The sequence below is a fragment of the Scleropages formosus genome, chromosome 20 (assembly GCF_900964775.1).
Source record: "Scleropages formosus chromosome 20, fSclFor1.1, whole genome shotgun sequence".
In the NCBI taxonomy this organism is placed as follows: domain Eukaryota; kingdom Metazoa; phylum Chordata; class Actinopteri; order Osteoglossiformes; family Osteoglossidae; genus Scleropages; species Scleropages formosus.
Window position 1 is genome coordinate 14,485,085 of NC_041825.1, and position 72,089 is coordinate 14,557,173.

General features: G+C 38.7%; 3 protein-coding genes across 8 annotated transcripts in view; 2 read left to right on the plus strand and 1 right to left on the minus strand.

Annotated features, from left to right (window-relative positions):
- The window catches only part of LOC114909203 (manganese-dependent ADP-ribose/CDP-alcohol diphosphatase-like), a 2,739-nt gene extending 166 nt beyond the window's left edge, over positions 1-2,573 (plus strand). Inside the window, 4 exon segments of the mRNA XM_029246900.1 lie at positions 402-877; positions 880-1,017; positions 1,931-2,053; positions 2,182-2,573. Coding sequence (XP_029102733.1) covers positions 454-877; positions 880-1,017; positions 1,931-2,053; positions 2,182-2,471 — 975 coding nt within the window. The 5' untranslated portion in view covers positions 402-453 and the 3' untranslated portion in view covers positions 2,472-2,573.
- A 3,103-nt stretch (positions 2,574-5,676) lies between these two features.
- On the plus strand, positions 5,677-19,350 carry LOC114909201 (dual specificity mitogen-activated protein kinase kinase 4). Of its 3 annotated transcripts, XM_029246885.1 has the most exons (13): positions 5,931-6,072; positions 7,032-7,067; positions 11,306-11,338; positions 14,638-14,734; positions 15,096-15,270; positions 15,750-15,869; positions 16,254-16,373; positions 16,479-16,530; positions 16,690-16,817; positions 17,737-17,814; positions 18,579-18,727; positions 19,016-19,061; positions 19,155-19,350. In XM_029246885.1, the coding sequence occupies exons 1-13, from the start codon at positions 5,931-5,933 to the stop codon at positions 19,266-19,268; spliced, it is 1,290 nt and encodes a 429-aa protein (XP_029102718.1). In that variant the 3' UTR covers positions 19,269-19,350. The 3 variants fall into 3 exon arrangements, with proteins under 3 accessions (XP_029102719.1, XP_029102720.1, XP_029102718.1); XM_029246886.1 differs by lacking the exon at positions 7,032-7,067 and having other exon boundaries at positions 5,677-6,072; positions 19,155-19,268; XM_029246887.1 differs by lacking the exons at positions 7,032-7,067; positions 11,306-11,338 and having other exon boundaries at positions 5,678-6,072; positions 19,155-19,268.
- Positions 19,351-26,689: 7,339 nt separating this feature from the next.
- LOC114909198 (myocardin-like) lies at positions 26,690-49,077 on the minus strand. Of its 4 annotated transcripts, none has more exons than XM_029246846.1 (14): positions 49,023-49,077; positions 42,931-42,996; positions 39,850-39,905; positions 38,156-38,231; positions 37,465-37,629; positions 35,398-35,573; positions 33,886-34,014; positions 33,451-33,719; positions 31,522-31,675; positions 30,039-31,016; positions 29,573-29,716; positions 28,962-29,051; positions 28,076-28,133; positions 26,690-27,652 (listed from the first exon to the last, which is right to left on the minus strand). In XM_029246846.1, the coding sequence occupies exons 1-14, from the start codon at positions 49,075-49,077 to the stop codon at positions 27,090-27,092; spliced, it is 2,979 nt and encodes a 992-aa protein (XP_029102679.1). In that variant the 3' UTR covers positions 26,690-27,089. The 4 variants fall into 4 exon arrangements, with proteins under 4 accessions (XP_029102679.1, XP_029102680.1, XP_029102678.1 ...); XM_029246847.1 differs by having other exon boundaries at positions 26,690-27,589; positions 28,923-29,051; XM_029246845.1 differs by having other exon boundaries at positions 28,923-29,051.
- Positions 49,078-72,089: the final 23,012 nt, after the last annotated feature.

The window sequence follows — 72,089 nt, forward strand, 5'->3', positions numbered from 1 at the left end:
GAAGGAGGGGTTCTCGGGTAAGTGGAAAATACAGGAACCGAAGAGCTTTGCTGAAAACATTACACATGATACTATTATAGGCAGCTCAGCTAACTAAACTAGTCCCCGTAGTTTTTCAAAGAGGAACTAAAATGAGCACTTGATTATACTATGATTATAAATCAATGGACACGCATGATTAAACTACTGCTGTTGATGAATCTTCCACTATTATTTCTGGTGCTACACACAGATCAAAGCAAGTGCATATTACACTACTGACTACATTATAATTTATTTATTATGGATCGCGTTTCACTTATGTTTACTAGCAGATGATCATTATTTACAAGTCCTGTCTGTCCTATGTGTAAAAACATAAATACTTCTTTAAAAACTAGCACTTGTGACTGTCGTCCGAGGTGGCGGACGAAGCGCGCGGCACCGGCACACAGAACGTCGTCCATATCCGGTATGGAGGAGGAGGGCGCGCGGCCGCTCTTCTCGTTCGGCGTCATCGCCGACATCCAGTACGCCGACATCGACGACGGTTACAACTTCGTGTGCACGAGACGCCGCTACTATAGACACAGCCTAAAGCTGCTGCGAAGAGCCAGCGACTCGTGGAAGTCTGAGTCGCCGCGGCCCAGCTTCGTGCTCCAACTCGGTGACATCATCGACGGGTTTAACAAGAAGCATGACGCGTCGCGGAAGGCGCTCGACGCGGTCCTGCGTGAGCTGAACAACGACGGCGCCGCGGCCGTGCACCACGTGTGGGGAAACCACGAGTTCTACAACTTCAGCAGAGAAGAGCTCTCCGCATCCGCGCTGAACAGCAAGGGGGTCTGCGGGGCGGAGGAGGGCGCCGCCGGGGACAGCTACTGGTACGACTTCAGCCCGGCCCGCGGTTCCGCTTCGTGGTGCTCGACGCCTACGACGTGAGCGTGATCGGGCGCCAGGAGCGCAGCGAGCGCTACGGTCAGGCACTGCGCCTCTTACTGGAGCACAACGACAACGAGGAGTTGAACAACCCTCCGGGTAGCTGCTCCTCCTTCTCCGCAGTACAGTACCAATTTCACAAACTTACTGATACTTACTTACCTTTCGCGCAGGGTCACCTTTGGTTATTATATATTTAATATTTGATCGTTTGAATATATTTATATTTTATTTAACTGACACCTTTTTGCAAAGCATGTTTCTTTTTTCTTACACATCACATCCAGATGTACTAGTAGGTCTAGGATTCAAACCCCGGTTTGTCCAGCTGCAAGGCTGCAACGGCTGTAACCACTATCTGCTGGTCGTTGTACATTTCAGATTATATTTCATTTGGATTTTTGTGGTCCAGTTAGTAGTGTCCAATTTAGAGCTGTGGCCTCCTTTCAGATGGAAGGTCCCCGGTTTGCATCCCACTCCAGCTACTAACGCTGAATTGCTCTAGTAAGAGTAACATCTAGGCTCAATAACCACTTCCACTGCAGGGTCATGGTAGTCCAGAGACTGTTCTGGAAAAATAAAGTGTGAGGCAAGGTACAGCCAGGAAGGTACACAAATCCATTGTAAGGCAAGACCACTCATTCATTCACATTATGAATAATTTGAAACATCTTTGGACAGTCGGAAGAAACTGAAGCACCCAGAGGAAAACCACATGAACACAGGGAGAACACGCAAACCACACAGATTAAGATGGCTTTGAACTCATAGCAGGAACCATGAGGCACTACCTCCAAGTCCACCACCACATTAGTCAGTAAAAATACCCTGCTGTATAAATGGGTAAATCATTGCAAAATGCTTCATTAGCACTGCAGGTTGCCTTGGAGAAAGGTGTTAGCTAAAAAAACTAATAGTAAAGCTACAATCTGAAGATCAAAATGTCTACAGTGGATATTATTAATATCATGTGTACAAGAATTGCTGACCCCCAGTTATGTCTTGTGTACAGCACGACCAGGACTGGAACAGAGGTTTGTAAAGTTCAATGGAGGATTCAGTCAAGACCAGCTGCAATGGTTAGATAGATTATTAACCATCTCAGATGAAAAACATGAGAAAGTCACGATTGTGAGTAAGTAACCTAGCGCATTTTCATATACTGAAATGTTTAACTCAATTCGTGAAACAGTTTGTGAAACATAATTACTGCATCCTATTGTATGGAAACACGTATTTTTTAAAAAATGCTCTGTTTTCCAGGTCACCTACCAGTGCATCCCTCTTCTTCAGACCCAATATGTCTTGCATGGAACTATGATGAAGTCCTGTCTGTTTTACACTCACACAAGTGTGTTGTGTGTTTCATGGCTGGTCATGACCACGATGGTGGCTACCACAAAGATTTCTACGGAATCCACTACCTCACTTTCGAGGGGGTAATTGAAACCCCACCAGAACAAGATGCTTTTGGGACTGTTTATGTATATGAAGACAAGATGATCCTTAAGGGCCACGGAAGAGTTGCAAGCAGAATTCTTCAGTATTTATGACACAGTATGGTCATTAATGATGTCAAATTACTGTTATCGCATGAATTTATGCATATATTTAAAACAAAATTCAGAAATTACACATGAAGAAAATATAACAAGTTGGCTATTTAAAATTGACTTTTTTTTTTTTAAACAGCAGATTACCAAATAGCCTGCAGTATAATGTGTTTTAGTAATTTGAAAACTCATTGAACTGTTACAGAACATTGATATTCAGTGATAGTGAAAGATTTTTCTGTTGACTTTACAGTTGTATGCAGTTATTTGTGCCAAATGAATTTATACTGCATCTATTTTACACAATATTGCCTGTATGTTAAAAGATGAAATATGCATTGTTTAGAAATGTAAAAAGTGACACTTCATTCTACAGAGTGCAATATATTTGAGGTTTTTACTTGTTATAGTAATAAGGGAGATGTTTTAATTGCACACATAGAATTTTTAAATTACTTCATTGTCAAGAAAAAAAGCTATTGAACTCTTCTATAACTTTACATGAAACATAATCAAAGGTTTCTTTTGTAAACAGTAGTGCCTGTGAACCCCAAAGCTTGTTTACTTTTTTTTCTTAAATACACCACAGTACTTCAATGGATGACTAAGGGACTGTAGAGGTTTGTAAGTAGTTTGGAAACACAGTAGAGATCTTAAACACCCAAATGGGGTTTACATATTATTGACAAAGAAAGGACTATGGGCATTAATTACTTAATTATAGCTGAAGCCTGACAGATCAAATCCATTCTGCACCAAAAATGTACTGAGGGTTTCTGATTTTCTCTTATATGCCTGATGTTGACCAACTTATTCTGACTTGAAGAAAATATTCACTTTACTTAAAGCAGGTACCTGTTAGCCAGCACAATGCTGCAGTAGGTAGCACTGGTGCCTCAGCTCTTGGGCTTTGGGCTCAGACATGAGGTCAAACCCAGCTCTGTGCAGTTTGCATGTTCTCCCTATGTTAGTGTTAACATTAATTTATATTTGAACACATTTATGTTTTGTGAGAGATGTAAGCCTATTGATAAGTATCATTTAAAAAATGTACAAAGACCTCAGAATAAAATACTTAATACTCAGCTGGACTCAGTATGAGAATTTGAGTACATTTTAAATTAAATTCTGAAGAAATTCAGAGATTATATACATTAAAGCAAACTTACATAATGATGGAATCTACTTGCCTTCTAATGTGAACAGTAGGTGAAGCATGAAGACTTATCTAGCAATCATGTTGAAATAGTGCACATGTTGACTGAATATTGTAATTGTTTAATTTGAAAAATGTGATTATCTGGTTGCAATAAATCATTTAAATGTTATTTTCAACTTCATTTTTAGATTAAATGTGTCTTACATCTAATCAGCATGAAGATGGAGTTATTACCTTGAATATACACATACTGACTACAAGCCAAATTCAACAAAGATAGAAAAGTTGGGTTGGTTTGTGTAATCAATGTGCAGTTACATTATCAGCATTGCAGGAGTTCTGCTGTAGGCTTGAGTCAAAACAACATTCTGTGCTATACTGAGTTGTGTATTTAAGCATTCTATCTGCAAAAAGTTTAGTTAAACTCAACCTGCTGTAGCTGGAGAGCTATAATGTTAGTCACACAACAGGCTATCCTGCCTATAGTTCCTGTCTGTATGAGTTTTTCCACAACTGGTGATTTCATATTTGATGTACCAAAATTTGTTAGTGCCCTTCTGCAAAAAGTGAAAAACTGTCTATATATGCAGCTACAAAACTACTGGAATTAGTTACAAAAAACCTTACTGTTCTCGGTTTTTTCGAGCAGTATATCTTTTGCTGCATGCAGCTGCATGCTGGCTATGCTGAGCTGTGTATTCAGACATTCCATCTGCAAAAACAGAAAAACGCAGCTCACTTCAGCCAAGGTGCTCCTGGATTCAGTCATACAACAACATTGTGTTCTTATGTCTTGGAGGTGTTTCACTGCATTCAGTTGGGTATTTGCTGCAGTGACTTGAGAATTTAAGTCTGCAAATAGTGAAGTTAAACAGCCCACTTCAGTTGCAGAGCAGTTGGAGTTAAAGTTTTAGCCTTCATTTTCCTATCTGTAGCACATGTTTTGCTATATCAAGTTCTGTATTTGCCGCACTGAGTTATTAGGTCTTCATGGTGTTCCGCTGACATAAATGAAGTTAATGTTAACCCACTTAAGCCCTGGAGCTGCTGGATTCAGTCACACAGTAACCTAGCGTATTGGTAGTCCCTACGTGCAGAAGCTGTTCTACTGTACTACATTGTGTTGGCTTTACTGAATTGTTTGGTTAGGTGTCCTGAAAAAGTGAGGATAAACTCTCATTACTGCAGTTGTGGGAGTCAGGCACATGAAAACTCACAACTCCTCAATCTCCTTGCTTTTTGGAGGTGTTGAGCTATACTCAGCGGAGTATTTTATACAGTTAATTGTTCAGTTTGTTAATTTAGTTAGTACACCAGCTGCACTTAAAAATTACTCCAGTAAAATCACCCAGCTGTGGGGCAAATAATTGTAAGTGGCATAACACTAAGTTGCTTTGGGGAAAAAAAGCATCAGCTAGATTAGTAATTGTAAATACAAACTGGAGAAAGTGCGACAGCTCCATATCTCCATTGTGCGTTTAAGTTACACAAAAACCAACTACCCTGTGTTGTTCCTTCCTGCAGATGTTAGATTTCCTTCAGTTTTGAGTTGTGTATTAAGGTGTTGTTCTACAAATGTTAAATGCTCTGCATAATTCACAGCTGTTGTGCTGTTTTGCGTCGCACAACAACCTGCTCTACGGAGCTGTTCCTGCCTGTTGGAGATGTTCAATTGTATATTTGTTGTACTGACTCATGGTGTCCTGCAAAAGTATAAAGTTTCCATCCATGCAGCTGTTGGAGTCAGTCACACAACTACCTACCACACAGATTATTCCTGCCTGTAGGAGGTGTTGGGCTCCATTTAGCAGTGTTTGATGTATTAACTTGTGTAAAGAGAAAGTGAAGTTAAACTCAAGAAAAAGCCTTGGGCTGGAGCTGTTGGACCCAGTGAGTTACCGTTTGCTGGGTTGCTCCTACCTGTAGAAGGTGTTAGGGAACGTTTAGCCGTACATTTTACATAATGACTTGGTGTTCTGTGTGAACAAAGTAAATGTACGCTTCCACTGCAGATGTGAAGCTGTTGGACCTGCCTGTAGGAGGTGTTGGACAACTTTCAGTTGTGTGCTGATGTCTCACTTACGTAGTGAGGTGTCCCGTGTGTAGAAAGCGAAGAGAAACTCACACCCCTACAACCGTGGAGCTGCTGGTCGCAGTGTTACCGTGTTGCCCTGAGTTGTTCCTGCCTGTAGGAGGTGTTTCCTACGCCGACTGGTGTAGCGGGGTGTCCCGTGTGGGGAAAGTGAAGTGAAAACTGGCCGCATTGCAGCCGTGGAGCTGCTGGACTCAGTCACGCAGCAATGGCGACTCCCAGCCCTACCAGCGGCAACTCGACAAGCTCCTCCAGCAGCAACAGCAGCAGCTCGAACGCAGGACCCACAGCCACGTCGTACCACCACCAGGCCCCGTCGCAGCACATCACCACAGTGAGCAGCATGCAGGGTAAGCGCGCGAGCGAGCCGAACTCCGCTACACGTCCCGTCCTGGAGAATGTTCTGGCAGAAGGAGCTCGTGCCCTGCCTCCGCTGCACTGTGGCTCTGCACTTTGCATTTCCTCATACACAACATTGCGTTTCGTGTGTAGGCCAGCAACGCTATAAAACCGTCGTTTGGTCGTGCCCAGTGTTCTTTCACAAAATAACAACACTCCCCAGGTTGATTGTGTTAGGATTGTGCCAAAATGCAATATTTGTTAAAATATGGTACATATATTTACCAGAAGTTTACCTCTTACTTAGCCTGCTAGCTCGGCTCTGTCTTCCCTGCACAGGCCTGCAGGCAGCGAGAGGCTAGATTTACGTGTCTTTCTATTGTATTATTCAAATTACTATCGTTATTATTTAGAATCACGTTAAAACATGTTTGTGGTTCTCATTTTCATGTTCTGTGCGTTTTGTGACGCTAAAGAAGCAGCAAATATACACTAATTGATACGAGCTCGGTGCCAGCAATGAATAAGGACAGGGAAATGCTAGCATGTCGAAGCTAGCAGCCTGCAGTAATGTGTTATATATTCTCTTTAATTCATTTATCAGCACGTACATCGTAAAATGCTAATAGATGGTTAACATATTCCAAAAGATATTAGTTGAGTTAATGTTCTCATACAAAATGTCTGAATAAGGTGTGTTCACCGAAAATTCGCCTGTTGCAGTCTCCGGGCTACAACAACGACCGAATAATCTTAAAAAAAAAAAAATAAATAAAATACATAAATTTGTAACTCTGACAATTATAAGGTCAGTTATTGTGTGTTGTTCTATTTTGTTAATAAAATGCTGAAGGTTTGTATCCTAGAACCTCGTTAGCATTGCGTAGAATGGGTGGATGTGTTGCAGTGTATGCAGACAATACTTCTGTTGTTTTATGTAATATGTTAAAATTTTCATTTAAACCTTCAGAGACCAACACGTGCTGGGATGTCAGAAATGAAACAGGTACTCTTACACATTTTTATAGGAATTTCAGGTTTTTTTTTTTATCCTTCCTTAGGAAAGTTAATAGTACAATAACCTTGCACAGTGATGCACAAAAATCAGCTTGCTGCTTGCGGTGCAGATTAATCTATTATGTTTAGTGTCCTATCAGTAAGCAGAATAGAAGAATTCGTTGCAGTTGTTGTATATGATTGTTCATCTCGATTGTCTTTATTAAATTTTCAAAATTTATTTTATTTATTTTATTATTTCTTTTATTTTTTTTATGTTGGAATGATTCTGTTAAGCTTGGATGGGACACATGAGTCTTATAATGTGTCCTCTTAAGTCAATAGTACAGTGACCAGCCTTGTTCTTCCATTAAAATGTGAGCACAACGGTGACCTATATTAGTCTTTACCCACCTCACAAAGGTAATGTGTTCCTGAAAAACCCTTTATAAGGTAATCCCCTTAACTCAGATACAGTTTACCATTAGTTTCAATGTTGAAAATATTTTGGTCCTGAGCAACAATCTGATACCCATTTATGCTAAAATATCATAAAATTTGATTAAAATGGAAACAATTACTTTAATAGTTATAGTAGTTACAGTGACATAGCAAGACGATTTCCCTTCATTAATTACTCTGTAGTACTGTGTGGCTGTCTACCTTGACTTTTCAGCTATTTCCTTGCTCTTATGTACTCTTCACAAATGCTTACAAACCCATATGTATCATCTTCAACATCTAGTATTAATTAAGCCTTTAATGCAAAAAACAAAATAAAGCAGTAAGGAAAAAGAATACAAATTAATTTACAGTCACTGAACAAGTTGACATGGTGTCTTGATGTCTGAGCTGTTCAATTGTACATGGTTCAATCCTCATTTTCTCTGCTTGGAGTTTGCATGTTCTCCCCATGTTTGTGTGGATTTCTTCTCACAGCTGAAGACATGCTTCAGGCGAACTGCTGACTTTAAATTGCCAGATAATGTGCGTGGGTGTCTTGTATTGATTGGAGAAATGGTTTTTGGGAGTTTTTTGCTGTGTATCTAGCAGTGTGAGTCACCTTGGTTAAAGGTGTGAGTTAAATTCTTCAGAATATAATTGCCTGAGCATCGGTAAAACGTGTTGGCTAAATAAATAAATGTAACACCCTGCTCAGGTGTTCAGACCTGCATAAAATCCAAATTTAGTACTTGTAAATGTGATGAAATACCCCAATGAAGCATTAAACGAAACCCCTTGCAATGTCAAATTCTCTTAACTTGCAAGTACATGTCTGGGATTGTATTTGCAAGTTGGTTACGTGTGCAGCCTTTTTATTTTAATTTTTTGTGATTGGGTTGGAAGATGCTGTTCATTACCCTGAAAAGCCTACAGATTCATAATGTGTACTGTTCAAGGTTCTGGTTCAGTCTGGGAATAGTTTTTGCAGTTTCCCTTCAGGTCAGTGAAATTTTTGTCTAGTTTGGGTGTTTAATCTTAACTTGTTAATCCATGCGAAAGTGCTATTGATGGCTGAGAACATTTAAGCCATTATTTGAAGTGTATTGGGTTGTTGATAGATGAGGTTTCCCAAGAATTCTCTATTCCTTTAAAAATCTGCATCATTTATGATGTACAGTGTAATCACACTGCATTACATTTTCCCCTATGATTGCTTGTTGCTAGGTGTAAACAAATTTGTCTGTATCATGGAGAGGAAATCATAATCATCAGTATGTAGCAGGATTTTCACAGTGATCCTCAGAATATTTTAGCAGTACTGTAAGAGTTGGAACCATATTCATTTTATAAAAATATAATAAAATATTTAACATGTAAAATTTATAATACTTACATTTTTGTGAACTCTTTTTTATTTAAATGTAAATCAGCTTTGTTTATATGTCGTAGAATCATTAGATGTGACTTAATAGTACCACCCTTCTAAAATGGGTGGTACTATAACTTCTGTTGTATGTACAGTATGTTGTACATCCATTCATCCAATAATTATCAAAAACTTCTTAACTAAAGTGGTCTGGAACTTGTCCTGACAGCTTTAGGGTATGATGCAGGTTATACCCTGGACAGAACACAAGTCCAGTTCTGGCAGTTACAAACACACACGGATACAACTGGCAATTTAGAGTAAGCAATTCACCTGAAACATATGTTTTTGGACTATGGGAGAAATCAGGGAAAATGCATAGAGAATTTTTGGTGAGTTGATAGGGGAAACATTGTATCTTTGTTAAATTAGTAAAGTCACTAACTTCATGTTTTTGAATCATAGTAGAGACTGTTGGCTAGTCTGAATATACTGAGCCTCTAGAAAGTCAGATTATTAGTTTGAGTAGATGTTGGTATAGGGGAGAATTATGTTTGTTGGTGTTCTGCTGTTGAAATAACTGCAGTAGTCATTTGGATTCTGTTACTGTTTGACCTCATGCTTTATGGAACAGTAATCATTTCATGGATGAAGCTGCCCATAATAAGGTTCTTTCGTGAGGATAAGTTGTCAGAAACACAGAGGATTAAGCATGTACCAGTTTAAAGGAGATATATAGTAAAAGTTAGTTAATATTCAAAATTATTCTTCTGTAGTATAATTAAGGTATTAAGAAAACCAATCCAGAAATAAAATTAAGGTATTCTTCTCAATCTCTCTTTTCTCACTCTTCCTCATGTGCCTTAGTTTGTAACTAAATAGTTGTGAGCTGCCAATAATAAAATAACTTTTGAATTTCATCAATGCTTTCACTTCTTTTGTCCCGATTTACTGGTAAGCTTTTTTCCTGGGTTGTGTGATTGAATGTGGTTTTGAATCGAGCTCAGTCTGTGTGCACTTTGAGTTTGACCCTGTTTCTGCATTGGTTTCTGCAGAGTCCAAGACGTGTTTCAGGTGAAAACTAAATTGCCTATGGTGTGTGTGTGATTTATTGCTCTGCTATATAGATGTGAGAATAATAGTAGTAAATTTAGTGGACAATAATATCTGAAACATTGCAGGTCACCTTGGACAAAAGTGTCAGCTAAATGCTACTTTATTTTATGTCACTTTGGAGAAAAAAATGCTAGATTAATAAATGCACTGTAAATGTATAACTTTTTTTGGTTCGTCCTACTTTTGTGAATCCTCCCCATTCATTCCATCTTGCACACCTCTGTTTTGCATCTCTCTTGGGATATGTAAACGGAGGAATATTTAGACTTTAGTAGTTCACCTTAGAAAAAAAACAAATACAGTAAAAGCGCTGCTTACGAGGTATAGTATATTCTGCATTAGTTTTTCCTAGAGCCCACAGACGGGTTTGTTTGTCTTACTTGCAGTTCAGGTTTGTTGGCACAAATGCTTTTCTCAAATACAGTATCAATAATAGTTTGGAATTGACACTTGTGGATGAGCCCTTCCAAGAATTGTCATAAATTCAAAATACTTAGGAGTGCATGTTGACAGGTATGTTTTTTCGATTAAGATGCACTTGTAGTTATAGTATGTACAGTTTAAGCTTCATATAGTGTGTAGTTTATGTGCTCACCTAAAACACACACACACAGAGCATAGCTGTCCAAAAATACATTTAGCCAATTTTTCTTTAAATTAATCCATTTTCCTCCACTGCTTCTGTGACGTACTGCTGGTCTCCGAAGCCACCGTTGTTTCACAATCGCACGCCAGACTTGTTTGCCACTGCTTTGCTTTTTTTAATGAGTAGCTGACTTTGATTTGAAAGGTGTCTCTGGTCAAGTCTTGTACTTGTCTTCACTTCAGAAAATAAAAGGGAGTGAGCTTCAGAGGTCTTCCTAACGTGAATGACCTCAGATCAAGGGAAGTACTGAATACTTCCTGGTTGTTAGGACATTTTGAATTATCAATTGCTGTGTTTGTGATTTTTCTTCAACACTACTTTTCATAACTTTTTTGCAGTAGCTGTCTTCTAGGGATGATAATAGATAAAGCAGTGACCCTGTCTACAGATTATTTAGATTAATCTAGATACACCTATGAACTTCTTTTAATCACGGTAAGTTAAAACATACATGCAGCTGGTAAATATAAATATCAAATACAATGTTAAATTTCCTCACTTAGAATCTACTTTAATTACATTTTATTGTGAAATGTTATAGACAAATGGCAAAGTATATGTGCTTTATTTTTTCTTAATATATATGTCCAAGAAAGAAACAAATCAGCGTGGAAAAAGAAACTGAAGCAGCACAAAATTAAAAAGAGAATATAAAAATGTTTTCTCTCCACCTCAGGGTTTCAGATAAACCTCTCTGGAGTGCCCCAAAGTAAGCCAAGTGTTTTCTACTATGTACCACGCTTTTTGTGTTTCGGTTTGACAATCTGGTATGGGAAATCTGTCCACTTTGTTTTACACTAACACAAGATACGCGAGTAGTGGGTGAGCTTCCATTTACACTTTGAACTATACTGTAATGTTCACTGTTCCATTGATCCAAACCATCTCTGTGTTTCATTTTTATTTAAGTAATTGCACATTTACATCTTAGCAAATTTTCCCTTAAATACTGTACAATAATGGAAGCTCTACCAGCATTTTTTGCTTAAGGTACTACTAACAAGTACGGCTGTTCATGTTTGGTTTCACAGAACTTTTTTTTTTCCCCTCATTCTTTGTCTTTGTGAATTTATGAAGCACAGCACAATCCTTTTGGGCATGAGCTGCACTTTGACTATGCTGATCAGTATTGTATGCTGTTTATGCTTTTGAATTTGGGGGGTTTTGAGGTTTCCTCATTTCATGACATTATGCATCTTTGGGATAATGTTGGGTTTTGAATGTATTTTTTACTTTGGTCCTCTGGATTTCTGAAAAGATTTTGTTTATATCTGAAATTGTTTGCGCCGTTGTCTTCATCAATCTTCAGCAGTTAACTAGATCCCACAGTGCATGCATTTTAATGTAGGTGGAGTTTGGCTCAATGTGAGTAAGTTTGTAAGACTTGAGCTCAAGTTGTGTTATTTCCATACCCTTACATTCAGGTTGTGTTAGCTATTTGTTTGTCAGCTGAACCTTTCACAGCATGTTTAATTTAATTAGCTGTCAGTTACACTGGGCCCATGCTTTATGACACCCTGGAAAATTTTGTGATCATGTCTGGCTGTATCAGGAGGAAAAAAATAGATGATCTTGATCTGTAGAGGGATGCTTTTAAACTTCAAATTGAATATTATAAAAAATTTAAAAAAGAAACTTTGGTCAAAACCACATTAAATAATTTTGAAGGAAATGCTGTGCTGGTATTCAAAGCAGCCAACATGATTCCTGCCCACTAAGAAAGAGCTGCAACCCACTTAAAGTGACAGTGAACCCTTAATGTTGTAGTGGGTTCTCTTGTTACTGCTAATGACAGGGTCCAGAGACTAAAACTCAGGAATCTATTCTTTACTAGACTTGAGCACGTCTGACAGTCTTGACAAAGATTCATCAGACATACAGGAGATTGACCCACGCAGTGCATCCAGTATAACAAAGGTAGCTGTTGGAAACATAAACGATATTTATAAGGACAACTATCAAATAAAACATGCCAAACTAAAACACGTGAAACAAAATACCCTAACCCTACAAGAGACAACTAAAGGGAACGGGGTAATTTAAAAGACACGAAAACATTGGTTTGCAAGGCATTCCTGAAAGGAGCCAAATGCAAGAACAGCACATTTATTCTTCAGCAGACCCTTTTCTCCAAAGTGATGTATGTCTCAGTGTAAACAAAATGCTTTTCATAGCGTTCGGACCTTTAGATTGAGTAACAGTTACTGAAGTGTGGCTTATATGTTACTGCTGTTTTGCCGGCTCTTATTGCACAAATAGATAACTGTAGGATTGAGTCTAATAGGAAATACAAAGATGATCATGGCGTACAGATTGTTGCAAATTCATGGAGCTGTGAAGAGATTGGAAGAGAAGCTGGCCCGAGGGAGATGTTTTGAGATTCGTCTTCAATACTGAGAGGAATTCAGCAGTTCTGAGGGAGAGAGGGAACTCATTTTACCATATTGAAGCTAAAACCAAGAACTGTTGGACCTTCAGTTTTGAACCCATGTCAGTAGGTTCACCAGATGGTAAGTGGTGGAGGAGCAGTGCTCTTGCTCCACTGTAGGGAATGATCAGTTCCTGTACATATACAGATATTTTGTCTTATAGGCTGCAGCCAAGGAAATTTGGTGGAAAATTACATTAATATCTTACATTGTGTGGCATGTTGTTTTTTCTTTTTGGTGTTCCAATGAGAAGTCAGGTTTGTGGTTGCCTTGTGTAACATGCACTTTTCCCTATGCTACCATAAATGCACATACAGCACCCTAAATAATGTAGCCCAAATACAGTAACTGTTACTTATACTGCATCAGTAAAATAACTAAACTTCCAAAACACAGTAATGAATATGTAAGATGGGTAACATAAATATGAATTTTAATTAATGTTCCTCCACCAAACTATGTTGACTGCCATATTGTGCACATCAGTTCACGTTTTGCTACTAGTGTCTTTTTTGCATCAAGTGTGCATTTACATGTTGGGACCATCCAACTTTTTAAAAATTTCTTCAGAATCTTGAGTGCCATCAGTGAAAAGCTGAATAGCTCTGCTTTTCATTTGTTTATTACATTGATCCATATTAACATTTTGCATAATTTCTTAAGGAGAAGATAACCCTGCTATATGCAGAACTCTATATTAGTATTTTTTTAGTGCGGATCACTTACACTTTCACGCATCCATTACTTGGGAAATGAATTACTCGATTTCTACAGGGTGAACTGCTTGTGTGTAAAAGCTGAGTTAATTTTTAGAAGGAAGGTATGAATTTTTAAGGAGTCATCTGACTTGGAGCTGCTGTTCCGTTACTGTTAGGGTTAGTAGATGTAAAAGTTTTTAGTGTCTGTGCAGGCATGTTCGCTATAGAAAACAGTATCTACAATCTTACAGTACAGTACTTGGCTGTTGAGCTTTTGTACTAAAATAGTGAGCAGGGTAACATTTTGTGGTGTTTTCTTTGCAGTATTGGAAATGTTAATATTGAAAACCATTACTTAAATCTGTTGTACTTCTTTTCCAGAAAATATTGCATATGGCAGCATAATTCTCAGTTTGGTATAAAATGGGTTGTAAATACAACCCTGAAAGATAAAGGACTTTTTTTTTTTTCCCTTTCTCTTGGGGGGGTAAAGATTTTCAGATTAATTTTTCTAAGATTTATGCAAGTAGTGTACATACTATATATATATTCAGCAATTCAAATCACTTCATATAGATTTATACTTTTGACAGTCCGGAAATCAGTTTTTACATTTTTTATTGACTTTCTTTTAAAAGGATCACATTGTAGATTAGATTTAATTTTTATGTTGACAGGTTTCTTCATTCAGTTGCCTGTTCTTGATTATTACTTCATTTAAGTTCACTTTACTTCACCTTGTCTTTGCTGTTTTCACACGTTTTGATGAAACGTTTGTTTCATATTTTTGAGTTTTTCCTTTGTTGGTGGGTATGACTTTGAACATGTCTTTGGGCATCTCTTAAGTGACCAAGATTGTCTTGCTCTCTCTGTTATTCCAGGTAAACGTAGAGCACTGAAGTTAAATTTTGCCAATCCGCCAATTAAACCCACTACCAGAATCCACACACCTGGGCTTCCTTTTCAGAACCCCCACATGTAAGTAAAACTCACAGGAAACCCTCTGAGGTCCCCAGCACTGAGAGTCAGCAAACATGGAACCTCTCAGATGATAGGGTATTGCAAATGCTTCTGAGTTCTTCAGATCTTGTATCTGAACAACAATCATTGAAATGATGTGAACTGATCTAACACTGGATTGATCATGAAGAAACTTGTGTTCTCGCTCACAGTATAAAAAAAGATTTTAGTTTTTTTTTTTTTTTTTTCCCTTTTTTCTCCACCCCATTTGTTGGAAATAAGTGATGCTGGTGTTGCAGCTCTAGGTCTGCGGTTCCCAGCACTGTGTGGTTGTACTTGCTCTTGCGCCCATGCCTTCAACACACTGTTTCTGTCCCAGAGAGCGGCTGCGGACACACAGCATCGAGTCATCTGGCAAGCTGAAGATCTCCCCAGAGCAGCACTGTGACTTCACTGCAGAGGACCTGAAGGACCTGGGTGAGATTGGACGCGGGGCCTATGGCTCTGTGAACAAGATGGTGCACAAGCCGAGTGACCAGATCATGGCAGTTAAGGTAATGAACATGGTGTTCTGTCAGGTTGTGTGGGGGGTCTGCAGCCTTAGGTGGTGTATTGGCTCTTGGAAAATTGCTTTATGCTGCTTTTGAAATCTTATGTTTCAGAAAGTTTTCCATATTTAACCCTAGGTGTTCAGTTTCTCATGGTACACTAATTGATATGCATTGTGTGATTTATTCAGCAAAACATGTGGGCTCAGCTGGAAATGTAGCTCAGATTTACACTTTGCAAATTTACTTTCAGACGTAAATTTTTGTAACTGTTGACGTTATTTTTAATAATGATTGTATTTCTTAAAAACACACCTTTAAGTGGTTGAGTCATTTTGGGGGGGGGGTATGGAGCACCTACAGTATGACAGATTGTTTATGACTCTCCTTACAGCTGGAGGAGTTCTGTCCTGTCCTCAGCATTTTCACACAATCACGCATAATTTCCCACTTACGCTTCCTGCACTGTGTATTTTTCATCACAGAGGATTCGATCAACCGTGGATGAGAAAGAACAGAAGCAGCTGCTCATGGATCTAGATGTAGTTATGAGGAGCAGTGATTGTCCATATATTGTTCAGTTCTATGGGGCTCTTTTCAGAGAGGTGAGCTCTTCGTTTGGTAACCGCAACCTCATCTGCGGTACTTTGACCCTCTCTGCTTGCAACATCTTCCAAATGAATGAGAACTAGAAGAGCAGAACGTCAATTTTTGTCTGTTTTTAGAACAGTGCAATTATTAACTCAACTATGTATTTCAGAACAGAATAATTTTTCTGGAAAATGAACCAAAAAAAGTGTAATCTTGATTTGCAGCTTTGGGTTGTTCTGACATCTCTTTAGCTTACATTTGAAGTGATTAAGAATGTGTTCAGTTGCTATTTTTTTTTTATTTCACACTAAAAGTTAAATTCTAGGATGAAATATTTTACTTCATGTGTATTGTTTTTCAGTGCTTTTTTCTTTCTTAAACATGTCTTCATTTTTCAGGGTGACTGTTGGATATGTATGGAACTCATGTCTACCTCATTCGACAAATTCTACAAATATGTATATTCTTCATTAGATGATGTCATTCCTGAGGAAATACTAGGCAAAATAACATTAGCTGTAAGTTCATTGTTCCAATTTATAAATTTTGTGAATGTTCCTAATTTTTCTTTTTGCTTAAATTAGATTGTATAATGACAGTGCTTCTTCAACTTTTAATTCCAGACTGTGAAAGCACTTAACCACTTAAAAGAAAACTTGAAAATAATTCACAGAGGTAAGTGGTGATCATGCAGCGCATCGGTTGAAGATATACTAAGACATGCTAAAGGACTGCTGCTTGGCATGTACAGTATTTAAAAAAAAAAAAAAAAAAAAAACACGGTGATATTGTGTCTGAGAACCGCACTAATCTGGTTGTGCTATTTCTCCTCAGATATAAAGCCTTCCAATATTCTCCTAGACAGGAAAGGCAACATAAAGCTCTGTGATTTTGGCATCAGCGGACAGCTCGTGGACTCCATCGCAAAAACCAGAGATGCCGGATGCAGGCCTTACATGGCGGTACGCTGGTGTCCTTTACGTTCTTATTTGTCTTCACAGCATAGTTTGTATACGCAATTATATGTGACGTACATGTGATCAGTTTGTGATTTTACAAGATAAGTGCCTAGCTCATGTGGTCATAGCCATTATTATTAGTTGTTGTGTAGCCGATGCCTTTCTCCATCTTGGCCGATAATATCGTATACACGGTATTAAGCTGCTTGCAGTCAATTACTTATGTAGGTACCATTGAAATTTTTACTGTCCAGGGAAGTTGCCTTGCTCAGTTGTACTATAGCAGGAATGGGGACTAGTATTGATGGCTAGGTACTTGTGTCAGTTGTTCATAATTTTGTTCATGGATATAATTTTTTTTCTGTGCTGTTGGGATCAAAGGTTGAAGCTATAAAATATCGACTGTCCTTCTTGGGCATCCCCAGAGTTTGGGAGGTAGAAGTTATTTACTGTGCAGACACATTTATGCACACTAAGTAACTTAAGTAGGGAAGTTGCAGACTGCCTTGCCAGTTAGCAATTTTCTGATCTCTTCTGGCAATTATCCAGGATTCAAAGCTAATGCTCTTATGGTAGTTAACCCAAAATAATAAGGCTACATGGATTAGTCCTCTTTTTCGTCTTTTGGAATGAAGACAAGACCAGTCGTAATTAACAATACCTGTCATTGATTTGGCTGAGTGCCTGATTTCATATCCTTTTGGATTTCTGTAACTTTCTAGAATTTGTTGTATTGAAACATCCATGTGAAGTCATTTCTCTGTCTGATAAGCAACATGCTCTCGCTATCTGTGTGTGGAATCGGGCACCTCCATTTAATATAATGGAGTTGTACGTACCGGCTCCAGTCATTCAGCATTTCTTGACAGATGGTCACCCCTTTTCAATATTTGGCAACATGTCGTCTGCATTTAATTTTCAGCCGGAAAGAATAGACCCCAGTGCTTCCAGGCAGGGGTATGATGTCCGGTCAGATGTGTGGAGTTTGGGTATCACACTGGTAAGTCAAACTTTATCTCGTATCTGATGGATGGTTGGGTGAATGAGTGAAACTTCATTACTCCCAGAGGGAAGTTGACTTTGGTGGAATGCAGCAGTATACAGTGTACAACATGCATATGATATATATACATACATGTAAGGTAACCAAACATAGAAGTATAAAAATAAATTTTAACAGGAGCGAAAGCGAGCTTTGTTTATCCACGTTGCTGAAAAAATGCACACAAAGAGAACATGGGTGTGGGACCACCTTAATTCAACTGGTGTCCAGTGTTTACGGCTTCTTTCTGCTCTTTGTTAGTGTTTTTACAGCAGTTGAAAGGAAGATGTAGTGCTACCATGGAGACCAAAGTAGAGATACTTGTAGAGTTCAAGATATGGAAAAAGTAGAAGGTGTTGATGTTCACAAAATTTGCATATTTATGGAATGAATTGATGAACATATCTGTTTTGAACTGACAGCTTTTTTCAATCATGTTAAATTGGCTTTAAATTTAAAGTAGCTAAGCATAAATAAAATTAATACAAGTATTTGGAACTATTTTAACTATCTTTTTTTGGGGGGGGCTCTCAGATCATATCAATATCTAAATCCAAGACACAATGTAATTTACATGTTGTCTCAGTTTTTGTCAAGTAGATATGCTCAACTTTGATTTTCCCTGTGTAAGTGTATGATTTTGTAAAATACTGGGTTTGTCTGCAGGCTTTTTTCCCCATGATGTACCTATGTCTCTTTGACGTGTTGTTTTTTGTACACAGTACGAGTTGGCCACAGGTCGGTTCCCCTACCCTAAATGGAATAGTGTTTTCGATCAGCTGACACAAGTTGTTAAGGGGGATCCTCCCCAGCTGAGCAACTCTGAGGAAAGGCAATTTTCTCCCAAATTCATCAACTTTGTCAATCTCTGGTACGTATAGCAGACCTATTTAGTGGTGCATAGATTCCACAGGCAAAGCGGTTTAAGCTGTACAATAAATATTATGCTTAGGTTGTTCATTTGGTCTACTGTCAGCTTTTCCCGAAACATGCTCACACACGAGCCGGAGTCTGAAAACTGTGAATGCACAATTCCTCTGGTCCTCTGTCAAACTATCACTGTAGTTGAGTAATTGTGTGTAGTACATACAATCCATGTAACACATCAACTGCAGTGGGGAAAAAATGTCCTGTCATTACTCCTTTTTTCCCTCTCCAGTCTCACAAAGGATGAGTCAAAAAGGCCAAAGTACAAAGAGCTCCTTGTAAGTATTTGTGCAACTCTCAGCAGTGCCCTTGAGACCTTTGTCGTCCGTGTTCCTGTGATGGTTATACTCCTTGCTTCTGTGGCCTTGCAGAAACACCCATTCATCTTGATGTACGAGGAGCGGACGGTGGACGTCGCCAGTTACGTGTGTAAAATCCTCGACCAGATGCCTGCTACCCCTAGCTCTCCCATGTATGTGGATTGATCGTGCACTGAGTTGCTGGGGCAGCCCTGATGTACAGAAACATGATCATGCATTCAGAGTGTTTAAAAAAAAAAAAAAAAAAAAAAAGGAAAAAAAAGAAAGTCCAATCTCAAAATGCCATGTGCAATAAGGTCATTTCAGCTCTTCTGTTCTATAGACATTTACACATAGATGAGTACATATACTAGTTGTCTTGGTGGGAAACTTCTGAGCTTGCTAAAGTAGTCATTTTTGGAATTTGCTTATTGTGGAAGAAAAAGGACAGTGTGGTATGAGTGAGATATTGAAAGTAATCAGTTGATTTACTATAATCAGATACTACATGTCAAACGTCCACTTCTTGTGCTCACGAAACTTTAGGCAGCCTTGTGTATGTCAAACGTTGCTTCACGTCCACAATGCAAAAGAGCTCCAAATTTTAGAGAAAAATCGCAAATGTTGATGCAACATTAATTTTCCATTTTATGTAGCTGTTTTTAAGGAAAAATGTATAAATATATATTTTAATTTTAAAATTACATTAACAAATACAAAATTTACCAAAAAATGTGCTTGGATGGCGAGACTGAGATTTAGGAAAATTGCTACATCAATTTAGATACGTACAATGTGTGTGCATGTATGTGAGTTCATATTTACATTAGCAGTGTAGTAATATATGTATAAATATATGGAAACACGAACATACACACACATGTAAGTGTGCATACAAAGCAATGGACAGCTCTACACTCTGTAAATAAATTGGTATGCAAAATGTTGTCCTATTAAAAAAAAATGAACTGTATATTGTGGCTTTATTTCCTTAATATGCAACTTTTTTTCTTAACTGTGTTAATTTTGCATTTTAAAGTCACCTGCATCTTGTTTGCTGCAGTTTACACAAGTTTGGCCCAGATGGCAGATGCGTATATATGTCTCTTCTTAGTCCATCTGCGATTTCTCGAGTCACCCGTGTTGTGTGTTTTAAAGCGATCCTGGTTTTCTGCCTGGATCGTTACTCTGGACGTTCTTTCCCCCAGTGACACCTACTGCAGTACAGCACTCTGCATGTTTTCAAGAAACGACATTGCAAAGTCACTTCTCTTGGCAAGATTAAATTCCCTCCCTGTGAAACTTTGTCACCGTTACCCCATAATGCACAGAAACACGTAGATGTTCAACGAAAGCTAACCGAAAGGGCGACATCACACGTTTGCAGAGGGCGGTCATGTCAAATTATATATAAGCTTGCAGGATTTCTCTGGTGCCATGCATAAAAAATATATCCCTTTAAAATGATGAAATGTAGTGGTTCAACTCTACTTATATGTACATTTCAGCAGTTATTTTTAAAAATATTAATTGACGACAAGTACAATAACAGTATTCCTTAGTCAATTTATAATAGAACTGTAATGCAACTGGCGTGGACAGACTGACGTCCACAAAAGACATATAAAAGAACAAAACGGTATTAAAAAAAAAAATGCTGTACAACATTTTCTATGACTTAATTTCCTGTCAAAGTGTAACACTATTACCCTTGATATGAATAGTATACATACTATTACGAACAAATTGTTTCAATGTGGAATCATGAAAATAGAACACGCTGGAAATTGTCTTACAGTTAACAGACTTTCTTAAGGAGAAAAGCAAGTTGTAGATGTCAGTTTGTTAGAATGTTAATATTTGGTTACAAACTGTTGAGTGGTGAGTATTACGTTGTACCTTTGAGGATATAAAAGTATGTATGATGTTCACAAAGCTGTGAAAATATTATAACTGTACATTGTGAACTTGGATTTATTTCCTGTACAATAGAAAAATGTGTAAAAAAAAAAAAAATGTAAAACAGAAAAGATGATGTGCAGGGATGCTGCCTTATATGTCTGTGAACAGGGGCACAGGTAATGTAACACCTGGCTTCAAAGAGCTCCTGGCTATTTTATCCTATTTACTTCACATATTTAAGAAATTATCAATGGAATATTAAGTGTTCATGTAGTAATGATATGATCTAGTATCTGCCTGCAGGTCAGTTGTAATAAAGTTAGGATGTGACTATTACTCTGTGGTCTTCTTTTGTAAGGCCTGCAAACCTGCGCCGGAAAAGGGGTAGAATAAACCAGTCGCCAGATCATCTTAGCTTCACACGCTGAGCTCGCTGTGATGTTTCGAGTGCATCTCAGCATCTGCTCCACTGAATATCCAGCGTTGATCATCTTCATTTTCGCATGTACGGCTTCGGTTGTGTCTCCCCCCTTTCGTTTCAAGTCCTGCAAGTGCATTTCCATAGTTTACTCATGCAGTTTAGATGTATTTTTATTTTGCAGGTGTTCAGGTGGTCTAATGTAAAAATCAGCATAATTATATATGTATATATAAAACATAATTTAAAATGTGTCTCAAATTAGGAGGACAATTGGGACCAGCATGTATTCACAACTCCCAGTTGTTGGTAAATCCACCACTGCTTCACAGTTTTCTGATGTCTTAATCCTTTTTTTTGTTATTTATTTTTGCAAGGGTTAAGTGATGTTTAAAACAGCAGACAAGGCTGTAAGGAATTTTAGGGAAGGTTTTGCTCTGTTTTCCTGAACACCTCATACAGCAGAGGACGTCCGCGGCCCTCTGTCTCAGTGCTTTTACTGCCCTCTAGCGGCCACAGGAGCGAAGCGCAAACCACGTTCGCTCTGCGACACACAAGTTCAGATAATAAATCCAGAGGAAAGAATGCAATTTTTTTTTTTTTTTAAAAAAAAAAAACGCTGGGAAATGTCAATATCTTAGAAAATTCTCATCGCGGATGTTCATTAAATCAACACAGATAGTCTTCAGTGTTTAGTTTTAAATTTCTTGAAGAAAAATGATCCATTTGTACATGATTTATGCCTGTCCTGGTCGAATCATCATCATCATGCACTCTTAATACTTAAAATAAGTTCTGTTAAATACAAATAAGTAACTTTATTTGCGTTTGGATATTTGCAGTGCTCTAAACCAACATGTGCAGGACCAGCTTATGTACACAAGAAAATCCAGTGCGATACGATAGTGCTGAAAGGAGCGCTACACGCGAACAAACCGCACTCGAACCGAAGCACTGCGGCAGGCAGGAAGAATCTCTGCTGTTAAATGAACTCGCTATATGTTCGCCTACTAGAGAAATCACATCGCTGCACAATAGCGCCACCCCGTGGCAGGGAGTCAAAAGTACATTTTACGTATGTGAAAAGCAGAAGGTGACCACACAGTGCTGTTTGAAAGTATCAACCCATGGTCATTGTTCCTGTACAAAATATTTAAATAAACGAATAAGATCTAACTGTTAAACTTAGAAAAAGAATAAATGATTATGATTTAGACACCTTATTCTTATACTACTTCTGTTTTTTCTGCTACATGGAACATGGAATTGGTCAATACACAGCTATTGTGTCAGATGAGAAAGACTGTGTCTCATGAAATAACCGTTTTGTGGTAAAACTAGGGGACACAAGGGGCTCACATACTTTCAGGCAGCACTGTGCATCATTTGAACAGTTTTGCCAATGTTAGAGGACCCATCAACCTTTCTGTCACTATCATTTGACTTATTATTTTATTACTCATTTAAGAACACCATAATATTCTACATATACATGTAAATTCTGCCATAGTATGACCCTTGCGCATTCATGAGAAATAAAAGCAATGTATTCCATACATCAAGTAAAACTTGCAATTTCACTAGCAGCCCATCTGAAAGGCGACTCCATCAGACCTGCATTAGAAAGAGGTGGATTTGGGGGCTGCTGGTAGCTGTGGAGAAGAAGCACAATGAATGCTGGTCATCTGCTACTAGGAAGAATACAGAAAATGGATTTTAGTATGGATGAAGTAGGTAGATTGTGCTTCTCCCCTGCTAGAAGGGGTCTTGTTTTTGTCTGAGTAGAAAATGGTAGAGTGGTGCAGCACTGAAGGTATTGTACCGTGAACCCAGTGCGTCTGCAGCACGACCACAAACAGGATATCTGTATTATACTCACATTGGCATGAATATTTGTGGATGACCTATCTCCATTGTGGCCTTAATATGTGACGATGTTTTAGAGTCTGAGAAGGAAGCGCACTGTAGAGGAGTCAGGGTACACCACGGTAAGTCCTGCGTAATGATGCACTGTGAAAATCTTGGTTGACGCAGGATGGTAATTCTGTCAATACGTCCATGTTTATCAGACCCTTCAGGTGCCATGAACGCTGCCTGGTTCCCCTCAGGCAGAAGTGACTCCAATCCCGGCCATGGTGTCTACAGCTATGCCAGCTGAGGTATCCAGGGGTACAGAATGAGCCTAAAGCCTTCTGAACAACATGAAACCCCCCCAATCCCCACTTCTGGAGGGACATGGAGTCATGGGAATCATGGGAATTTTGGCTGGGTCATTCCATTGTAGTCCAAGCCTTGTGCTTTGGATTATTTTCAGGTGCTTTGCTGGAAACTACACACACACACACACACATACACACACACACACACACACACAGAGTTTATCTTTCAAAACGGGGTCTTTCTAGCCACCCAGGGATACTCAATTGAAATGTTCTTCACATCTGGGAGACACCGTGAGTCAGCAGGCAGTGCTGCCACCTCACAGTACAATGACAGCTCAGTCCATGCGTGATTTGTATTTTCTCCCTGTGTCTGCACGGGTTTCCTCTGGCTGCTCTGGTTTCCTCTCACAGTCCAAAGGCTTATGCTTTTTTGGCGAATTGAATTTGGTGAAGTGCCCTTAGTATGAGTGAAAATGTGTTTATTGGCTACCCTGTGATGGACTGGCGTCCTGTCCAGGATGGACCCTCCTTGACTAGAGCCCAGTGATTCCGAGATAGGCTCTGGATTCCAGCAACCCTGACAAAGATAAATGGTTAAGGAAAGTGAGTCCTCACACTGCAGACCCCAAATTCCCCTTTTCCCCAATCTCAGCCACTGACCTGCCACTTATTAGTGTCTTTAATTTAATGCCTAAATCAGGCCAGTGTCACTGGGAAATGACCTCCTCACCCCACTGCTCAGTCCAAAGGAAAGGCCTCCTCTTGGTGGCCATTACCTGGGAGAAGTTTAGCATTGTTGACATAGTGTAGGTCGTGCCCACTGGGATATATACAGATATTACTGTTTTGACCCATCAAACTGATCAGGCTGAAGTTGGGAGTAGATGGAAAATGATGCCAAACCTACGTACCAATATGTTTTTAATGAGCCTCAAGCAAATAGACATTTATTACATTGCTGTCACTGATTAAGATTTGGTGCATTTTCCTAATATTTCAGAAGATGTTCTGCGTCTGGCAATGAACACTTAACAGCTCAATCACGCGGAAAATAGTTGTGTTTAAATTTATTTCTTTTGCTTTCAAGAGTAATACAGTGGTGTAGACAGAATATTGAGGATGTTAACATTTAAAGCAGTTCTGTGGCCAAGCAACAAGATGAGCTTTTTGTCCGAAGTCTTCCTCCTCGATCCATCAGCAAATGTAAACGGAATGCGGTTTGTTTGCTCTTTCCTTTCAAAGTCTGTTCTGTGAGTAGCTTCGCCAAAAAAGTGCATTTTGGCATTTGAACAGTTAATGAATTCTCACCACATGGAAAATTTAAAAGGAAAAATCAAATCTAGTCGAATCTTGTAGCCGTAAGTAACATTAACAGGACTGTTAAAACTGCATAAAACACAACAATTTACAGTAGTTAGCCTTTGCTCCCATCTCATAATGTCTTAACCGTTTCAGCGTTAATGACCTGAGTGAAATTATGTTTCTGGGGTTCACATAATACCTAAAAAGTACATTCTTTTCCAAAAAAAGCTTCTTTACTGTATTTTGTTCCTCAGTAACATTATAAGGCCAACATTATCTCTTCACATAGCTATTTAAGTGCTTATAAAACAGTTTGTTTGTGTAAGAAAATACTGAGGTAAAAACACATCTTTTATGATAAAGGAGAAACACAGCATTTGAAAACTCCAGCAGTAAAAAAAAGAATTATACAAATGATGTTATTGGCCTCATGTGTTAAATGCATAACATGAAGAAAAAATTATTCACTTCTTTATAGGTTTTCCTATTTGTAATTTTCATTCTAATCTTATTAATTTTAATCACTTTTATACAGATGCTTTACAGTGTAACTTATAACTGAAAGTGTTATCATGTTTCACTGCTTAAGTACTGAAATAAGTCCAACACAAATGTCAGATTTTCTGAGCCGATTTTTATGTCTGATTTCTACGTTGTATAATATCAAAAGCTGATGGTGAATATTAGTCACAATGTGTATTTTGAAATTTATTTGCTCTGATAACAATATAATGGACCATTTCAGTGTTTAAACTGTACCTCCCAAACCTTTGACATGTTGTCAATAAATAATGAATTTGTTGCTTAACTCATTTTAAACAATCATTGTCAAGTGAACTATTGGAAAAAAAAAAAAAAAAAAACAAGCCGTATTTTTAAGTTACCAGGAATCCAATTGTATATTTTTGGAATGTCAAATATAAATATCCTAGTATAAAACAACAAATAAATACATCTAAGAAGTTTTCACTTCTAAGATACGTAGCTGAAGTGGTCGAAATATTTACTATCGTTAAAAAAGTGTAGAAAATTTGATCCCACAGAAGGAATAAGGGCTACAGATTAGTCGCAATGAAAGGACTGAGTTGCAAGGTGAAGATGGATGACAAACGATGACCAAGATGCCCCGAGATGCTGGAAAGTCAGTTACGTATATAAATTACTGGACATGAATGCGTTACGAAATATTGTAATGTGTCTTGTTCCGGTTCTGCATGCTACATGTAACAAATGTTAGGATGCGAAAAAAAACTCGTAAACAGGTCTTTGAACTACAAGAGTGATGTGGACTGATGCAAAGTTGACCTCTGTTCATTTCCAATGCAGGAATTTACAGTTTGTGAGAGGACTGTCAATTTTCGTAACAGCGTTTGCAAAAAGCTCCGTGTTAATTAAAAAGTGTTTTCTATACACTTTAGTCGACATAACTGCAGTGCGGCGAATAAATAAACCCAAGCACATGGGGATATGAAAGCTAGCATAGAATGGCCAATATGCTTTCCTAACACATACAACTACATTTAAGCAAAGTGTGTCAAAAAGTCCTATTCTACTTTATGTGCAATGTGAGCATTCGTCTATGTACAATTAGAAATATTTCACTTTCTATGGACTGTGGAAGCATTTCCCCCAGACCTCCATCTAAAACGCACACCCCAGCATATCACATTTATGTGGCTATTGTTGTGTTTTGTTTTACAAATATTCATGACATACTATTTACAAACGATTCATGCTTCACAAATAGGTTTATGTCATTGATTGTTGTAAGGTCTCTTTGCCAATATAAAAACCAAAATAAAAACATCTCAATATCTGTGTTTAGTTACCTTTTTTCCAGTAGTAAAAATGTATGTTTTTCTCGTGTTTCACTGCCATAGTGCTGAAGTGAGGATTTTCAAGTCCTGATTGACCCAAACCACTGCAGACAGATAGCAGATTAAGTTCCTCTACACCAACTGAAGCTGCAGTTTTTTTGGGTATAGGAACATCAATATTTTTGTTTGATTATCTTCTTGGGCTGCCCACCAAAAAACCAATGTAGAAACCAAATTTGTAATTGTGCGCATCATGTCCAGGAAGAAGAAGGTCCTAGAAAAGTTCCTGGTACATTATCAACAACTCTGAAGGCAAATCGCATAAACTGGCGATGTTTACTATTCTGACGTGAACCTGTTCCATTCTAACATTTGTTGTGCTCTTTTGCTCTTGCCCCTTTTCAGTTCACCATTGCTCTAAGTGAAGGTCCATGGCTGAGTTCAAGTTGATGTCTGTAACATCAAGAAACTCTGTGTTGAAGATACTGGGTCCGGCCGGAGGGATGGTGTTGAAGCCGGTCGCCGAACTCGGTGGCGTGAGATCCAGCCACTCCATCGTTTCCCAGGGAGACTCCGAGAAGGACATGCTGATCCCCTGAGCCTCTGCTGCAGGCGAAACCCTGGCATCCATTGGGGACAGAGGCGTCTCCATCATGTCCCGGTTCGTGAGCAGCTTCTCGGGGTGGGTGCCCATGAAGCTCTCCCCAGTGTCCTCCAGCTGCCCCTCTCCAGCACCCATCTTGAGAAGCACCACGTCGCCCGCTCTCCCCATGGGGCTGTTCAGCAAGGCCTCCAAGTGGCCGTCACCATTGCTGCTGGGATGTTCGAAGGGGATCTGGGCTGGGGACAGGTGCTCGTAGTGCCTGTGGAATTTGGGCACAGGTACGCTGGAGCTTCCGGAAGACACTGTAATGTGAGGCACAGCTTTTGTTACACACGGCCTGTCTTCTTTGGCGTTAGCTGGCATTTCTTGAAAGAAAGGGAGGGAAACATCACAGCAAAAGATGTGATTGAATATCCTGAACGGAGCAAAATCTGAACACGCTTGCTAAACAGTAACAATTTATAAAATACCTTTTTGTTGAAATGTTTTCAGTTCAAAAAGTGCAAATTTAGCTATAACACAAATCTGGCAGCATCTATTACATAATGTTCTTAAAAGGAGTGGAAATTAAATAATGACTGCTACATAACGATCTGTTTAGACAGTTTGTCTGATAATTTGACCTGTACACAAATTCATCCAACAAAGTGGAACTTATTGCACACAGTAAGTGTAATATTATGGAAATCATACATATGCATCAGGTTACATCTGCTATTTTGAGTCTTTTAGGCTTCCAGTTGCTTGCAGACACATTAATACAGTGTTTCGAAAGTAATATTCCTCACCTCCGCTTTCAATAAGTACATCAAGAAGTTCATCCATTTGCTGGCTTCGGGTCATTTGCTGGAATCAGAATAGTTTATTGAGAAAACCTGCCAAATTTCACCCTTAGCAACTTTTTTTTTTTTTAGGCATAATTTCATGGCTCATATTGATAATGTTTATTGAAGTTTTATTTATGCTAATAATGCTTTTAAAGAATCTGCAGACTAGGTTTGTTTAATATATCTAATTTAAAACATATTCATATTGTACGTGCAACATAAAACATCTGTCAGTTTAAAAATCATGATTTGTATTCACTAAAAATCTTCATTTTGTACATTTAATATAAATATGACACATACGTTTAATAATATTCACATTCTAGATCATTTCATGCTTTTATCAGCAAAATATGTCTGCTTTTTTACTGTTTCAGTTTTCATCACACATTTTTCCATGTCAAAAGTTGTTGAAAACATGACCACAATGACTCATTGTCAGAACTGTTAGAAAAACAGAACTCCCATAAGGGTTTAATTTACTCAGCTCCTTAATAGTATACTGCACATGACTGCAGTGTTATGCATCTCATTTATCAGAACTTTTTTTTTTTTTTTTTTACTGTACTAGTTTCATCGTATTTCACAGCTCTTAAGGCGAACACAGCGGCTTTGCTGAATGGAGAGTGTGTGAAACAGATAAGCAGAAAGGGAACGCAATGCAAGTGAGAGCCAGAAAAAAGGCTTGCGACGCGAAAGGCGAAACGAGGTAAAGGTTAAAAAAAGACCAGCCACTAGCAACAGGACGCAGAGGAAGAAATTTATATCTTACGTTTCTAATTTGAGTTTTTCTTGCATTTATTTTTACCTGCTTTACTGCATCTTCATAGCAGGGGGGCTGCTTTACCTTTGATGCAGCAGAATCTGAGCTGCAGAGAGCAGCAGGGGAGATGGGGCGCTTTTGTTCCCCGTGCCTGGGAGAGTGTAATATTGCCATCTACATGAAAAAATAGGTCAAAAGTCATACTTGGGACCAAAAGGATCAGAATGGATCTGAATATGTCAGTTGAAGTCTGGTGCCGTTTCACGTCTTGCTTCATATTTAGCCTAAACAGTTGTGCTGCTATTCTTCACAGAACTCGCCCTGACTTTTTTTCCTATTTATTAATCAGATTTAAAGTAATCCTGAATATTTACATTCTGGATTCTCTGAAACCAGGAATGGCAGCATAATGAGAGAGAGAATAGGACAAGAAGGTGGATTAATCAAAAATGAATGTGCACGTAGAGGTGAAGTCCTCTCCCGAAAGATCAGCACACTGTTACACTTCGTGTGCCTAACAGCTACCGAAGGCTTAGTAAAAGGGGCGACAAATTAAAAGAAAGCAGGAAACAGTTAAGGAAGGTGACGGAAGTTTCTAAGCTTTTCCTTGACGCATGATTTTGGACGAAGACAGATTTTAAGCAACTCAAATATCAGCGGCTGTACTGCGTTTCCACTGTTGCTAGCCCTCGTACCTTTTGGTGCATGTTTGGACTCTTTGCTTTGGCTTGATCCCTGGCAAAGCTGCTTTCGGTCGGATTTGAGAACACTGGCTGTAGGCTCCTCTGGTCTGAAGAGTAAGAGCAGCTCACCGGTTGGCCAACATTCTTCTGTGGGATCTTCAGATGACACGTTTTTTTTTTTTTTTTTTTTTTTTTTTTTTCAGTTTAATTTATTACAGTTTCAAATAAAAGCAACAGTAAATCCTCAGGAAGACATGCTTTTTTCCACTAAGTTAGTAAGTTCAAAAATTAGTCAAAGTCAAATTAGCAGCTTTGCCAAAAAAAACGGTTGATTTTTTACAGAATTGGCCATAAACAAAAGTACAGGCTGCATAACATTCAGATATATACTCATGAATGTAATAATATTTGACTGATATGACTAATCCACATCCAAATTTTAATGCTTCGGTGAGCACAGAAGTTGGTGGTGCTGTACCTGGGCGGTGCGAGGCCTGCTGCCGCTCTGCTGTGGAGAGTGGCTGTGGCTGCTCCCCGGCACGGTGCTGGAGGACACCGGCAGCAGGTAGGGGCTGTTTGGAGACGAGGGAAGGCTGCTGGGCTGAGGGCTCCCCGCTGCTTTGGTTATGGGGGAGTGCTGTGGGGAGCACTGAGGGCTCAGGAAGGCAGACAGGGTTGTGGGGCTGCCCGAGCTGGGGCCGTCCAAACAGCGGGGGCCACCCAGGTTGGGGAGGACCCCTGGACTGCAATGGGCCAGGCTGTCTATGCAGCTGCCGGGAGGCCCCTGAAGCTGCTTGGAAGACAGTGGGCAACTGGAGGCCACGTGCTCCTGTTTGATGGCGACTCCAAAGAAGCGTTGCTGCTGCAGGGGTGGAGGCTGTAGGTGGAGCGGGCTCTGTGGCGGTACCCGCAGGTCATGCTGGCTGTGGGCACGCTTCCGCTTGTGCAGCTGCATCTTCAGCTCCTCTACCTGCCGCTGCTCCTGGTGCAGCTTCCAGGTGAGCTCTTCTATCACCTTCTGCTTCTCCACCAGCATCTTGTCCTTCTCTGCATCTGGCCCCTCAGCGTCTGGCGGCAGGCAGCCACCGCTTAGACTGGTCGCAGGGCCCTCCTCGGTACCAAACTGCGGAGAGGACATGGTGACATCGCTGAAGCTGTCTGGCAGGGAGCCACCAACAGAAAGGTCAGAGGAGGCTGGCGAGATGGGTGGGGTGGAGCTGGAGCTGCAGAACTGGTAGAAGCCACCATTGGAGATGGCACTGGAGGAGCTTGGAGAGTGGTAGGAAGACAAGGAGCCGGTAGGTGTTACTGGGAAGGTCACGGTGGTGATGTCACTGGAGCTTGATGGCGAGCTGGAGTTGGGGTCCTTGAAGGGCTTGAGCCTTTCTATGAGGGCTGTTTTTGTGCCAGATACAGGGAGGCCGCGTATCCTCAGCTGTTGCCTCAGCTCTGAAACCTTTCGGCAACAAGGAGGAGGAAAGATCTTCAGTCTTTCAGTGAAAACAAGTTAGTTTTTATCCAACCAAACCTTTAATAAGTGCATTGATTTAATTTTTATTCTGCAATACAGCCATCATGGGCACTATGCTCAGTAGCTGTATTACAGTATTTATGAGAATAAAACTTTGCAACTTTTGGCTTATATCAAAAGAACAAAATTTAAAGGTTCAGATATCCATAGTATAGCTCTTATGAAAATCCCTATTCCACAGGCTGCCAAACTGAATATCAGTCAGAATATGATATACAATATATAATACTAATTATTCATCTAATTTATTTAGTGAAAGTTTAAAAAGTTATAAGTTTGCTCCGTGGACTTTAAAGTACATGCTGAAAGTGTAACTATAAAGCAATCCCTGTCGGCAAGCACAGATTTTGATACAAGTAGGATCTTCCAACCTGTTGCCTTAAAAGCCTTTATTACTTGACACAAAGAAGTTTTCCACTAAAAAGCATACTTTAAGGTCATCCAGATTTGAAGGGAGGGGCCCAGGTTTTACAGCTGAAATGCTGCTTTGTGCAGAATAAGTGGTCTTTGCTGGCGATGGGGAGCTGTTTGATGCAGTGCTCGCAGGAACGTTTGAATTTCTGGGAAGCTGTTCATTAGACTGTCTGGAATAAAAAAACAAAAACAAATGCTCATAATGTTTTACAGAACTGACAGCATGCACAATTCCCCTACTTCGGCTGTTATGGTTACTTTTCGGCTTTGACGGATGTTATTTCTATAATCAAGGCCATATGCAGTTTTTTGGTAGGAGTAGATAGTTTTGCATTACTATTTATTTTTATAAAATAGGTTTATTTATTACAAATTGGGAATGTAATCTATTTTCACTTCTTTCCATGCACAGTAACTCTTTATGCATGTTGTATCAGTGGGCAAAAGATCACACCAGTTCAGTAAAAAAGTTAAACACACACACACACTCACTTACTTTGAGAAAGTCTTTCAGATAATATAAGAATAGAAAAATTGTTTTAAGGTGTCACTACATTTTCCAGAAATACTATTTTAATAGGTGACCTTCCTTTAATCTTCCATTTGTGCAATAATGTGTAGGTACAGTAGCTTAAGAAAATGGTCCTGCACCCAAAGGTTGCCTGTCCAATTCCCAAAATGGGCCCTGCTGTTGTACCCTTGGGAAAGGTAGTTATTTAGTATGACATACAACTGTATAAATGGGTAAAACCCGAGTCAGTATGGACATACTGTAACTTCAACTAGTCTACAGATTCCACCCTGTGAAACTCGTTGTGACGATTTAAATATTCTACACTTTATTTAAATGTATTAAATTTATTTTATTTTATTAAATTTCTTTAATCTATATAAATATTCTGCATTTTCTTTTATTTCAAAATAAAAATTCCTGCCTTATCTTAGAAAACACCAATTCAAAAAAATTTTAACCATGTTCTCCAAATGAAAATTTGCTCTTGCAAAACCAGTGCTGTTTCTGCCAAAACAGGGTATGTGTGTATGCAGACCAAAACCATGTTTATGCTGTATACCAGAAAAACCACTGGCTTCAAAGATCGCATCGCAGAACCACGCCTCATCAATGTTACACCAACAAAAATACTTGCTCCAACAAACACTCAAACTGTAGATGCTGCCAAACAACAAAATATTTACTTAATAAAATGATAATTTTAAGCTTTTGAGATTAACAAATGTTTATACACAGAAGAAGACTTCATCTTGTATGTCATGCAGTTACCTTTTTGTTTTATTACCTCAAGAACCCAAGATAAATAATGTCATGGTTTTTGACTCCATGGAAAGTGCCACAGTAGTGCAGACGTGTACTCAAGGTTTACCTAAATAAAAACAACACCAGAGATCCCCATCCGTGCTCCTCAAGGGCCTCAGGTTGGACTGGTGTTCACTCAACCTCAGCTTTTCATTGCTTTCATGAAGTAGATACCTGGATTGTAAGTTACCTCACCTGGTGCTTCGAGTGTGAAAAAACATATATTCACTAAAATGTGTTGGAAGTAATACAGTGGCGTAATGCGTAACACCTGTGCATTGCAGTTCTGTGCGTTCAGGTGTAGGTTTAAATCTAGTTCAAGATGTGTGGAGTTTGCATGATCTCCCTGTGTTCCTCCTCCAAAGACATGTGTGGAAGAAGACAATTGTAAACCAGTTGTCTTTCTTACCATGAAAACAATGCAAGTTGTCAGTGTGAATTGAATTTGATGCAATGGCTCTTACCCTACACTTTAAAATGTATTGACCTTGAGGAGAAGGCTTTGAAGTTAACCACTGGTCACCACTTTTCTACAGCAAAATGTAAGAAGTCATTGACAAGATTTCAGGATCACTTTACAACCCTCGGTGAGAAGAGATCTGACACATTACTACTGGCAGTGTCGCTCACTTGAGCGGTGGTGGGTGCAGTGGCTGGAAGCTGAAGTTCTGTGGCCGCTGCTGGGAGTGCTGGTGCTGGTGCTGCTTCTGCTGGCTGAGGATCTGCAGCTGCAGAAAGAGCTGTTGCTGCTGCAGAAGTCGCGCGTAGGCTGAGTCCATCGGGGGAGGGGACTTCTCCACCTTCTGGTCTGGTGGAATGTACTGGTGGTACTTCAGCTTCTTCACCTTGGGCTTGGTGTCCTTTGGCTTTTTGTGCCGGTTTTTATCCGATGTTTTTGACTAAGCCCAGAAATCAGTTATTACATTAAGCAAATTAAAGCACATATGCAGACAAAAAATACAGGTATTTTCCTTTTAAAGAATCTGTAACAGTATTGCTGTCCTCACAAAACCTCCTTTATTAATCACACTTAAATTCCTTCAGTGCAGTACTGCCATCACTCACCTTGATGATTGTTGGAACAGCTGTGGGTGGGGTTAGCTCGTTGCTGTTCATCATAGGCAGGCTATCTTCTTGGCTTGTTTGAGTGCTAGGGGAGCCAATACGTCCATTATGATCCCTGTTCTGAGATCCCTAAAATTAAAACAAAAAAAAAAAAAAAAAGAAACAAAGAAAGATCTGTCTTTGGAAAAGTATACATTCAAAAAGATTTGAATGCGCAATGCTTCTTTTGGGTGTTCATTGTATCACAATCCAGCTCTTTTACACTGCTGCATCTTGTAGACCATTTAAGAAGAAGAAAAAATGGTGAGGGTTGGCACCTAAAGCAGTATTATCCTGTAGTGAAACATTGCTGGGGATGAAGCACAAAAAAAAAAAAGAAAAATGTATGAGAATTAAATGAAAGAGATCATCCACAGCAGACATCAAAGCCGTTGATAAAATGTTGGGATGTGAACCTTCCGCGCTTGTTTTAACTGAGGCCAGACGCACAAGGAAATGGAAGACTTAAAATCCAGTTTTCAGCCTTAGCTGTGCCTGGGTGTTTGTAATGATGTTTCCTAGTTGGTACTGACAGAGGAGGCAAGGTGGCACGTGTGACCGCTTCCTCCCTCGCTTTCTCCCCTCTGACACGTGATGCCAATAATATCTTAATGGTCCCGTGCCGCAGCCTTCGCTCAACAGACAATGGTGCGGAATGCTGAGAGCCGTGGTGGAAAATCAAAGAGCCCCATACCAAGACCGCTCTGTAACCGGGGTGCTGGTATGCACGACTTGGCCTGAGCCAAAGATCTGTCGCGCTCAAGTTAAAGGTTCATCCAGAGCAGGACGTGTTTCTCCTCCAACTGACTACATGTTCAGGTTATATTTTAAAACAAGAGTTAGGAAAATGTAACTTGGGGAAACTCCCCTAAAACATTTTCTTTTCTCAAATTCACAAAAAATAACAAACTCTGATGCTTCCTGTCAAAAGAATATTCTAACGTTTCATGTGTTTAGTTCAACTTAGCATGCGATGGCAAATGCAAAAAAAAAAAAAAAAAATGTGAGAATTAGTTGATTTTTTTCTCTAGCAATTGTTATTGCTAATAATTTGTCTTTTTAATTGAATTCCAAGCTGAAGCATCCGAACAGATGTCACCATTATTCTTCATTCAAAATACAAATTGCATATGCTGCTCTATTGACTCCTTATTTTCAGAGCTCTTATTATTGTGACAAATAGTATGTGTAAAGATTTTGAAGCTAGCTTGTGCCTTCATTGTAGCACAGTCTAAATAGACTGCAGTATTAGGAAAAGAAAAAAAAAAAAAACACAGCAAGCTAGATTAAACACCAATAGGGCGCTCTGGACCTACTGACTTAGACTACATAGAGAGGGCTCTGTGCATTGTTCTACGCATCCCTTTCAGGATCGCCCATGAAGGCGCCTCTTGTAAACACACTCTCATTCATCTCAGCTGCATTGCACTAAGGCTTTGCCGAGTGTCACGTGTGCCCGTTGTCCTCCCTCACCTGTCTTGTGGCGCCAAGGGCCGGAGAGGAGGAGTTGCTGCTCTTGGCTTCGGATGAGGAGCATGCGGAGCTCGGGGACTCGTTGCTGTGTGGCTGCTCGGGGGAGAGACTGTCGCTGCTGCTGTCCTCCTCAAACGCGTAGGAGTCCTCCTGTTTGAGGAACTTGCCATGGTTCACTACGGAGACAGAGCAAAAGTGCGACTGTAATGAGTCAGCCATGGAAAAAGTTCACAAAAAATAAAAAACAAACTCGTTCTCACACATACTGTACAATAAAGTTTAGCGCCGGTGCAAGGCAAGCTGATTGTTTGTTTCTGACACCAAGTACAACAGCACTTCCCCTGGAGGTGCAGGGAGAAATCAGGAGAAGACTGACAGCAGCTCTCCATTACAGAAGGGTCCTGATAAACGGAGTACTGATATGCAGTGCTATGAACACCACTCAGCTTTAGGGTTACTTTGGGGGCAGTGGGCGGAGACATTTGTTTTATATCTGGGCGAGTGGCTTGTCAAGCCGAGTCCCTGGTTTTAATCATGACAGCCCCAGACCTTCATAGCTCTGGCACATGGCGAAGCCGCTGTTACGCTCAGAGTAGAGCGAGAGAAGGGGCATTGATCCCTCCACCTGTTGATTCTGCACAAACTCACATATTGTACAAGAGCCTTGGGTTCCCCTGACCGCAGCTCGTCCAGTTTTGTCAGTTTAAAGCCTTTTAGAGGAGCTTTCCCCTCTGGGACACATGGAGACAGGAAGTAAAATAAGACAGGAAATGAAAGCTGCCTATACCATAGTATAATACTAAGGCTACATTTTTGAAGGCTTGACTAAGATTAATGCTACCCAAAGAGTTAACCCACAGACTCCTGGCACCAATGGAGACTCACTGAGATGACCGAGGGGAAAGGCAGCAAACGCACTGCAAGACACCTTTGTAGGTGGTTCAGTGGAAACGCATAAATCATGCAAAGTCAAAACACACACAGAGAGGCAGAAACACTCAATTGATCTAGAAAAAGAGGGGTTGATCTAAATACAGCTGATGTTTATCTCCATAAAACATGCTTTTATACAAAGGTCATGTAAACTAACATTGGTCACCTTTAGCTGAGCTTACGTAAGATGTGCGCAGTGTTTCAACAACTGCAGTAGTAAACACTGGATGTCTGCATGGAGTTTAGACAAAATCAAAGAATGAATTAAGAGTAACCACAGGGGTTAGATGTTTGGGATAAGCAAGAAACAATTTGGAGGAGCATGTAAAAATATACAACAGAACAATATACCTTAGTCAGGGGCTCTCATGGCGAGGAGTCTTTTTGTGGAAGTCTTGAAATGGTTTCTTTTTTATTAACTCGAGTTAAAATGCGTAGCACTTCCTCACTGGGTTCTCGTTTTCATGTCGACACGTGTATGCAGTTTCACGCTATTAATACTGTGATGTAATATATAAGGGTATTTATATAAACTTAAAAGTTGAATTATATTAAAATATTTATTCCGTAAGCTTAAAGTATAAACACATCTAGCGTAAATGTGTATATTTCTATTGTAAATTCTGTTTTCCTTTTAAAATGAGCACAAATAACATCTGACTGCGGTTGTTTAATCTCACATTATGAATTGAAATTCAGTGAAGATATTTTTAGTCCTAAAGCAGAGCAGAAAAGGCTATTTTTCTTGCCAATTCAATCAATCGGAAGATTTTTAAAAATCCCAGGCATCCCAAGTTTTATTTAAATGATAAAAAGAAACAGGATGCAAACACTGAAGAAGCACTTGTGAACATCATCCCGGCTTCAGTGGTACACACTGCAATGATGAAACTGCAAACAAGCAGAGTGCCGTAAAACCAGTTCATGTGCAGGGAGAGTTAGAGCTGAAACAGATGTTTGCATCGTGTAAATCCACAGCTCAGCAACATGGGCTGAATTTCAGCGAGGGTGCAGAGTTCATGCAACAATTACTTAGAGCCATATGGTGAAAAAAAATGCACACCCTGTGAGGCTTTCAGGCAGACAGAAAAGAACCCCATCAGAATTCAAATAATTCCTCAGTTTCTCAGATACCTTTCACTGCAGCGTCTTTGACTGCTGAATCGACCGGAATGATATTCTTTTCTACCAGCTCCAAAGGGCCTGGTCTTAGAGCAATTTTCTGATTAAGATCGCTGGCAAGCCTGGCTCGCTTCAGTTTCATCTGAGCGGCCTGTGCAGAGCCTTCGGCGCCTGAGTCTGCACAGTAAACATAATGATAAGCACCATTAATCCATGGCAATAGCGCTTGTCAGAACCACATATAGAATGCATGAAGCGAGAGATATAGAGAGTAAACAGTTTGTGTGGACTTCCTGAAGCACATCACCCTCCGCACTGACAGTCAGATGCACCTCATTTGCAGAATTACATCATATTTGCTCTAAACAGCCATGTATCATGCACTGCCAATGAATACTTCATGGAATTTATTTGAATTTCTGAGTGTTATGTGTATACATAGTAAGTACTGTCTGCCCTGGGCACTGTTACTATTACATTTAATTAAATCCTACAATTGCTAACCTATTATTTTTTCTGATATCTAAACTGACAGAAATTGTCAAGGAATTAATTTAATGGCTGATTAAAGGATCAGAGGTGATGGAAACTAAAGAATTAATACCAGCAATGAAATTAAAACGCATTATATGGTATTGGGGTGTGTGTTGAAGAGATGTAAAACTGTAATGAATTCAAGGCTTCATGATTAGTTGTTTCTTACCTTGTAAAATATGCATGCTGACCAAATCTGACTTCTCTTGTCTACCCCTAATTTTATGTTTTAGGAAATCCCCAGCCTGCAAAACATAAGAATATGTGACTATACATGTTGGCCTTTATATTTTTGTTAATATGAATTTTATTTTTTAATATGTCATCTCATGATGCAGAGATTTTCTACAAATCTTATAGCAAGCAATGCATTTCATAAATAGTATGCAGTTTTTACTACAAGCTTTGTTTTAGAACTGATTAAAGAACTAGTCTAAAGATAATTCACAGTGTAGATACTGCAGATCCATTCCTAGTAAGTAAAACTTCAAACTTCCAGCTATAGAAGTTGTTTTAAACTGTGGTTTTTTTTTTTCTTTTCTTAGAGCTTGACTTTGTGCAAGGAATGTACACCTGGGGAGGAGATGGATATTTTAGAAGCTCAGTGATCAAGGGGGTCTGCACTGCTGCCAGTATCTCTGGTTTCCTCCATTAAGCCCAGTATCTTTCTGGCTGCTCTTTTCCTGTTCTGTATAACAGAAAATGACGTCTCTATTGCAACACTGAGCATCTTACCAGACTGCATTGCTCCAATGACATCTTTCAACCAAGAATGTAAATGCTGTTAATACAGTAGACACAGCAGACTTAAACAAGAAAAGGAGCTGCTTTTTCTTAAAAACAGGCATTTGTTAAATAGTTGACTCTAGAAAACATATACTTTCATAATGACCTCCATAATAAACGCCTCAGTGCCTTAGGCTTTGGAAGCCATAATTCATTGTTTATCACTTTTTGCGCAGAAGACCAGAGATTCTTAATTACTGTTTTATCACTGCTTTATCACTTGCAGGTCCTTTGACTTGCTCATGTATCATAGAGCCTGTAACTTTATGCAACATCAGATCATTGAGCTCTCCTAATAAAGATAAAGGGCCTTGATTATAAATAAACAAGTTCCAGTTACAGCACCAAATAAATATTTATGCTGATATGCATGGAAATTTACAGGTAATACTTGAGTTAAGGCATATGCCACTTACAATGACCCATACTTTTGAACGCCGTCCCATCATCCTTATAATGTTACATTTGGTCGTAACAGCAACCGCTCTATCTGCTGCAAGATAACATTGGCTGGCTGTGCTGTGCAAGGCAATGAATTTCTTGTTCAAACAGCATGTTTATTAGTGATTGCACTGTTTTTACAAAAGCATTATTTTATTCACAGAATGTTTAATTTGTGATTCCATTGAAGATATCATTTTTATGATGACTAGCAAGTGAAAATATCAGTATTCTCACTGTGCAGAAAAGAAAAACTGAAAGAAAACAGTTTTAGAAATGTATATATGTATTATATATCTTAATGATTAATATAATAAATTACAATGGGGTTTGTAACCTAAGGCAAAATTGACTTACAAAACTGAACCGTCATAAGTTGAGGACTACATGTGTGTGAAGACATTGCTCATGAAAAACCACTGATATTGGAGACAATGATAGTTTCATGTACAAAATACTATGGAGACTGAACTCTGTTTATTCATTTACTTCTGCATGATTATTTTTCTTTCACTTTGCACACAAACTGACAGGACTTCTACTGGTCTGTAATGTCTTCTACAGCATTTTTGCTAAGTTATGGGGCACCTGCATTTGTTGTGAAATTCTGCTGAATCTATGAAATCTGCTTGATACCTTGGACCTTTCAGAGCCTTTCCTCTGTTCATGGAATGCAGCTGGACTCTTTAATGCTGAGAAAAGAAACAAGAGAATCGATCTGATTACAAGACTCAATGTAGGAAAAAAGTTTGTTTGGTTAAATAAATCGTAAATCCAAAAATATACATGTCAGCTTTAGCCTACCTGATATGGTTTAGATTGCATAGTGTTATTGAAATAATTTTCTTCTGAATAATTTATTGTGGCATAAAAGATCAATACCTGTTAATATGTTTTTTCAGTCCTCTTCATAATTTCCTATCTTTACAGTAAAATGTCAGGTAAAGACAAAACTTGATTTAAAAAAAAAAAAAAATCATATTTAAAACAGTCAACAAATGACATTGTTGACTTCAGCCCAAAGTAATGACAAGAGCACTGTAACATTTGAGTAAATTAGAAGCAGATAGCTAGTGCATTGTCACCCTATACCTCAAAATACATATCTGAGATGCCAGATTTACGCTTTATGAACAGATGCAAAGACTTTTAATAATTGTTTCCTCAGTTTCTAATAATGCCTGGAGACTTAAATGATGAAGATAGTTACTCTACCAACAGTTAGAGGAGCTGAGATAAAAAATAAACAGAACCACAAAAAAGCATGTTACCAAAGTATTAAATATTTACACACAGTGACCATTTGACAGAGTACAAACATTTGCTCCTATTTCACAATCATATAAAAAAACAGATTAAAACTAGATTAAAATTTTAGATGGTCACTAACTTGACAAATGAATTCATTTGCTATCTATGTAACGTGAAACAAAAATATAGTCTATTGATTGTGACCTTAAGCCCCTGAGCAAAAAGCTCATGGACTTATTATGCCATCTATTCACTGTATGATGTAATTTTGCCAGCGTTCTAAAATTTAGTCATAAATTAAAATCAGATTAAATAATTAAAAGCAATGGTAAATGCAGATTGTTTCGACACAATTCAGATCAAGTTATTTTTATCTAAATTCACACAACTTGAAAACACTCGAATGTCCCTCCACAAGGAAAGGTAGAAGGTTTATTTACATTGCCATTCAATGACATTCACTTTAAGAGACGTCTTTATATTACTCAATATATTCCACAAGACCTCACAGACAACGGGGAAAGAAAGCACTGCAGGCTCAGAGGGCTGATTTATTCTTCAAGAGAGATCCCCTAACTGCAAGAGACCCACCAGGACCCAAGAACAAGCCACACACACGCCAGGCCGTCCGTCCGTCCTCCAGCTCCTCCCAGGCCACAGTCCAAACAACGCTGAGAGGACTGACTACATGTTAAAGAGCCTAATAAACACCAGATGTTCCTGGCAGAAATGTATACACAGACTATACACACTGACCATCTTCCAAAACAGACAAAAAAAGATTGAAATATCAAGTCCATAAAAGATTAACATAAAATCTCACCCAATAATAAAAGTTCTCCAAGCAGCCTGCAGAGCTGCTTAAGATCATAGCGTATTATATAGGATTATCCCAAAATGTGCAGTTTATTATTATCATCACTGTTATATAATTGGGTGCCTTTGTGCTAGCTTGAGGCTTGTTTACATTACGATGAAATGGCTAAAACATATCTTGCAATACAATTTATATGAAAAGAATGTCATAAAAATTTTATCTATGTATACAAAAATTATACACAGGCTGTGGAAAAAGCCCAAAGTGTCTTAGCAACTGCAGAATTAAATATTATCACGTTAACCGTACTTAATGTTTTGTGTTTGGAAAAAGTCCTTGTGTTTCTAAGCCATATGAAAGAAGCAGCACCCAGTAAATCTTCAAAAAGCTTTCTATCTGCCTCAACAGCCTCTTGCCTACAATCAGGAGATAAACTATCAACCTGAAGTCATTTTAAAAGGGCCTCTGTCGGGCCAATAGCATTTTTGGTCGGCTTTATCTGTGTCCGACTCGAAAAATTGATAGGGCTAGCTTCTGAACGCCTTTCCCCTTCATGTTTAACCTCGTTTACAGAACCTTAATGTTTCTGTTGGTGCCATTTTGGACAGTAAAAAAACAAAAGACTACCTTTTTACCCGCAGGATCTGTAGAAATTACTAATTGGGAGAAATAAATAAATATATACATGTACAGCTCTGTGACTCTTGTAAAGCCCTTGTAATTCTGGAAATTTAGAGACAAAAATGTAACTTTGCTATCCCACTATAGCATTAAAGAGGCAAAATATTTAGTGAATTTTAGAACCCATGACTCAAAATGGAAACTCATTTCTATGTGGCAGCCTTGCAACACATAACAATCTTGCATATCTCAAAGCAACCACTCCTTGAAGCCACATTCTCTTCTAACACAGACTATAGATAAAAGTACGTATATTGAATCTGGAAGCTTTATGCTTTTAAATTTTCCTTTGGAAAACTGCCCAGTTTGCTTGTCTGCCTTGAGACTGAGAAACTTGATGTTCTCTCCACTGTGTCCCAGTACTCCACCTGATTTCCAGTTTTATCAAGGAGGATTCTCAGCGCACACCTTTGCACACTTCAAAGTGTCTTGTGAACATTTATTTTGCTCTTTATTTTGTATATTTAGTTTTTTATAAGGACCAATGTTATTTTTCTCACTTCTTCCATGTGGAGAGGCAAAAGCGTTTGTATAAATGGTTTTCCTCATAATATTAATTATTATTGTAACAACCAAAGGGTGAACAATGTGATATTTATAGTTGCAGCCTATTGCAATTTAGACAGATGCTATTCATGTAAATCAAGCTGAGTGGGAGAGGGCCAAATAGTTGCTGAAGCACATGAGCATTCCACCAAGGTCACATCCTGGCATGGCTGCTACCAGGGACGTATAGCACACTTGTTCTTCATGCCGGTGACGTGAAACCTCCAGTTAGAGATTAAGTCAAACTGAGGCTCTGGTTTAGTGAGGTAAGTCCATTTAGCTATCGCACACTACGTTATTGTGGATTGGTCTAGACTTTCTGTTCTGCCCTTTCGGTGCGGGCCGTCTCCCCAGAGTGCAGTGTGCTCATATGAACCAGAGTTGGTCTCATGGTGGAGGTAAAAAATGCATATATTACTCACGAGGCATGATGCCCTGGCCTGCGAGCTGTTCTCGTGTCCTCCTCTGCTGGAGTCGTAACTGCAGGACTGGGCAGGGGAGGGAAAGGGAAGGTTGGAGACAGACTGGTTGATTCAATCTATGCATTAACCTACGAATATCTTAAGTGTTTATTTACATTATCAAGTCCTTTTTCTTTGAAGACCAGCTCCTGTGATTATAACTCCATTATGTTGATGCATGAATCGAAACAATTCATACCTAACTTCCAGTTTTATTATATTTTATGAATGCCTTGATGCTAGATATTTAGTTATTTGTAGATCTGAATGTTGTAAGACTTGGCAGCAGTAGCATATCTTGTGTTTTGCTTTTCTGGAGGAAAGGACTTGGAAGAAAGGATTATTTGGTTGACTAAAACATATGAGATTGGAGTTTCAGTATTGTCTACTTGTCAGCTATATTTATTGTACTAAGGTGAATATTATTTAGCTGGCTGATGATAGATAGCTTGCTGACTATGCTTTGGTATAGTTTTCATAACACAAGCATGTTTTATCTGCATATCATATATTGGAGAAAGTCCGACTTGAAAGTTATACTACACAAAGTTTATTAGCTAGAAAGAAAAATTCTGATCAAGGCAATGTACTCAGATACTGTCCCATCCAGGGTGTACCCCCCATTCAGCCTTGTCCCCAATGCTTCTGGTAAAGGCTCAGATTCACTGTGACCCTGCTCTAGACAAGCGGTTATTGACATTGTATTGATGGACAGATGGATAGATGTGGTCAAATAGTCACAGTGGCAAAATATATAAACAATAATGAGTGTTGGAGGGGGGTGCGGTGGCGCAGTGGGTTGAGCCACAGTCCTGCTCTCCAGTGGGTCTGGGGTTCGAGTCCCGCTTGGGGTGCCTTGCGACGGACTGGCGTCCCGTCCTGGGTGTGTCCCCTTCCCCCTCCGGCCTTACGCCCTGTGTTGCCGGGTAGGCTCCGGTTCCCCGTGACCCCGTATGGGACGAGCGGTTCTGAAAATGTGTGTGTGTAATGAGTGTTGGTTCAGAACTATATAAGTTGAAGAAAGAGAGGAAAAATTTAGATATGCATTTTCCAGAATGAACAAAGGATAGTTAAAAGTACAATAGTTTGTGAAAATTCCGTAACATATTTAGCGTGGATGATTTTTAATCAAAGTGCACTGTATCTATACTCTAGCCTACATATTTTAGTAAAATTAGTATTTCGTTTATTATTGGCATGCTGCATTCTTCCATAACGTGGAGGTCAGACATCCTGAATGAATATCCTTTCTTCAGTTTTCTCACAGACAAGACAGAGTGGCAAACCATCTGATATATTGGCAAGTTACAAGTTAATGAACAGAATTTCTAACTGTAAGTAAACACACATGACCCTGGTATTTAACAAGGTATGGAGTTCATTCATAATAAGCTTTTGATAGGTAAATGGTACTTTATTCATATATCCAGTAATTGTACTGGCAAGCATCTTCAAATTGCTAATTTTAAAGTACAAATATCTGTACTTTACACAAATATTATGTGACTTTAATTGCAAGAGGTAGTAGCTAAAAGGCAGGAACATAATATGATGAAAGAAAGGACATTTTTCTTGGGTGGATGGAACTGGGGGTGGGGGTGGGGGGTGAATCAGTATCCTGGATATGTGCTGTGTCTGCGGGCTGCTGTCTGATTTTGGAACGCTAAATTTTTGTTTTATGATAACCTGAATCCATAATGATTCTTTTGGGAAATGCACTCACACAAAATCACGCAAAGAAAACAAAATGAAGGAAAAATATGTGGTAATCTGACAAATATTTCTTAAAACAGGATGTACAGCTATGATAAACACAACTCCTGCCCTTTAAACAAATCTCTCGGCAGTGTGTGGTCTATGGGTGTGGAGGCCTGTAAGGTGGTTAGTTACTCCAACGCAGGACCAAATGAACCACTGCACATGTGCTGTGCCCCCTGCTCAACTTTTAACATATTTTTAAACTTTTACATACCCTAGTTCTCTACTGGTACCTGTGCAAATCACATGAAAATCTATTAGATTTGCTTTTGCAATTGTGGTACATTAATGAAAATCTATCCTATACGCTGACCCTGTGGGCCTTCTGAACTGGGTAACTGGGTAACTTCATTTGTTCCTCTATTGATTTGGAATAAGAAGCTATCACACAACCTCCAGAAGAAATGCCTAGAATCTAAAAAAAATACAGGACAATTGGCATCATTTCAACTCCAGCAAAACATAATGAAGCAACCAAAGAACATGGAATTTTTAAAGCAATGCCAAAAGGGATTTCTTGACATGACATTGACACCATATTACCAACACTGAGCGAGGAAGGTCTTAGATTTTATAGAAAAGTTACCATGCACAGGACATCTGTTGCTGCTTACAGCATGCAGATGGAGCAACCTTTAACCTCAGCACATCTGGTATAAAGTGGCACCACTGTGGGAAAACATGAGGGCACAGGAACTAACTGGGTATTGACCTTGGCAATCATACGAGGCTGTAGAGAGCTTGGGAATAGCTGGAGAATGCACTGGTGAAACAGAAATGGAGCAGCCCTTTCTCTACTACACAGACATTCTCCTAACAACAAACATGCTGTCAACAAATGTTACCTGTTTAGAAATAATAAACTGAACACTTGCAACGCTGATGACCTTACTCTGTACTCGTGCCACGCGACTCTAAATGGAACACATGCTTTGATTTGAAAGCATATTAAGTTGCAAGAAAGCAATCCTTTGCTAGTGTGTAAGTGTACATTTCAGGTTCTTGCAGGTTTTGATTGCAATTGTCCCTGGATGCTGGCACAGGGGAAACATTCCTCCAAGGCTTCAGTACACACGCAAACTCTTAAAGTTGCAAGACCATGCGTTTACATTTAGTCCTTCAGCTGACGCTTTTTCCAAAGCGACTTACAGTGTTAAGCTCCCTACGGTTATTTATCCATTTTTACAGCTGAATAATTTTACTTTAGGGTATGTACCTAGCACAAGTGTAGTACAGCGGTTGGTGAGATTCGAACCAGGGGCCCTCGAATCTGAAGGGAAAAGCTCTATGTTGGTAAAGTCCTCTTTAACATGCAATTCACTGTCCAGACATAAATGGAGTTAAATGTTCAATAACTAAAAGTCAAAATTATGAATAGTTCTGAATGCGTTAAAGACATAGCAAAACATCAAAGATGAGGGGTTCAGGCACTAAACTAAACTTTGTTAGCGGAAGGAGATAAAGAGTACTGAGTCACTTTCCTTGTTATTGCAATCAGCACAAAAAAATAGGACAGATTAGTTAAATAACTAAATACACTGATATTTTAATTTCATCTAAAGTATCATCATCTTTCTGCAGTGCATGTCTGCCAATACACTTGATGTGTGAAGCAAAGAAAACCTGTAGCAGATTTATGGTTGGGAAGTAATGACACTGCCCTCGTCAGGTGCCACACTTTCTACATAACATGTTGGAATCTGTGATTACGTGAAGGTTTCCATACATGTGTCACACATTACCCTAGGCATTCATGAAATGGAATGGGCGACTGAGGGCCTCATAGCTTCCAGTGAGCCACATGTGTTGTAAGTGAATTAAATGGGAAGACTGAGGGATGTAGAGGCAAACTAAGCAGTGCCTAAAGCTCTTCATATACACAAACCAGTGTATATGCAGTACTGCTAACACCCAGCAATGTTTACATAATGGTATAACTTGAGCTTATATGTTTTCCTTTCATGTTTCATAAGGTGCTGGAAGTCAGACAGAATGTGAACTCATAACACATTTTCATAAATGCGAAAAAAGAGAGTAATACAGAGCTGAAAATAAAACGCATACCGTGATTTACATCTCATTTTTTGAACGCATATACTGCTTTGAAAACCTACTCCATGCAGTACTATTAAAATCAATTTGCAGGGCTGATCTATGAGTTTAGCCTATGCTCTCAAAGAAAATCAGTGGTTATGCAGCTTTTCTGTCAAAGTTAGTTCCAGGCATACATAAAAACGGTCCACTAATCCTGACCATATGAAAATTATTGATATTGTTTGTACAGTTCAGCAAGGCAGTGAGTTCAGCAATTCCATGACACTATTTCACACCAGTCCCAGCTGTAAAACACACAGAAGCCGCACAGCTGCTTCCCAGCCCCGTTACGTAATGTACATATATCTTGTTGTCTTCACATCTCATATTGCCCAGACATGAAGCATATTTTGTTCGCCCAACATTCTCCCTGCTTGTACACTCTGATGACTCTGACAGCCTCGAGCCACTCGGTGTCTCGAACGACACCCACCAGAACCTGCTGTTCCACAAAGGACCAAATGCTTTCCCTCATTTATCTTGACATGTCCTCCTGATTGGGATCCTTGTAGCCATTAGCCCTAAAATTATCAAACAGGGGGGAAATTACACACCTCACTTCAATTAGGAAGGAATGCCACTGCGAGAAAAGCATAGAACCCACAGCTTGTGGGGTGAGTAGAGATATTTGTTGAACTGGGAAGTAAGATTGTCTCGCTTGTGGACTGTTACAGCGCTGTGACAGACACGTCCTTCTCATGTCAATATAATGGCCTTTGTTTCGCTATCAGCTAAATGCCATAATGGATATTTATGGCCCCTGAGAATATGCAGATCAAATTACACAGATGTCCCCAAATGCTGCGTGCTGCACGCAACACTTTTATGCTACCTCTGCAGAGAATAAGAAGTAATGGGCACTTGCCCGCATGGGAGAATGTGCCAGTTCAGGTCTGAAGGGAATCTGAGCAGAGATCAGTATCAAGTCCCAGTTGGAACAGCCTTTGGTTCAGACAAGTAAAGCGAACAAGTTACCTTCCAGTAAAAGAAAAGTCCTCATTGATAGAATGCACATGTGTAAACAGAGTCCTACATCTGCTGCATATTAGGAGCCAAATGTTTGTGGATAAAAACAAGCCATCTTTTAAAGGCTTTTTTTTTTTTTTGACATGCCACATTTGGCACTGCAACTTTGTAATTCTGGCTTCCTTTAACAGGGGGATAATTTACTCCAAAGTTAGTTGTTTAAGCCTGGCAAATAATTAGAAGGCAGGGATTAATTGTAAAATGTCAGTTACTGAGAAACATAATATAAATATGGATCAAACATGAAATCACATCAACCTTTTTACAGAAGTTTCATTTTAGTTCAATTTTAAACTCTCAGAATCCAGTTCTGGAACATTGTGCACATTATGAGGAAAATACCTGTAATGGACTTGAAAACCAATGTTAAATTACATTCTTCAAAATTAAAAAGGAATCCAATGACCTGTTCTGAGTCCTTCCATTTTTAGGGAGCACAACCAATTTTTCCAGTAACATTTTCTCCTGAAAGGTGGCAGTATAGGCCATGTCATATAGATCCATATAACGCTTACAATTTTGGACTGTACAGCTGGTGTACAAGAAATTGAATCAGAGTGAGAGGCTTTGCCTCAAAGGAAAAGCCCCTGAATTGCAGTGATAACCACATTCTACAGATAACACAGCAATACCAAGCAAGCCTACATAAGTTAGTGTTCAGGAGTATGACTCATAAAGGTGACTAATGAATCTTCAGGAAAAGTGAATGTTAAAGAGAACCAGGTGCAAGAAAGTGCATTCTCTCCAGAAATTACCATTCTGGTTAGTAAAATTTAAAAAAAAAGAAAAAAATATATATATACAAATCATTAAATTTTACAAAAAAATGTTGTTATTTAGTCACACATTCACAAACGTGAACTATAATTAATGACAAAAGCTGAGGTATCCTGTCACTGCCAACTACCTTGACATACTGTATATGCAAAAAGTTAATTCTTGTAAGTTTTTAACTTTTTAACTTACACAAGTGCATTCGAAAACACCACAGCATGCTGAAATAATGTTCTCACTTTAATATTTACAAATATTTTGATTCTTGAAAAGAACTGACTTCAAAAGATTAGTGAACTCAGATATAAGCCGCCTTAAAAGAGGAAGCAATACGAAAGTGGATTTTTTCACAATGTAACATTTAAAATGCACATGGTACACAGACATGGGGATGAACTCACCTGATCTGAACTTGCTTCGAATCAGTAATGAATGCTCAGACCCTAGGAGTGTCATGATGCTCTGTATAAAATTCCAATGTCACAAGAACAGCAACATAAATAACAAACAATTCTCACTTCTAAGCTGTTGCTGGCTTCAAAAAGACTGATCTAGACTAAATCTAGCAAAAAAATGACTTCCTAAAAAAACATTTAGTAAACAGGACAAAACAGTAAAAAAAAGACTGGGAAAGAGTATATCTCTTTAAAGCGCTACACTCTTAATGACTGCACATTCCCTTGGGGTCCTTGCTCTGATTTAGTCAGCTATCAAAACTTGTAAAAGGTTTTGGTCCCGTCTAGCACTGACCCTCCGCGAGACAGCGAATGATATCCCCCCTGTGCTGGGAGGGTCTACAATACAAAAAAAGCCCAACAGAACCCTCCTCCAGCTGAGAGTTTACCATCAGGGGCTGGAGACTCCCCCTGTGAAGTGCCTGTCCCGGGACAGATGCCACACAGAGATCCCAGTGAGTCCTCTGGTACCAGCACACCAGCATCTAGGCAAGTCTGAGGACTGCGAGTGCGCAGCAGTGAAAGTAAACAGTGGAAACTACCAATAAGAGAGTCAGTGCAGCGGAATCGTAAAAGAACACACACTTCACCTCAATGTATAGTACATACAATGAAAGTACATCTCATTTACGAGTGTTAAACAAAACACAGCAAAAATCTGCAAACACATACACACAAACACACTTATATATATGTAGGACAATCCATGGTATTTTATTTCAGTTACACTGAGTTTATTTTTCTATAGCACCTTTCTCAACATTTTCAAACTTGTTTATCAGAGGATAATATATATAAAAACAGATGTGCAACAATTTGTAACAAAGATATACAGTTTAAAAGAAGTGAGGGAAAAAGTTAAAAGGCAATGGAGTACCTGTTTATTCCATTTAAATTCAGTTAAGTTTATCTTTACGTAGCCCTTTTCTCAACGAGGTGAGAAATCACTGAACAAGAGAGTACGTTCTGCGTATGGCACATAAAAGTGCCAATAAAAGAAATAAAACCAAACAGAGAAGTAACTTTAAGTTGTTCAAAATAAATCAGACTGGTAACCGAGGAAAGGAAAACAAAAACTGTCTTGGTAACAAAAACTCCAAGGCCCATGGAAGGAACTATTATACCCCTGGGGGCTGAGGCACCTGTGGCTGCTCACCCCTCCTAGACATGTATAGAGGTATTTTACAGAAATTTAGGGACCCATGCTCAAGGGTGCTACAGCAGAAGCACAATTCTGGACTTCATCAGCAAATTTCAGGTTACAAAGTCACGTCCAGAACCACTTTACTCCCTGCTGGCCCTCCCATACCATTTATTGTATTTATGCAAAATAGCTATTAACTACCCTGAAGAGGTACCAGGTAGTATAGTGATTCGCCTTTCCCTCTAAAGACACACGTTTGAATCCCACCTCCTGCTATCTCTCTTGAACAAGGTACCTACCCTGAACTCCTCCAGTAAAATTACCCAACTGTATAAATATCTGAACAATTGTATGTAGCTTAACATTGATTGCCACTTTGTGGAAAACTTCAGCTAAATAAATACTTTACATGTATTTTTGTCTTTTTTTCCATTATTGTTTTTTGCCTTTTTTTGTCCAAAAAATGACAGTGCTTTGTGTAGAATTTCAGCTGATATAGATTCTGGATCTTGACATCATTTCGTCTCATGACTAAAACAGTCGGTTCCACGGAATTTCTTACATTTATTTTGTTATCAGTAAGCCTTGTAGTTTTAGTAACTAGCGTCATGAAAATGAACCCTTCGTCTTGTTCACAAGAAGGGCAGTGAGCTTTGTCTTAATTTGTTCAGATTTCCACGGTGCTGCCTGCAATACCGTGGTGGAGACACAGTGTGCGGTCTTCACCGGGGGTTCCTCAGATCTGCAGTTTTACATGTCGTGTCACACCTCCACAGTGTTTGACAACAGCTGCAACCGTAAATCCTTCAAGTGAGCCAAACGAATTTTTTTGGAGACTATTAATGTGTTTGATTACAAGTATCAGCATATCCTGTGTCTGTGTGCCGCCTCTGACCTTGTCATTTTGACCCCGGTGCTTCGCAGCGTATTTCTTTCCGATGTCCTCCTGATGGAATTTGTTTGCTGGGTACAACTGGGAGCGTGGCCACCATGTGCTCACGATGTGTCTAATGTCACCATTCCTGACATCCTGTCAGCTCTGGGTCCTTCACAATTGACAGGCAGAAAAAAAAGGACCACCGCCGTGTCCTCCGCCTTTCCACTTACACAGCTAGAGAGAGGTACTGCATTTCCTCCTCTTTTTATAGCCACTCACACATGTGGCTCTGATCACAGGAGGAGCATGGCCACTGATACACGCAAGCATTAATCCTGCACCACGTTTTATGGCTTAAAATGATACAATGGAACTAATTTTGGTATGCTGGCCATCCGCTCCTGATCACACACCAAGCTACTGAGCATGAAGCGTGCTGAAGTCGACTTTGTTATTTAACCAAAGTAAACTGTTTACGCTGAACTGTCTAGCGTTACTCATTCGTCTGCACTTTCTTGGATTGTCCTGCATCCACAAATTTTACCAATTCCCCACTGGACTCCCTAATTAGCAGGGGGAAAGAGCTTAAAGTTGCACTTGACAGTGAACACGCTGCATCCTTGTGAAATTCCAGCGAAGGTCACCGAGTCCTGTCTTAATCCCCGCCTTAATTGGGCCTGATGTCAATGAAGATGACATGTTTCATCTGAGCAAACTGATCGGAGCTTCTCACTGGAGCAAAGCCAGGCATGAATCACCGCTCTCGGTTTATGATGTATGTTTCTTTGTAATAGCATGCGCAACGTTGGCAGGAGAGCTTCGCTGGAACTGTGCTCATATTAAAGGCATGCCTCACAATGGCCAGCTTGCTTTATTTGAAAGAGCAAACCTCACCCAGTGCATTCAGTTCAGCTTTAAGCCATATTGAATCTATCAACAAGTTAATTCATTGTAATGCATTTGTAAGCAGTTTGCAATGTAAGGTTTTTTAAAGAAAAATGCAAAAAATCATATGATTAGCATGCACCAGTTTCCTATAGGATAACTGGCAACTTTTCTCACTCACACTCACACAGTTTCACCAACTGCTTTTTGTGGTCAGGGTCATGGTGGTCTGGAGCCTATCCCTGAATCACTGGGTGCAAGGCTGGGGGTACACTCTGAATGGCACGCTAGTCCATCGCAGGTAATATTTGGCAACTGTTTATTATCGATCATTTGAAGAAAAAATCATCAGAAAAACTATATGAAAAAGGTTAGATGCAATAGGACAGAGCCAATACTTTATTAAGAAATTATGTGAAGAATGTTAAATAAAACACAAAATATCAGGCAGTCAGGGCTGCCAAGGGTTTTGTGACTGTTTTGAATTTTCACAACTCTTATTAACCGCTAAATAAAAAAACAGAAATATTGGATAATTAATATTACGACTTTGTACAATACATTTTTACCATAGTCATTTGTGTGTTACAGGCACATAACATTAGTGAAACGTTCACACTCCATAAATTTTATAATGCTATTCAGTTCCATTCTAATGTTACATATAAAGTTATAGATAATTTAGCCGTGAACTTTAGGCCTTATTACGCACTCTATGAAGATAGCTGGAAATATTGTAGATGGAGCAAAAGTAGATCTTTTTTATGGGTGGGGGTGGCTGGTCTCCCTCTGTTGCATCTTTGGCTCCACCTTAGACTGTGTCTCCTGGAGCAGACGGTCAGGGAGCGGACGTCGTCTGCTGCACTACGTCTGGAGCCGGAGGAGCCGGCACGAGCAGCGGCTCCCTGGGAAGCGGCGAAGGCAACAAACAACGATAGATCCGTCTGCCGGTGCAGGACTGGCCCCTGGGCAGATGCGGCAGCTGGTTCTTATCTGTCTAAAGTCCATTGGTCTCAGTTACAGTGTTACTTTAATTACAGTTCTCTGCTTACCGTCGCAGCTCTGACTGGCCTGGAAGGATGGCCACAACCTCAGGTAAACATTCACAAATGGTGCACTTAAATCATTTATCAGGGCTATAAGGCAGGAGCCATATCACTAGAACTCCCTAAACCTTTTTTATTTCTACATCTTCTGAAACCTGCCTGCCTGATTTGTACAGCCCATCTGTGCTTTCGTAGCTGTTGATGCCATTTTCATTAAATGACATCTTCAACAGCTCTTTTTCGCTGTCCACGTGACCCTTTCTATGGCAAGGTGTAATGTACTGTATACACCTTGTATACTAATATATACTACAGTTGAAATTAAAAGACAGCAATTACCACAGCAATGGTGTAGAAGTACAGATATTTCTACTTATATTTTGTCTTCTTCTCTAGTAATTTACTTCAGTCTTATCAAAGAGTTGAGTGAACTTTCATGTGCTATTTTATTTTTATTTATGATTTTGCGACATTAAAAAATACCAAGTCAAAGCCAAGCGCAGAATTCTATTCAACACTTTACATTAGCCCTGGCCAGGAGTTCATTAGGAGCTGTCTGGGAAGAAATGAACTCAAATGAAAAGTGACAGCCGTGGTTCGGGGCCAAATCCTCCCAGGTCCAATAAAGGTGGGGAACATTTTCTTTGGTGTGAAAGTGCAGGATTTCTTTTGAGCTGGCGAAAGTAATCTTACTGGAATTCAAAACAAAACACTGCTGCCATCACACAGGTTAGATCACAAGGACTCTGGACTGGACAAAGTAAAACACCCGAATATTATTCCATGCTTTTATGTGTTTATATCTCGGTAATTGATTCTGCCCCTGCTTACGTCCTAGAGCGATGGCTCCATGCCACTCGAGAAGCAGAAAAATGCCTTGATGATTTCAGTTTGAAGCAGAGGACATTATGGGTAAGCTCTGACTCACTAAAGATCATTGGTAACTCTTAGATATTATCATATGTTACAAGTGGCTCTATGTGGCATGTCTGAAATGCCAACGGGGAAAAAATTCTGACTATAGGTTCGTTGTTATACACACAATTACTGCATTTATTTAGTTTCATTTGCTAACAGAAATCTACAGTATACTGACCTGAGTTACTGCAAACAGTAGTTTTTCCTACTTTACCTATTTACACTTGTCATTATGAGGTGGCCAAATACACATATCAGGAAGTAGTAACTGAAATGCTGTCAAAGTTTAGTCTTTAAGGATAGTCAAGACAAATCACACCACATTGCACTTTAGAGACCTTTCGAGATTCAGACCCAGATCAAGACACCCCCATCAACTAGGCCCAGGCCAAGATCATGTATGTCAAAACCTGGAATAAATCAGCAACAACATATTCACAAGATATCAGCTGTCACACTGATAAAGACATACAGCACAGTAATTAGCACTGTTTATTATAATTGTTTTCAGTCTGGATAATCAAAGAAGGAATTTCAATCTACAAAATGCTGTACTGTAAAAATTTTAGACAAAACATGAAAGCGATGGTTTTCAACTCATCTTTATGCAATATCTATGAATGCTAAATTCTCAGAAATGCTTTATTTTTACTTTTGTTTTCATATGACCTATTAATAGGACTAGTTATTTGTTTGTTTGTGTTTTCGTGACACTTAAATGAGGCACAGTTTATTTGGCTCCTGCTTAAGAAAATGGATGTTTGACAGCTGGGGTCTGCAAGAGGTGCTGACAAAAGGCCAGACACAGATATAGCTTTGCTGATACCATTTACATCTTTATCAAATTCCCAGGAGGAGGAGGTTTCAGGGCTCAATCACAGCTAGGGTTATTGAGAGGAAGGGAGAAGGAAACTTAGTATCTGAGGCCACTTATGAATGCAATCGACATTAAGTAATAGCCACAAACTAACATAATACGCTATAACAATTTCAAAAGCACATGATCTACAACATAGCTATGATTTAGACTTTCATTAAAGTGTATTAAAATGTAGTACAAAATGAAGAGGTCACCTTTCGCTGCCCGATTATATGACAGTGGATCCTCCCTGCCACTCACATACTTTCAGTGGATGGGCCCCTAATGAGGCATTACCTAATCTTAGCTGCAGTTTAATACATTAAACTACTAGAAAATAAAAACTGTTTAAAAAAACAATGAACACACTAGAGGAGAATGTACTACATACATTTGGTATCTATAAAGCATCCATATGAATACATAAAAACAACAAAATATGTATGAATATAAAACAAACAAAAATGGGAAAGAAAAAACATCTACATCACAGGCTACAAAAGAAACCAGGGAAAACTTGCCGCAGGCAAATAAAATTGCCTCAATAGGTTGATCGTAAACTGGAAAGGAATGAAAAGAAAGGAAGAGCCTTTTTATTCTGATTTTAGCTTCTTCCAGTGAGCATAATGGAAGTTCATTGGTTTTTCATTCTAGAGATTTTCTGAATTGTATGTCACTTCACTTTCTTAATAAACGGCACCAGGTAATTGTTTTTCCTTCGTTATCCTAGATCATATGGTGAGGGGGATAACCACTATCTTTATACCTGTCTCCCTCATTTTTCATCCAGTTTACCGCTGAAATTTTTACCCTGGTTTGCTATTTTTCCCTTCATGTAACCAACAGATCTACAGTATCTCGTCTTCTTTGTTTCTGGCACATATGGGGTGTCTGGTCAAGCAGTTGCTACCCATTTCATTCCCTTTCCATGTTTTTACCACCTGGGACTACATTCTTAGAATACCAGAAGATCCATCAAGGCTCCTGTGACAATGGGCCAAACTGTTGATGATATACATCAGCATGTGGACCTGTAGCCTCTCCAGTGCCTCCTACTTCAAGTTCTTCACACATGTACATCTTACTCATGAACATTCACCTTAATCCAGGAACCACAGGTACACCAACAAATTGGTAATTAGGCACTAATATGAACTGCTACATGTAAAAAATGACATTGTAAGTACAGTATAATGAAGACAGCTAGCAAGTCTCATCACATGTTATTTTAATTATGGAGGAGAAGGACCTGTACCTGAGTAACAAGAAATAGGTGGAGTTTCTTCTTAAAATGCAGTTATTGTAAAAGTATTTTGCAACCAAACTGACTGAAGCAAATTAGTTTAAAGAAGCTTTCCTTTAGGTGAATAAGTCACTTTGTGTGCAGAAAGTACACCATGGTTTATGTTTGTAATTTCAAATTAAATGATGGCATTACATTTTACACACACAACTATGTGTATGTGCTGCTACATTCCTGCAAATCTGAAAACTGTATCAAATCCTTGGCTTTGAATTTCTTGGTACAATTGACAGTGGTATTTCACGATGTGCAATGCAGCCCATTTGGGTTTTAGGAAATTATCAGTTGTCTATTATGTGGTGGAGTACACAGCCTTTCTTTTCAGAAAGAAAGGAGCTCGAGAGAAGTATGTGCTTCATGTCATTCTTGCCACTGATTATTGAAGATAATCAATCAAGCACTAATAAGAGAAACCACTGTATATACAGAAAATTTGACCTCAAAACAACCTCTCTTTTTTTAAAACTACACCTAAAACTGAATGTAAAAAAAGAAAAAAAAAAGGGAAAAAACTGGCTTTCGTTTTCCAAGATTGGTCCCCATTATTCATCCGAGAAAATCCAAGCTTGTACTGCAAATTACAAAACAGTCAAATTAAAATAAAGAGCTGCAGTTGTAAGATACTATAAATAGCCGGAGATCACCATGTCCAGGCACAGGTGACACAAGCCCCGATTAATGTAGCGGAAAAACATGCTGCATTCCACAGTAATGACGCCCTCATGCGTCTCAGCAGCTCAACTAACCTCAGAGCTAGTCATGTAAATGAGATGACTGGTGGCTGAGGAATCTAAGGCCATGAATTACGAAAAGCATTCAGAGTGCCTGATAGGCTACTTTCCCCTTAAATCATTCAGACTGTATACTTCAACTTTTGAATAGTGACATTTGTAAGAAAGATGTCTGTTGCAACCTGCAAAGCTTCATTTATGAATATTATACAAACCACCCACATATTCTTTATCATTTAAAATAATGACTGAAATGCATCTGTTGAATACATTTTTTTACAGCAGTATCAGACAACATAGTACTGCATTAAAAAGTTCAGTGTTTAAGGTTGTAAACAATATTAATGGGGAAAAAGTACTTTAAGTACCACTTGGAAACCCACAAAGGCAACGAGGTCAAATAACAACAGTCTAATCTATTTGAAACAAACAATTTTTAGTAAGATACTGCTTTCCAGTTTATTGATGTTTTTAACATTGTTATAGACTAGTATGTGTCCAGGGTGGCACTCTGGTTAAGCACTGTCATCTCACAGTGCCTGGGTTGTTCATGTGTAGATCTGAATCTAGCTTGGTCTGTGCGGAGTTCCCATGTTCTCTCTGTGTTTGTATGGGTTTCCTCTGGGTGCTCTGGTTTCCTGCCACAGTTAAAAACATGTATCTCAGGTTACCTGGTGATTTCAAATTGCCTGTAGCGAGGGAATGTTTGGTACTCTGTGATGGGCTGATGTCCCTTCTAGCATGTAGCCCTCCTACCCTAGTACTCAGTGATCTCTGGATGGGCTCTGGAGAGCTGCAACCCTAACAAGGACAAGCGGTTAGTGGGTGTAGTGTGTATCCAAGGTAAAGGTATGTTTAACCACCTCCTCCAATGTAGGAAGATCATTTTTACACTTCTAGTCCAACACACTGATTCCACAAAAATGTAGCTGTTAGGGAGAAAACCGCATACAGCATGACTTTGAGCACTCCACAAGATGTATTGGTGTCCCAGAATGGGAGGCAGCCCTATCTCCCAGCAGCTGCTCCAGCATTCTCCCTTCCTGGGAGAGTAGCCGTCACGTAAATGTCACCACACGACAGCCGGCGCTGTTCCACTGCCGACTTAATGGCATTTGTAGCTTGTATTCGCAAGCATCTGTCGGAGCTTTGGTGAAATATCTTCACTGTTTAAAGTAACTTTAAAGCAAGTTACAAAAGAATGAGAGGACATCCAATAGTGCAAATATTTGTCTTCTGTATCTTTAACCGAACCCAGCACTTTTCAAATGGCTGGCTGAAACAGGCTGTCACCTGGCACATTTATAACTCAACAGAGAAAGGCTGAAGCCATGTTTTTGTTGGTACAGGCCAGTCCCCTCTGGACTCCATGTTACAAAGTGTGTGACATTTGTTTGAAAGACACAAACTGGTCATAAGGCCATTGCAGTCTCCTCCTGAGATAGAAGTAAGTTATCTGAAGGAGTGGATTCCACTTGACCCTGGGTTGATGTGTTATAAATAGTACTGGGAGTAAAATGCTCCATCTGAACATTGATGCCAGAATTGATGTGCAATGGTAGGTTTGGTATTTGGTCTTTTTAAAATGCTGAGTCCATTTTGCACATTTGGTCAATGTGAATTTGTAATAACACCACAAGAAGGTTCATGCATTTATTTGTTTGTTCGTTCATTTGTTCGTTTGTCCATCCGTCCATTTGTTTGTCAGTTTGTCAGTTCATTTAGTACGGTAATTGATAACACCTATACAGTCTTTAGATAAAAAAATCTTCTGTGACACATTCAAGAAAAGCAAATGAGTTAAAAATAAACACAACTACTGCTGTTTATGTTTACTAGACCAAATGAATTAGAGGTTAACAGAGAAATCCCAGAAAAATTTTATTAGTTTTTGGTGTGAAAGCAACCATTGCGTAAAAGCATATGTTCAAGGATCCTTTGATTTGTATTCTAGTGGTTTGGAACGCTTACATTACTTTGGTGAATGTCAGATCAGTGCTTTTACGTATACTTCAGACCATGAAAATATGCAATTTCACACTGAGTTCTGTTCAAGCGTGTTCCCACACATTTACAACCCTTATCTTTGCACCGCTATACATTCTATAGGCCGATCACGTCTAGTCAAGGATTCTTATCCAGTTGCAGTTTCAAGATACCATGTGGCATTTATGTCACGTGCGCCTGGCCTGCCCTGTTAACTAAGCCGTGCATTAAGGAAGTAATCACTGGAGCCAGATTACTGAGTCTGGATAAGCAAGAGGAAATCATGTTCATTCTATGCACTGAGAAGACCTAAACACTGCTATTAATACACAGAGCTACAGAGCAATTGGCAAGATGAAGTTTTGGCAGGTTAGCTTTACTAATAGCATGCTAGCTATATTGTGTTTTTCGATAGGCTTGTGGAAGGAGGGTGTTAGTGAACTTGGAACTATTGCATGCAAGTCTGTTTATGGAAATATTCAAGTAATTACATTTGTAATGGCATGAATCTGCCCCTGGTGTCACTGATTCCGTGATATTTCATAGCAGTATATACAGTAACTACGTTCAAAAGCTCTACCACTCTTCAGTTCTGATTAAGTTCTCCATGTCCTGTTAGTTCCACCTATTATACCTATGTATACTGGGCTTGTAAAATTGCCTACTAAAATAATACATGTGTCAAGTGGAAGTGAGATATACATGGTCTTTGGGGAAGGGGCAGCAGCATGAGCCAAAGGCCGGCTACTGGGAAGTTTTGGGAAGTTAGAGATTAGTAGTATCCACGGTTTCTTTAGATCAGAAACACCTTTGCAGCTTGTTGACAAGAAAAGCTCTCACCATTTTGTATCTTTATTGGTGTCTTTATCTGCTGCCATTAACTCTCACACACCAGCCTTGTGTCTGGATATTTAAAAATAGATGTTTGTTGGAATTGGAATGTTGGCTAACAGAGAAAAAAATAATAATTTTCAAATAATTTGACCACTTGATAAATTAAAGAAGCTAATGATGTGTGTGTAAATTAACATTCACTAAAACGTTGAACTTAAAATTCTTTCAAAGCAGAAAGACAAAATAATCGTTTTTTTTTTTTTGTTAATGCACCATTAACATGGTTGATGGTGACTGACAACATTGTTATTCCTAACATACTATTTGACTTTATATGCATCTTATTATTTGCATATATTTACATATCTTTATATGCATAAATTCATTATTATTATTATTATTATTATTACTTCATATAGTGCCTTTAAAAGCATCTTCTCAAAGCACTTTAGAGTAAGAAGAAAGATATATCGGATACAAAAATATAACAAGAAAAAGTTACAATAAAAATCAAAACATGAAATTACAGCAATAATCTGCTTAGTTAGTAGGTGTTGTTTCCTTATATCGCACATGCTTGGTAATTCCAGAGAGTGGCCATTACCACATCATTTAGTCATTTGGTGCTATTTGTGCAGAATACATATAATCATTCAGATGCTGGGAAGACTGTTTCAAAATAGAATATTTTTCATTGCTTTTCGCTCATCATGACTGGAGAGAACGCCTGCAAGAGATGTTACTGCATCTAAGATTCACTAGCAAGAAGCTTGTGCTTCAAAATAATACGGGAAATGTTAAGGTGGTTGGAAGCTGGTAAGCATCAAGCTGATGCAAAAGCTTCTGTGTTAAACTTGGCAACATCTACAATAACAACAATTATAAATAATGGAGGCAAGATAAGAATTTCTGCAACTACAACCTCGAAATGTTCACCAAATTAAAGTTTATTATTGTTCTCCCTTATTTGTGTTTTCTAATAAAATGTAATGTTATAATGACCCCTTTTAGCACTGTTTCTGTTAGTGCTCCACATTCTAGGAACATATCCCAAGTGTGGGGTGTTATTGTATTACAATAAAACATGGCCAAAATTAAACAATAAATACACAGGGATAATATAAATAATAGTAAAACAAATTACGAGAAGAAAGGGAAAAGCAATTAGGCCACTAAAGTAACGTTCTAGGACATTCTAACAATCAGTCATGATTAAACTGATGCACTTGTTATGTCCATATCAGCCAGCTGCTTCCCCTAAAAATGTTTTAGCATGCACAGTAATATGGCAAGACAGTAGATTAAATTATCTCAAAATGATCAGAATGGAAAAAGAGTTTCCTTAATTGCACATTGTTAAATCAATGGGACAGCATTAAAATAAAAAAAAAAGAAAAACAGAACCAGTGAGCAATAGTAAAGAGCAATGTTTTCCCTGTTTATTCAATGCAGGCTGCACTATAAATATGAAGGATTTGATAAAAAGGGTCCTTCTAAAAATATTGCAGACAAATCTTTTTTTTGAAAACCATACAACATTTATGGGTTACAAGTTTTGTGTTACCGGGTAGGCTCCGGTTCCCCGTGACCCCGTCTGGGACAAGCGGTTCTGAAAATGTGTGTGTGTGTGTGTGAAGTTTTATATTAACATGCACAGCTTTTTGAATTCAGCAGTAGCTACTATTTGTTACATAAGGAACACTATACAATCTGAGAACCAGGCCTGAACAATTACAGAATGAACGCAATATTCAGATATTGTAGCATCTTTCCTAAAATGAGCAGCATGGTGGTACAGCAAGTTGTGCTGCTGTCTCACAGCACCTGGGAGGTGTGAGAGGGCATGAGTTCGATCCACACTCAGTCTGTGTGGAGTTTGCATGTTCTCCCCATGTGTGTGGGTTTCCTCTGGATGCTCTAGTTTCTTCCCACAGTCCAAAGACATGCTGTTCAGGTTCCCCATGGTGTGTGAGTGACACAGAGAGAGTGTGTTTGACTGATGTATGGATGAGTGACCCCTTGTAGCAGTAGTGTATCTAGCAGTGTAAGTCACCTTGATGATTAAGGTGTGTGGGCTCATAACACTACACAGGGTTCATTGGAAGTTGCTTTGAAGAAAAGTGTCTGCTAAACAAGTAAATGTAAAATGGTTTTAAAAACATATATACAGACTAATGCATTGTGTAAAGCCATAATAGAGTTTTAAGAAACCTGGATTGCTCACTGATATGTTTCTAAAGTATGAAATGCTCCATTATGCTAAACTTCCTGTACTGAATTAAACCACAACCTTCAGTTTAAACTATTGAATAAGCAGGGATGTGAGTACCTCATGTGTGACTACAAAAAAAAAAAAATACAAAAAATAAACTGAATTCATTTTCTTGTCCTTTCCAACAAATGTGGCATGTTGCTACAAAAGCAAAAAATAAACAATACAGTAGGTAGGGATATTCTGGGGGGTGTGGTGGTGCAGCGGGTTTGGCTGGCTCCTGCTCTCTGGCGGGTCTGGGGTTCGAGTCCTGCTTGGGGTGCTTTGCAACGGATTGGCGTCAAGCCCTGGGTGTGTCCCCTCCCCCTCCAGCCTTTCGCCCTGTGTTGCCGGGTTAGGCTCCGGCTCACCGCGGCCCCGCTTAGGACAAGTGGTTTCAGACAGTATGTGTGTACATAGATTCTCAAAAAAGAGGAAGAAACAGCACACATATATAATTCTAAAAGATATTACTTTCATGTTTTTCAGGAAAAAAATTTAATCACTGGGATTTGAATCTTTGAGTTGGCAGTAGCTCGTGTTGTAATTGTTGAGACTCAGGCAGGAAAGCCTTTAATGAGGGTTGGATATGAAACTTCACAAAACATGCATTTCAGCTAAGACATTATTCAATACTGTAGTACAAGTCTAATTTGAATCCAATAGCCAAATTATCCAGCACTGCTGACTGTTGTCAATGTTTTAATAGCTGCAATTCATTGCTTATCAAGAAAAGAACATTTTTGTTATCCAGGCTTCAATTACACTGCAATCTTTACTCAGTATATTCATACGAATAGCATGTCTTTAATCATCGGCATATGCTTCCATTTAAAATTAACATATGGTTCTAACTTTCCCTCAGTTTTCCTTCTGATACATACCTTTGTTATACCTTGAGAAGCAAAAGGTAGAATTAATACTTGAAAGAGGATGGAATGCCTTTGGTCGCTTGCATGCAATCTCACTTGTTTTCTTGCAGCTTTTACTGATCACCTTGTTGGAGGGTCTTTAACCCTACAGTTACAGAAGCCCTTTAGAATATGTAGAGTTTATTTTTAAAGAGCTGAATCTGCCTCTCTTCAATTTAAGTGAAATTCATATTCTGCTGCTGAAGTTCTTTATATCGTTAAATCTTGAGACAACTTAAATTTCCAACCCCAACCCTTTAAAACTTTGACTTACACTGCAAACACCCTTGCATCAAGGTTACACACTGCAATTTTCAGGACTGCATGGGAACCACGGGACCTGTAATACTGATGATGCATTCTTCCTGTGGCAATGCATATTCCTTTCATTAGGAAAAAAATGAAAGGAGAGCCATTTAAAAATCAACAGCAATCACAGACTGATATTGATGTTTATGACTATGGAAAGCTTTTGCTGACATGGTACTAATACCACAACTACTCACAGTAACTGTAGTAAATAACTTGTACTATTCCACTTATTCCTGCCCGGACCAAACAAGTATTTGCTATAACTCTAGTATACTAAAATTTACAGAAGTAAACAGTAGCTAAAAAGGAATGATGAAACACTGCACATGTTCACCATATCCATCGTCATTTAACTAGGATTGAAAATTTATATCAGTTTCATTCTTCTCAGACAATCTGGATGTCATCTCCTGGCTCCTTAGTATCGATTAACATTTTCCTAGCTCTCTTTTCTAGTTGCAAATTGAGACCAGTTAATGCAGTACATCCCAGGATGGAGATTAAATGGAATACCTTGTAGGATTACACCAGAAAGAGATTAGAATCGGTATCATATGCACGCAGCAGCCTCATGTCCGCCACGAGACAGAGAGCAGCTGATGTGTGCTTCCCTGCATGACATCCCCGCCTACTCTGCTCACACTGTTAGTCAAGTGACGCCATGTAAGAGAGCCGGATGGAAGAAGGACACAAACCTCACCAGTGTCCCCCAGTGATTAACAAGCTACTGACAGAAGAACCTGAAGAATTCAAAAATTTTGATTCCGTCCTATAGAATGAAGTCAATTTATTCCTTTGGAAAGGGGTTTCTGGTTACAGTAGAGAGGTGACATACCCCTTGTTCAAACAGTGAAGACAGTCCAGATTTGGACCATGTCTATAAGTAGCCTGCTGAATTAAATGACCTAATGTTTTCCAGTCACACTGACTGCACCTTTTCTAAAAGATGATAACTACCCAACCACCCTTATCACCCTGTGTATTTACTGATAAATAAACAGCATCACGAGCACCAGCCCTTGTGTTTCGAGTCAAAGTAGCAACTTTATGAATCATGTGATACACGGGAGGCTGCTCTGTCTGAAAATGGGGACATAGTATGCAATGACATCTTTCACAAGACGGCAGTGGTGATATGTCAGTGTAACACAATGTCAAACGAAAGTTACAGAGAGCAGAAAGAGATCTTTATTCACATTAAACTACAGTGGCATATCCTGAGGAAGCATCTGAAACCTTTTGTTCTAAGGTTTAATATTATTTTATGTAAACATCTTAACTGGAAAACAAGATATGGCTTCAGTGAATGAAATTAGTAAGGCTAAGTCATTAGAGTTTTAAACCTCTTCCGGGCAGCTTATGACCATTCATTATCATACACGATCCTTTATGTTCTGTAGTAGCTCTTTTCTCATAAATTTAGCTGTATCCAGATACTAAATTTCTTATATTTCTTGTCAAAGCATGCCACCCACATCAGCTAAGGAAGCCTGATCTCAGCCACGTACCTCTACTGATGTGGAGGCCATAACTCACCCACTTGTTTCACTCTGGGGGAAACACGTTGTAGACTGCATCTGTGTGACGCAATACACTCAGAGAAGAGTGCTATTTGTCTGATGCAACGTGCTGCCTTGTAGAAACTTTGATAACCATGTAGCTGTCATGGTGAGCAATGAGAAGAGAATCTCAATAATCTCACCAACTCTGGAGAAAGGGGCTAGCTGGTGCTCACCGGGGCATCCTGGAGACTTTGTGACATGGTGGGGGTTTGAATCCACACCTTTGAAATGGGGAACATTACAATTTGAACTTCTTTGATTGGATGAAGGCACATCATTGGTTAATTTCATTTTCGCCACTGGTATGGCCCAAATCCAGATTTGGTCATGAGTCTCCGAAATGCTTACAGGAATGACAAAAATCATGACATTGAGAAAATACTACAGTATTACAATTTCAGATTTGTTTTGTCAAATTTTTGGAGAACTGTCTGCCATTTGCTTTGGAGCAGCCAAAACCAATGTGATTAAATAGAGGTTATCTGTCCTGAAGAGTTGAAGTCCTCCAGGTTTTCAATTGTCTTTCATTACAGACTAATTTATCACATCAAAAACCAGGTCAAATGATTTAGGGCCCAAATAAAGAGTATCACTAACCAAATAAGAGCTGAATTTAAAAAGATAACACCCTGAAACCCCATTTGCTCAACTGCATTTGTCCTGTACATAAATTTATTTTGTATTGTGGGGATATCCCTTCTTATAAAATAAGGGAAAATATACTTTCTTTGTGGTATATTTCTAACATGACATTTACATGACGTACTTTTATTGACAAGATGCAGTATGCTCTCATTAACTTCTTGAGAATTGTTAATTACATTCAGGTTGTGATTCATTGAGAAGGATTACATTGGTTCAAAATCACATTTTTTAAGGAAGAACTTGAACCTTTTTCACTTTTCTTTCGAGCTGGATCACTACTGTATATTGTGGTACTATTTTCATTTCCAGATAGATTTTGCCCCTGTTAAAAGTACAACCCAGATCAGCTGTATCCACAGTACAACACCTAGAAAAAGAAGCTGTTCAGTAATCTTTACTGTTTTAAAATCCAAGGTTTATGTATACTTTTTGAAAGCAAATGGATTTTTCTCATGTTGCCCTGGTTCAGTAGTTGCCTAATTTAATTAATCAACATCTTGCTTAATATACTGTTGTAAAAGGTTGAAAATAGACTCCTGTGTTAAATGATCTCATTTCTTCCTCTCACGTGGTATTATTTCTAAAAGACATCTGAGGCACAAAACCCCTGTTCATGCTTCATACTGATGAATGAATAGTAATGAAAATTTATAGATTTAGTTTTTCCTTCCAAATATTGTTTCCCCCAGCCAACATTATGTCATCAGATACAGCATATTCTAGCTATTAAATGATATGTTCTGGGATGTATCCTGGGTCAAATGTGATTTGGCTTGCTTATGGATTCTATATATTTCTTCTGAATTTTTTAATATTTTCTCTAAAACATTTTGTTTCATAATAAACCCTGATTACTGATGACTAAATCAAAGTATTCTATAATCAAGTATTGCCCAGCAGCCATCATTTAGTTAATGGAGAATTACTAACTTCCTTATTGAATAGGAAAAAAATTCTTCAGCTAAGTCCCCTTAATTTTTAATTCCTTTTCAGGGGAAATGTTTACGATGTTTACAGTTTTTTTTAATTAAAAGCAATCTTTTTGGGTACTTTAGATTGACAAACAAAAAAATCCAGTCACTGTTTTGTCAGATAATTTCTTTGTTTAGCTGTTGCCTTTGTTCATGACAACTTACAAGATTAATATATTAAGAGACATAAACCTTTGTGAATCTGGGTATTTATTTACTGTATATATGCAGGGTAAATACTTTGCTGAAGAGTACCATGGGACAGGGGTTTTGATACAAAACCTTCTGACTGCAAGGTGACAGCTTGCAGACTGCTGCTCCAGTTTATAAATTATGGTCACATTCTACTTTTATTGATTTTTTTCACTCCTTGTTAAACCAAGAATTTATTGAAAAAAAAAAAAATCTTAATTGAAAACTGAGCAGTGACAGAATCAGTTCACATATTAAAAAGTTGTCTAGTTTTAGTTTCCAAGAATTAGGTTTATTTTTCTTTTCTCTCTAAAAATGATGTTAACATTATCAATTATTTCCTTGAAAATAGTAAAATAAAGTTAAGAAGATAAACAGGAAAGCCACAGCGATATGCTGTATCATATGCTATTTTTATTTTCACTTGTTTAACTTGTTTGGTCAGCTACATTCAATAACAACGACTAATGAGCACACTACAATATGTTCATACAAAAGACAGTTTCGCAATTATTATTCTTTAGCTATCTTTGAACACTTGGAAAACGTTCACCGTAATAGAATAATTGCACTTCATATATTCAGCATTTGTAGTTTCCACTGCTTAATCTGTTGTTGTACTCCTACCTTCCACATATGTATTTTCATTCATAACTTGCATTTATGCATATATATTTCCTGTTCGTTTCTTAAGGCAAATTACTACAAAAGAATACTACCAGCCATTTATTCAGAACGTGGAGCAACTGCCCTCATTTATGTTAGATAGAATCCAATTTCAAGTGTATGTTCCTAATAACTGAAAGTTTCTTGGCTGAAGGTTTAAGTTTTTCTTAGCTTACAACAAAAGTTGTAACATCCAGCAAACTGAACACTTGCCATATGTGCGTAACATTTTTGTAACAAAAAGCATTTGTCACAAAAGGATTATATGGTTAAGAGAAGATCCAGGTAGATGTTTCACTTTCTTTTTTTCTGCTATATTTCTCAGTGTGACACGTATTATACAGAACTCTTTTGTTGGACATCTTTTTAATGTTGGTCTCATCTGAAAAAAATTACAATTTTACCTTCTCTTTGAAAATTACACACTTTCACTGACCTTTTGTGTTGAGCTGATTATTGACATGATTCGCAGACTTGCCTTGGAAAACACTTTATATATCAAATAATCATTTATGGCTCATATTAAGGAGAAAATTACGATCAGATGAATGAATTTGCAAGTAATTTCATGGATGAATTAAATACGTAAAAACAACAAACACCAGAATTCCATTGGCAAGGACTCCACACATTCTTTAATTAGAGAATTTTTGACCAACTCAGTTGTTTTTATTTTTTGCTGATCATATCAAAAGCAATTTCCAGTAACTGTGAAAGCAGCTGTTTATCTCTCAGCGTACACTATGCACAACACTAACTATAAGCACCCTGTACAGAAACAATGACAATAAGTGTAAATTTCTGGTTCATTCCTATTTGACAAAAATGTCAATATAACTTTGTAATAATGTCCAATGCTTATATTTACTGAAACAGTAAAATTGTCTTTACATGTATAATGATGGGGTGAAGAGGAAAAAGCTGTGTTCCACAATATGTAGTCAAGCACCATGCAAGAGCCATGGAGTTCAATGATGCTTGATGGGATTACATGCATAAATCCCATTATTAATGACAGCCACTTTGTTTCTGCTTGCTATATCTTAATCTGCTAGACTGAAGGGGCCAGTAACCCGAGAGATCTTTGTGGCAGCCCCACTAAGCTTTCCAAATGGCACACAATTATATCCAGATGACTTTAATCTCTCGACTGCAGCCACCCTGAAACGGGTTTGGAATTTGCATTGAAGCACCTTCAAAAAGTACAGTGCAGGTTTCCTATTGTAACAGTAATGTTTAAAAAAAATGCTGATATTGTGAAGAGTCCTGGCATTCTACTGCCAAAATGAAGCACTCAAACCAGCCTTCCAACTCTTCCAACTATATTATAAATCCGACTTAAATCTAGATTTCACAAATCTATGCTGTAAAAACAGATACTAATACATTTTCTAATTTTCTAAGTTAATAATACAAACCATATCAAAAAAATTGAGAGAAATGCAATACTAGATAGCATGTACCTTCGACTCACTGGATAGTTTTGTCAATACCTTGACTCACAATGGCTTAACTTTTATTGTAAAGACAAAAGCTCTGAAGCAGAAATTTGGAACATGTGTAAACATTCAGAAAGACTCAGGTAGGCAGTCATAAGATAAAAACATCAGTGGATAATTGATTAACACTGATTCTGCATAGTAACGTTCATTTGGACAACTTCTTCATATTGACCACTACATCAACCACCTTATAAAGATGTGTTTTAAACATTGTTACTTTTAAAAATCCACAGTAAAATGTGACAATCTGCCCAAACAACATTACATTTGAAAGCACTCATACATTAATTTTGTTCAGTTTTTCTATGTAAAATATGTAAACAGGGGTTTTTAATAAATATTGGGTGAAAGCTAGTGGTTCCGAGTAAGCGCTTTTGGCTGCTCCTGTGGTTCTACTTTACTATTCCATGATGGGTTTCTGGAAGCTGGCAATAACCCACAACTATTCAGAGTATTTCTTACTTAAAACACACAGAAATATATATGTATTTCTCCAAAGAAACTTCCAATGGATACTACATAGTGTTATCAGCCCACACACCCCTTATTTACCAAGATGATTTACACTGCTAGATACACTACTTACAATGGCTCACTCATCCATACATCAGTCAAACACACTCTCTCTCTCACTCACACACTATTTGTGAACCTTTTGTCTTTTGTCTGTGGGAGGAAACTAGAGCACCCAGAGGAAACCCACACAGACACAGAGAGGACATACAAACTCCACACAGACCAAGCAGGGATCAAACCCGTGTCCTCTTGCACCACCCAGGCACTGTGAGACAGCAGTGCTACTCACTGTGCCGTCCATATATACGTATATATATATATTTATATGTATAGAAATTGCAGTTCTTGTAATAAATATAATGTTGATTACTTAGGCAGAGCAAAGGTAAAAATGTCTTATACTGTTAAACTAAAACATTTTCAGTTTGTTCTGATCTGAGTGAGATGGGCTGTATACTATATGCACGTACATTAAATGTAATTTCTTTTGAATTAAATGCTTTTGTTCAAAAAAGCTTTATTTATGTCTTAGGGCCTTATAATAATAACCTCTATATCACATGTGAACAAAAGGCACCCGGTTGAGAGACCAGAGTACTTTATATGACAAAATGGTCATACTCTTAACTGACTTCTGGCTGAAATCCAGGTACTAAACACCGATGTGCTTCCCATGACAGGCTGATGACTGTGATGACTGCAGAGCAGTGAGCAATACCAGTTTAATAGGTGGATAGATTTGTCATTTAAAGGGTCTAGAGATGCCCAGTGCACTGTAGTCTACAGTCACAACTAAAAGTGCCTCACTCTTAGACTTAAATTCTATTGCTATGACAAATTTATGAATGTGTCAATTATTTATGTAAATGTAATAACATCCCTCGCATCTCATCTCTAGTGTCACTATGACGATCCATAAGAAGTATGTGATAAACACTAATAAGAAGAATTTAGAGTAGTTATGTCGATGACTCACATTACTTCACTTCTCATCTCAGTTGTATGAATAGTTAAATAAAGGTCCTGAAATAAAGACTAATTTATTTGACAAGTTTAAGTACATTTAAGATGTCGGTATCAAATATACTTTCACAAATCTAAACATAAATAAAAACAGTACATTTTTAGTGTACTTGAAGTGAAAGACCAAATGAGAAGGGAAATGTGTTCTTCAAGCTATTACTCTGGTAAAGATCATAGAACAAGATGACTTCATACTTTTTATCTTTAATTTAAATTTTGATTATTTGAGTTCTTAAAATCCTGGCTCTTGCACAGAAATACGTGTTCTAGTTCTGAAGTCTTTGTTTTGCCATGGACTTGGAAAAAAAATGAATGGCCAAACTTGAAGTAATTCCAACTTATGTTGAGCAGCCTCTTTCATTTACTTTCACCTTACCAGCACACATGACGTCATGGAAAAATTTGTCGGCGCCTGAAAGTGAAGTAGGAAACGCTGTATTTCTCTCACCACGAGCACTGAGTCCAAGGATACATCATTCTAAAAATAAAATTTATATCATAGGATTCCTCAAATACTTTCATCTCCAAACCTTGTGATTCAAGTGGCATTTAAGCTGGTTTGATTAGGCTATGAAGTTGAAAAGTAGAGCGTACTGATATTTGAGCATGGATTAATCATCACCTGGTTTTAATAAAATGTTCAAACAATCTTATTTTATCTGGCTAGGGGAGTTGCTTGGCAAAGCTATGCATTGCATACTTACCTATTTACCTGGTATGTTCACTGGCCAAACTAATAACACCTCTTAAAGAGGACTCTTCCTATTTTTCAGAATGACAGACCAGCACACCAAAGCTTGATCAACTACCTTTGCTATAATACAGGATGACTTGAAGAATGTGCAAGGGCAGTTAATAGAGACAAAACATATGAGATATCTGGGTTATTGTTTTTCAGGGGCAATCTATATCAGGCAAAATGAAAAAATGCATATAAACAACTATCAGCAATTTATTTGAAACTGAAGTACACACACATTTTCAGAACCGCTTGTTCCATACAGGGTCACAGGGAACTGGAGCCTACCCGGCAACACAGGGCGTAAGACCGGAGGGGACACACCCAGGACAGGACGCCAGTCCGTCACAAGGCACCCCAAGCGGGACTCGAACCCCAGACCCACCGGAGAGCAGGACTGTGGTCCAACCCACTGCGCCACTGCGCCACCGCACCCCCTAACCAGAGTACATTTTTCAGATAAATTCTTTGCTGCTAGTAGTTTACTTTTGTAAACGGTTAAACAAAAATTCAGTACAATCAGCACAAACGAAAGAATCTATAGATTAAACTTGTTGCAATATTCAAAGTCATTACAAAATTATATAAAAAAACAGACACATATAATTCCTAAAAAGAATTTTACATTCGATCAAAAACTTAATGACACAATAAACTGATCAATTTCATGCAATCAGATGCAGTCAAACTGAAATTCTTGTTGACATACAGTAAGTTTGTATGTTTTATATATTGTGAAGATGAAATGCACGGCTTTCAAAGCTGTTATGTAGGAAGGCGTTATGTAGCAATCATCTGAACACACCGTGGTGTTGAAGTTTGGAAGGAGCACCAGTAAGCTCAAATTAGGCCCACCATATTCTCAAAACTGATTCTGCTGAATGTGCTAACAAATCTGTCACTTAGTAATGAAAACAGGGAAGCGAAATTGAAGCCCTTACCATTCCGCTTTTTGGCCAGTGGGGGCAACAGACTCAGCTCCTTCATGTCATTGGAGACACAGTTGTCTTTGGCATGGTGCTGAATGGGGGCCTCTGCTGTGTCCTCATCCTGAGTAGTTGGTTCGGCAGCCACCACTCTGTTCATTGCACAGGTCACCTCTCAGTTCTGTGCTGCCACAACCAGTCCCACTGTCAACAT

Excerpts from the sequence above, each read along its gene's own strand:
- LOC114909198 (XM_029246845.1), bottom strand. The coding sequence starts at position 49,077 with ATGACACTCCTAGGGTCTGAGCATTCATTACTGATTCGAAGCAAGTTC. Across the intron at positions 42,997-49,022 it reads TCGAAGCAAGTTCAGATCAG|TCCTGCAGTTACGACTCCAG; the intron begins GTGAGTTCATCC and ends TCCCCTGCCCAG. Across the intron at positions 31,676-33,450 it reads CTGCACCCACCACCGCTCAA|ACAGTCTAATGAACAGCTTC; the intron begins GTGAGCGACACT and ends TTTTTATTCCAG.
- LOC114909201 (XM_029246885.1), top strand. The coding sequence starts at position 5,931 with ATGGCGACTCCCAGCCCTACCAGCGGCAACTCGACAAGCTCCTCCAGC. Across the intron at positions 6,073-7,031 it reads CACAGTGAGCAGCATGCAGG|AGACCAACACGTGCTGGGAT; the intron begins GTAAGCGCGCGA and ends TTAAACCTTCAG. Across the intron at positions 15,271-15,749 it reads ACCAGATCATGGCAGTTAAG|AGGATTCGATCAACCGTGGA; the intron begins GTAATGAACATG and ends TTTTCATCACAG.